The 71,637-nt window shown below is 42.1% G+C and overlaps 1 protein-coding gene across 3 annotated transcripts; it reads left to right on the top strand.

Annotated features, from left to right (window-relative positions):
• Positions 1-24,176: 24,176 nt before the first annotated feature.
• TMEM65 (transmembrane protein 65) lies at positions 24,177-55,359 on the top strand. 3 transcript variants are annotated; one of them, XM_042869050.1, is made up of 9 exons: positions 24,355-24,516; positions 25,944-26,012; positions 27,192-27,431; positions 44,860-44,904; positions 46,553-46,620; positions 48,984-49,038; positions 50,181-50,223; positions 51,145-51,250; positions 52,059-55,359. In XM_042869050.1, exons 1-9 carry the CDS (start codon positions 24,399-24,401, stop codon positions 52,152-52,154), a joined length of 840 nt encoding a protein of 279 aa, XP_042724984.1. In that variant the 5' UTR covers positions 24,355-24,398; the 3' UTR covers positions 52,155-55,359. The 3 variants fall into 3 exon arrangements, with proteins under 3 accessions (XP_042724983.1, XP_042724984.1, XP_042724985.1); XM_042869049.1 differs by lacking the exon at positions 25,944-26,012 and having other exon boundaries at positions 24,177-24,516; XM_042869051.1 differs by lacking the exons at positions 25,944-26,012; positions 27,192-27,431 and having other exon boundaries at positions 24,360-24,516.
• The last annotated feature ends 16,278 nt before the right edge of the window (positions 55,360-71,637 follow it).

Genomic DNA, 71,637 nt, shown 5'->3' with positions numbered 1-71,637 from the left:
TCTGCCAGAGCCTTCCTCCACTTCTTAGTAGACTATGTTCAATTTTACCAAACAGTCTCGAGCTTTGAGCTGTGATTGCCAGCCTCACCAAGCCACACAACCAGGACAGTTTTCTGAAGCTAGAACAGCCCTGCCGAGTTTCCTTGCCCTTTGCTTGCACACTGCCAAGATGGAGCTATTTGCCAATCTGTGGTCTACCAAACTTAGTTAGTTCCTGACAACTGAACACAGTTGGTGGAAGCAGTTGGACTACTTCAAGCTCATTAACACCAGTTAGCTGATATGGAAATAGTGATAAACAATTGAACTTTGCTCCGCGTCATAACAGCTTTTTGATTAGTGATGCATGCTGGAAAGAATGATTTTCTGTTTTCAGATAAAATGATGTGTCCCTCAGGGTGATTTTGTCTTCAGAAGGGCTCATCTGTGAGGTATTTGTTCACAGGACATTTGTGAGAGACAAAAGCGGGGAGAATCGGAATTATGCTGGAAACTAGACCTGCCATGGCAGGAAAGGTGGTCATGGAATGTCCTCCCTGGCAGAGGAAATCCTCGTGTGATTCCTATGGACTGTGGGTCTTCAGAAATTGTATTGCTGAACATTGAATCTGATCAGCAAAAAGAGAGCTCTGAGTGTTAGCAGTGCATGATGAGGTGGTGGGAAGGAGAGAGACATGATGTTGTCTTATATAAATAAAGTGTAAGGGACTTGTAGGGCAGTGAAAAAGAAAGGCCAGAGCTATGACCTATGTAGCCTTTCTGCTTCCAGAGAAACCCAGGCCTTGGTACAAGTGATCATAAATTTGGTGGATCTGATGAAGAAATCTGGATGTTTTGCCTGACGTTATGCAATGAGCTGCAGCATTGCAGCTGGAAGAGCAGCCAACCTCACTTTACTGCTAACCGAGAGAAGCAAGATCATTCAAAGGCATTTCAGCTCTTTGGTTTGAAATAATCTGGAGATGCTTTGGGCAGGATTCCTCTCAGCTGACTGCCATTTAAAAGCCTAAGTTATGTAAACTACACAATTGTCTTTAGACAGGTAGAGTCCTCCTCCAGAGGTGCCGGAGAAGACAACATCTCACTGCCTGTCCAGGGAAGTTGGATGCTTCCCAGCCCTTCATTTGACTTCAGCTGGGTGAGGGTAGTGTACCTGAGAGGGCTGAATGGCACAGGCTCCATCAGTGCTGTAAGAAATGGCCCTGTAAAGTTTGTGAGGGTGGTGAAATTAAACTGAACAGATTATTAGCATGTTCATGGAGATGGTTCCAGTTTCCACAATATCCCTCTTCACTACAAGTGATGTGGAGTACAGAAATTCTGTTTTATGCACCGGTTCTATGGATAAAAATGCAAGCACTGAAAATATAAAAATTCTGAGCAATACAAGAATTTAAGATCTAATATTGCTTGCATTGCAGTGTATAATATGTATAGCAGAACGTCTGTAACATGTATGTAAGTTGTAGATCATATGCATATATTGCAAAGATTTACTGTGTACATTTGATATTGAAAAGAGCATCCAAATCAATGCCATGTTTTGAAAACATTGCAGCCTGTCCTCCTTTTCTCTCAGGTTTATTAATGTAGTGTTGATGTGTGAGGGGTTTTTATTTCGATATGATTTTTCCTACAGGATGGCCTTGATCTAAGAAAAAAATGTAATTAGCATTCTGCTCTTTTGAGTTAATCAAGACTTTAAAGGGAGTAATCATGAGTGTGCAATCCAGAGCCCTGTGTAACTGGCTGTGAAATTTCAGCCAGTAGTTCTTGTACCTAAAGTAACTCATTTTTCAGAAGGAGATTCAACTTTTGAAGATCATTTCGAGAAGAAAAGAAGTGTTTTCAGAATTTAATACTTGACTTCTAAACGAGGTTTTCCTTCTAACTAGCATTCCTTGGAGCTTCCCAAGGCCATGTCCAAGTCTAACATTGGCTTTAATTAGAGCCACCTCAAATATTTGTGCTGGACTCTGACACCACATGAACTTTGCTTAGCTCCACGTTCCGCTGCACCATTCGTGTTTAATGAATGTTTGTGAAAACCACCATTCCTGTTTTAATCAGTATTGGTTTCCTAAAAAGCCACTGAAACTTGTGATTTAAATGTAAAACCAGCTTAATAATGACGACTTCAGCTGAAAATCTCCTTAGACTTGAAATCAATGAAACCCTTAGGATAATCGCAGGTATGAAAATAAAAGGTCACGCAAATCTCTTTGAGAAGAGAGAGTAATTTTGCACAGCCTGAAAGCTACATTCTTCTGTAATAGACAGACCTCACGTCCCATGGCAAAATTAAATTTCAACCTGCTCACTCTATCGATTGCACTATAAGCCCACCCCGCACAGACACTTCAAGGTGCATTTCCAGCCAGCCCCCTGATGCTTGGTGGCATGGCCAGAAGATGGCAGACGTGTTTTGTGGGAGGAAGGAAAGTGTGCCAAGCAGACAGGTGTTCTGGAGAATGAAATAATTCGTGGTCAAGACTCAAAGTGTTAATATTGTTTTAATTAGCCATGTGATGGTTAAACTATAAGGTATGACAGGATTTAGACATCTGCATGTGTACAAAGGGCCCGCCAGCATTGCTGATATGGGACACGCTTCTGAACAATGCAACACAGTGCTGGGCTTGCCTGCGCTGCCCTGCATTTATTGTCAGCCTCTGTAACAAATTCTAAGAAAGCCATGGCAGAATCACACCATTAGACTGCAACTGCTACCAAATGCCTTCTCTGATCCAGCATGCACATGTCTTCTCCTGCCTTATCAAATTACAGTGAGTTGAATTGTAGTCTGCTGTTATTACTCCTACTACTATTATTTGGTCTGTCACTCTTTCTTTCTTTCCGTAACTTTGGCATGGGTAGGTTCAGGGATGAGCCTGTATTGAGTTTAATCACTGCCTTACAGGATGACATTTTCCATTCTCAGCTGTCAAAAAACAGCAATTTCTGAATTATTTTCAGAACTGCAAACAGGTCCTTTTACTTCTAATTCGTGGGTTTGGATCACAAATGTAAGAGTAACTTTCTAGACAAAGGAACTTCACTGTCATTTTAAGATACTCCACTTTATTAGAGAATTGAATTGTTGGCAGTGAGTTTCATTTGTAGGCTTTAGCTAATCTTTCAGATGACCAGGGCACAGCTTACAGGTTCCTCTTAAGGTAAGGACAGAGATCTTGAATATAATTAAATTTTATAATGGAGGTTAGCACAGGGAGCAAAGGATGGGATCTGAAGGCATGTGGTGATATTACATAGACATTTGTTAAAGGTTTGAGGGCTAGACAGGTTAATCACAGAATCACAGAATCACAGAATGGCCAGGGTTGGAAGAAACCTCAAGGATCATGAATCTCCAACCCCCCTGCCACATGCAGGGCCACCAACCTCCACATTTAGTACTAGACCAGGCTGCTCAGGGAGGGTTGTTGTAGGCTTAAATCTCCATACATTTTAATTATGGCTTTCAAACACTAAGCCACAGCAGTGGCTGTAGGCACTGGTCCAACAGTGATTGCCTTTTCTGCATCACCTGTGATGGCAGGACAGAAAGAAGATGGCATAAAATGCAATGAAGGATCGTTCAGCTGGGATCACAGAATGTTTTCAGATTACAGAGGCAGCTGAACACTGGGATGGACTACCATGTGAGTTGTGGAAACTCTGCCATTGATGTTTTTTTAACAGCAGGTTATAGAAATACCTAAAAGGAACACTCTTGGTAATTTTTACCCTGGAATGGCAAGAATATGGATAGTTGGTATTGACTTCAGTTAACTTAGCATGTTGGTATTACTAATAGTAGCATATGGTGATGAACTCAATCAAAATTACTGTGCACATTTATTTTAATAATTTGTCTCAGTGGATTAACTGAACATTCATAATATTTACACAGAAATTAATGAAGTCTTTCTAACATTTGTGTTGTGCCACTATAATGTATTATATTGTGTTAAGCTGCACGGCATCATTTTGGGGTGAACTGAAATGGCAAAGGGAACCTGCTGGAAAAAAAAAAATCTGGAAGGAATCAAAGTTTGCCTTTTACAGGCTGGACAGTTCCTTGGTCCAGCTCAACATTTCCACACAAACCATGTGCCAGTTCTGCTTTTGAAGAAACGTTCCTGGAATTGCAGCCTCAGATTATTCATCAGTTTTGCATCAGTTTTCCCCAGATGCAAGAAGTCTGCAGATGGCAGCGACTACAGAAAACATATTTGTCTGGCATGGCGGTTCTTATAAAAGGATCTTTGTTGGCACTGTTCTCCTTTTTGAGCCAAATCCTCAGTCCTTATCCAGAGTCTGATTAAACAGGACTTGATCCTACTGATCAGCACTATGGGAAACTTTTTCAAAGCTGCAGTGGATGACGCCAGGACCTCTGACTGCTCAATGCCCCTTCCTGCTGCCCCTAGGTGCCTCGGCACTGTGTCTGTAATGATGCTCTGTGAGTCACAGTCTCTCCTGTCAACCATCCCCGAAATCCTTCCAATCGGGATGACACAGAGTATTTGCACTGGCTTTAGCAGGATTTTGATCAGGTCATCTGGATGTGCTTTCTCGCTCATTTGACCTGACTGACATCTGCACTGCTGGGGAAACTGCTGAGGAAGAGGATGGGATCATGCACAGAACCTCTTGGAGTCATGGTTCACATTCCCTGAAAACACAGTTGCAGTGTTTCTCACCATCTTTGTCTCAAAAGCTTGTGATTCACATACAGTGATGATTGTTACTATAGATGCAAACAGCCTCAGTAAATTTTCCATTCTCTTTACTTGTTCCTGGCAACACATATGAAGAGTTAGTTGAAAACATGAAGTGGTTATAAACAGAAGAAGAATATACGGATTTTATGTAGATGGATTATTTATATCAACTAAAATAATCTCCATCACAGCTGGAACAGTAACAGTTACAGTGTTTCCACAAAGAAATGAACTGGAAGGAATAGTGATATCAGAATAGTATTGAGAACACCTGTAATCCCTTGTGGCTAAGGTCTTCATGGGAAAAAAAGTGTTTTACGGTCTGACTGGCTCTTACACATGCACACTGTTAGTGATCATGGCAGGAGGGGAAAGGAGCCATGGAAAGAGCCTGGGTACACCTGAGCTCTTAGAGTTATCTATCTGCCTATCAGGTCTGCACACTGTAGTGCCAAATGAATCTCTAGGAAGTACAAAACAATTGTAGTCATTGCCCAGATCTGTTATGCCGGGCCCACCTCCCTGTTGGTAGATTATCTCATGCTTGTTCTGTGTTCTCAGAGCCATTTAAAACCACCCCTTCTTGCTCCTGCCAAGTTACATTGCCAAATTTAATCAAAATTCCCTTTCTGTTAAGCCAGCAACTGGCATAATATACTCCGTTTCTACCTTCTCCTCTTTCAGATATTCTGTATTAGAATAACATCCATTTATTTATTTACTTTTAAATGGAACTTTTTTTGGCCATGTGGCCTAATTATCAGCTCTTGTTGTGCTGTTGAGTTCAATGGAATTAAAGAAACTGATTTAAACCAGTTCAGTCCATGGCAAAAGGAGAAAGTTTTTAGAGGTTTGGCATCACTTCTGTTTAATGACATAAAGCCAAAAATAATTGTCTGAATCATTTCTAAGTATTTTTCTCCAACTCTCAAGAGAAAATGTAAAGCACAGGGTCATTTCACTCACTTTCTCTGACTGCAGCAGCAAGCATTTCATTAATAATAGTAATTTGGGTCCCATTCTGTTTCAGTAATGCTGTGGATGTGCTACAAGGTCTGTAACAATGCACATTCAGCTCATTTCAGATGGAAGTTACCCGTGGGTGATTCACCTCAGTCAGTTCAGCCAAGACTGAATGGATGGATAGGGTTTGTAGCTCTTGTGTTTGAAACAACACCCAAGAGGAGTTTATGGACTGATTACATGGACTAAACATCACAGTGACAGGTACAAAGCATTACTTAAATATAAATATTTGCGTCAGAGAAGCTGGTTTTCTTACCTGCAGTGCTAGTTCTGAGCCTTCGGTGCTTGTGCTGATGGAAACATTTTATCTTTCAGGAGATTCCCTAGTTTTCAGATTAATCACTGCTCCAAGCTGTTCTGTTGTGCTCTTCAGTTCTGCCATCCCCCAGTGGCCTCCGTCCTGGTTGTCACTCCAGTCACTACCAGATCTGAGCAGCTTTTTTAAAGGAAGGAATCAAAGCCATGTATTTAATGTCTGTAGAAAATAAAAGCTTTGAAAGCATTTTCTTTTGTAGCACCCATACTGCACTCTGCTCTTCTTTCTCCATTATACTCAAAATACTTTTAAAGTATTGTGTGTAGTGCATCTTTCTTTAAAATCCAAGATGCAGATTGTGAGCTGACAACAAAGACAGTCAGTGGAACAGGGAAATTACAGGTCATAAAACCTGGCCTGGACAAAAGCGTTAACCAATAACATACAGAGAATATTCCTGGGTTGGACTAGGGGGATTAAGAGGCATGAGCTGATTATGCTAATTTTCTTCATCTCTTAATATCTTTAGATTGCTTCACTGAAGTTGAAAGAAAACCTCCCCGTAATTTATGTGGAGAGATGTTTCATCTTTCATTTCCAGGGAAAACATCTGCTTTGTATGGTAAATATCTGCACATGGTAAACATGAATTTGTTCTCTTCTCAGCCAAACGCTTCTGTCCACGTGCAAGAATTCAGAATACAGCAAGAAACGTGTAACACAGAGTTTGTTTCACTTCTTATCAACCACTGCTACAAAGTTTAATATACTGGTACCCCCTATCACCAAACACTAGCAGCTTTTCGCTTATATGTTAGAGAATCAAAGTCTGTCATTTGCTCTCCCTACTTCTGTACAGTTCCTCATTCAGGCTATTTTCAAACTCATCTAGTTTCACATTATTTAAGCAATTAGCAGCATGAAACCTCTTATTCTCACTTCCATCTCCCTGAAAAGTAATATTCCAGCACATAAGTCCAGTAAGCTCCCGTTCAGGGACACATTATCATCTCTGCTGCCACGGTCAAAGCAAGGCAAGGAATTTTGTGTCTTCTAAATGTCCCCCGCTTCTATGTGTGCCTCGACATCATTAGAGATGATAAATAAGGTAATAAAACAAGCTGAACTGTAAGCAGGAAGAGAAGGAAAACTCCTTCCTTGCCTATTAGCCCTCTTTAATCTTCTCTTAAGTGAATCAGGAAGATTAGCTTATGCAAGCAGTTATAGAAAGAGGTGGGAGCCAGCAGGTTTTTAAGATTCATTTACTTCACTGTGGTCTATCAAAAGTGATTGCTTGGCCTCTCCTAATCGCTTCAAGATGATAAATTCCATGGCTGAGTGCAAAGTAAAAAAGTATAAAGTCATGGCCTCTTGAAGGAATGAGAACTCTGAGAACTCCGTTCACTGGGGGAGCGTTTCATGTTAGTGCCTCCTTCTACTCCTACAGCTCGTTTTGTCCAGTGGAGCCGGTTCCAAGCTGGCATGTACTTCTTGGCAAGGTGGTTTCCCTGGCAGAGGATGTGGGCTGCAACTGCAGCTCTGCTACCTCCTGGTGGGCATGTGTTCCATGTCACTCGATGGACTTCAGAATCCTCTCCTCCAGGGCAGCACAATGGCTGCACACAGATCTGAGTAATTCCTCATCAGGAGCTGCAAGAACTGTTGATTGGCCTGGATTACTGGCGTGAGAGAGAGCCAAACTCTCCCTGAAGATGTACTGACACTTAAAACAAAGGCAGAGGAACATGCGCAGCGCTTCCGCAGGGACTGGGCTCAGGGGCTGCCAACCAATGTCATCAGCTGCTTGTGCCTGCATGGTGTGTGCATGGTGCTCTGCAGCTGTACTGCTGGCCTCGGCACTGCTGGCTAAGGATACAGAAGTACTTGACAGAAGTGTCATTAACTATATTTACAGTGGTCTGTCAGATTACTTCTGAAGAGAGGAATGACCTGTCCTCGTTGCTCACCTCTACGTCTACCCACACCATTTTCTGCACCTCTTCAGTCTTTCCCAGCCCCTTATTCCTTCCAATCACTGGAGCCCCGGATCAAGATCTGAACATTATCAGGCTATGATCAGCCAGCTCTGATGTCTCTGCTGCCCACCTGGAATCAGACCAGAATCACAGAGTCATAGAATCACAGAATGGCCTGGGTTGAAAGGGACCACACTGATCACCTAGTTTCAACCCTCCTGCTATGTGTAGCAGCAGCCTCAGCATCCCGGGATGGCTGAATGGAGTGTGCTGGTCTTTCTCCATCGTACCCTAACTAACCTCAGCTCAATGTGGATAACACCACTGCAGAGTATTGCGTGGAAGCTTCACCCATACCATAGATAGTATTCAGTGTAATGCAACATCTTTAAGTTCCCGTTTTTCTTTTGCAGAAATTAGCATAAAACCACTTTTAGTAGAAATAATGAATTAGTATTAAATGCCACCTTTTTATATTGCTTTTAAACCATTTGAGCTGCTAATACTCTGACTAATATCACTGACTTCGACACTGGAAATTCATGATGGGTAATGGAAGAAGAGATTTGGAGTGAATTAATTCAGTAGGTGATGTATCTGTCAATAAACACCGAGCAGCACATTCCACCAATTCAGAATTCATATAGCAAAGTTTGAGAAAACTGCTTTCTTTTCTTTTCCCACAAGGGTGTCCTAAAAACAGACTGGAACTGAGATAAAACTTAAAAGTCTCAATTCCAGATGTAATCAAAATTCCTCTTTTGGGTTTGAATTTAATTGAGGTGCTAATGAATCCTTCTGTAACATCAAAAATGGGATCTGAACAACTGGATTTGAATGGTGTCTTTCTGATTCTGATGAGTCCAGAACAAATTTGGTGGTGACAGTCCAACATTAGAATAGATCCCAAGAAAAGGGAATTTAGAGACCAGCAAGTCTGAATCCATCACGTGGTCCAACAATATGCTTCTGAGTTTCATAATAATGGATCAAATCTGCATGGAGGCTCCTTTCAGCATACAATGCACAGTAAAGCAATTATCTCAAAATTAAGGGTGTTTGAAGACAGTTAATGGTAAAGATGCCACAAGCCTTCACAGGAAAAAAATACTGACAGTAGTTTTCACTCCCCCTTACGTCTTCCCTCCTCCAGAACTAGCAAAAATAACACAGAATGTCAAGTGCAACATCAAAATAATTCAGGGCTAGTTTGATGTTCTTAAAATGTTTGTAGCCACAAAGAATTTCAATTTTGCATCTTATTTCCTGCGCATCTGTCTGGCTGACCATGCAACCAAACTAAACTGTATTTCTGAACCCAGCTGTTTCTCCTGATGCTGTAGGCCAGAACTCTGAGTGCAGTGGATCACCACGCTTTGCTGATTCAGCTTCTCTAAGTTTCAATAATGAGACCTGAATTTTGAGAATGAAAAGGCACAAAGAAATTGGGATAGCTACTGCAGGCAGAAGGAAGGGGAAAAGAAACCAAGTAGGGCTTCCTACATGGCTGTGATGTAAGAATGAGAACTTTGATCTTAATGAAGATGACAGTGAAAAGGATGCATTCCAAAAAAAAAGAGTAAGCAAATGCCACCCAGTTGATAAGGTGTGTGTGGTAGGAAGCACAGTGACACCACAGTCACAGTTGAAAGTAGTGAGGGGACAGGTAGGAGGAGAAAGAAACGGAGTTCAGTATCTCTTGTTCTGCACCTGCAGTGACGAGCGGTGTCCCTCAGGGGTCCGTCGTGAGACCAGCGCTCTTCAATATCTTCATCAGTGAGCTGGACAGTGGGATCAAGTGCACCCCCAGCAAGTTTGCAGATGACACCAAGCTGAGTGGTGCTGTTGGTACGACGGGAGGAAGGGACGCCATCCACTGCAACCTGGACAGGCTTGAAAAGTGGGAGATTCAATAAGGCCAAGTGCACGGCGTTGCGCTCGGGTCAGGGCAATCCCAGCAGTGTGTACAGACTGAGAGAACTCACTGAGAGCAGCCCTGATGAGAAGCACTGGGAGTTGTGGTGAATTAAAAACCTGATGGGAGGCAGCGGACTGCACTTGCAGCTCAGATGGGCTTTTAAATTCATGGAACTGATTTTTTTATTTAAATGACTTCTTTCTGCAGGTTCATGAAGTGATGCAGACTTTTACGTACGCAGTTTCAATTGACTGCATTAAGAGATAGAAGTTTTGGTAATCAAATGTAGTTTTCATTTGAAATTTAAGAAAAGCACTGAGACGAGTTGGTTTGGAAATGAAATTCCACAGTTTATTGTATCTGAGCCTGTGATTCTCTTGGCTGCAGTGAAATGCCAACATCAGTATACAGCAGCTGCTGCTCCCTGTAGAATAATGCAGACTTCTCCAACATCTGTGGAGGAAAAGGTCTTCAGAGCTCTTGGTCTACAAATCACCATCACATGATTACACAAAAATAACCCAGTGGAAAATCTCTACTAAGAATCAAGAACATATGTTCTTTTTCTCCAGAATCACCCTCATTTTTTTTAGAGGTATAAGAAATACCAGATAAAGAGGAAATTTTTAAAGCAAATGGGAAGAAGAAGAAGAAGGGAATTTCCAAACTTTCTGCCAGCAAAAAGTCTGGCTGAGAGCATTACCATATGGCATGTGTTTGCATTTATTAGCATTGCCCATAGATAAGCATTTTCTTTGGAGATGGCTGACAACATTTAACACAGTGATTTTCCTGTATTCAAGAACACTTATGGAAGCTGCTCCTCCTCTGCCTGCATCTCCCCTTGCTCATACAGGATTCATTTTGTATATTCCACAATGCAAAACTCAACCTAACAATCCTGAAAATAAGCACAGTGATCAAAACACATTCCTCCACATTAGCCTTTCCCCCAAAGCTTTCCTCTTTTTTTCTATCTGGGCTCTGCTTGTGACAGCTCAGCAAGGAGCTGTGCTTTAACCTTGCCACAGTTCCAAGGAAAGCTGTGCTGAGCATAGCTGGATGGCTGCCTGGGGATGGGCTTTAGATCTAAATTTGCTACAGGATTCTGTGTAACCAACTGAGAGGGAATATTTCAGCACAGGCAGATTTTGTATAGCTAACAAGACTGTATTTAGCCTGCACAGAGCTCTTCTGCATGGCTGGAATGAGTCTTTCTAAGGATGGTGGAAATTTTGTGCTGATTGATCATTTTTTTTAGGAAGCAATTTAATTGGTAGATATACAAATGGATAAAAGGAGATGAGCAGAGTTCATCAACATTCTGTATTAACATAAATATTTTATATCGATGCATAGTTTCAAGCACACTTTAGTGAACGGAATACTTTGAAAACTGCCCAAACCACGGCACAGTATGTTTGCTCTTATGTTTCCATTTGTTGCCACAGAGAGGTGGTGGCCCCCAGCAGGCTCAGCAGAGGCTATGGCAAAGCTGAGACTTCAGGGTGGGTGCAATTGATGCTAACAGCTTTTAAAAACATGCTTCACAGCAGGGAGGTGCTTTCTCAATTTTAAACTTGCTTGGAGCTACAGTGTATTGTAGCTGCTTTAAGCAGCTTTGATTTTTAGATATTCAGTTTTTTAAATCCATTTTTAGAAGGCTTTGAAGCCAATTCAGGCTGCTGGAAATCGGACCCACGGTGGGACTTCAACGCTTCTGAAAGCAGAACTAGCTGAAGTACTTCCAAACCTGGCTATTTGGGTTTGGAATTTCCGTGTTAGGTATGACTTGATATGGACCTCAATCACATCACGAGACAGCTGACCTTGCCTGCAGCAGCAGAGCAGAGTGGTTCACCTGTTGCTACTGAAGGTGCAGCTGATAGAGATGTAGGAAGTGGCTGGTGAGCAGCTCTCAGCAGCAGCCTGTAGGATCAGCAGGGTGATGCTGCAGCTGTACAGCAGGCAGGTGACCCAGAAGCTGCAGCACAGAACGATGAAAAGGAAACTGATGGAGTAAGTGTCAAATGCAGCGCATGGGCTTGGGCAGGCCTTATCTCCGTGATTTGCTATTGGTGCTTTCACTATTTAAAATAAAGTGGAAGTACCTCCTTATCTTAAGAATTAATTCACTGATGTTAATCTACCTCTTTAAAAGTATAAAGTGCTAAATAAATGTATTATCAGAAGGGCAAGAGGAAAAATCACCTGTAAATCTTTGGTTGCTGCATATTCTTATCACCAACTTTTCATAATGGTTTCCATCTTGGGCTGTTGATAGCACTGTCAGTGCCAGACTTCTCTGGCACAAAGCTTTATGTCAGAGCCTTATTCCCTCCCCACATTTGCAGCAGCTGCAGCAATCACACTTTTGCAGCTGTTTTGAACCACTGAAGACAAATAAAACATTAGTAATTTAATCCTTACAGATGCTTATGTGTTACTTCCTCATGAATATGTATATTCTCTGTAATTCTGATATTAATTCTCTACTTTATGTGTAATTGTATCCCCATAGAATGTCTTCCTATACACTGAGGTGAGTTTATTCACTCACTTTTTGATTATGAAGGAATGCTACGCAGGCAGTAATTCTTCAGTTGTTAGATCTGCTATGCAGAGATTCCCTTCCTGATGGTTTGCTGAGAGCAGCACAGAAAAACAAGAGATCTCTGCCTGATTTTCCATAACAAGAGACAACATGCCCAGAGGTAGAGTGCACACATAAGCACACATCAGAACAAGTTTGGTAGCATATTTCATACATAATTTTGTGCTTTATGAGAATATGCAAATATCTAGCTGATCCTGACTGTGTTCCACTTTCATGGAGTTCTCTTCAGAACACATGAATATTTTATTTTTTTTCTCCATTACCTTCTTGGACCTTAAGTTTTCTTTTACAGGAAGATGCTTTAATTGCATAATAGCAGAGTAATAGATCTTAAAAAGGGTATTGACTTCAATTTCATGAATTTTATATTTTCAGGGTGACTTGCAGGGCCTTATCGTAATTAAAATTAATCCTCTGATCTTGATTTTGTCAAACACTTATTACAGTATGTGTGGTAGTGAGTTCATCTTGGTCATTAAGTCTTAGATCTGTATTTCAGATCGAGAGCTGAGATCCCACTGAGATGAACATTTTGACTGTCCATCAAGATAGTTTGGATTTGGTAAAGTTTCTTCAAACCTCTTACAGGAACCTTGACTTATGCTTTGACTGTACGCAATACTTACACGTACCGTTGTAGAGCCACAGCTGGCACATTTAATACCACGTTATTCTGTTAGTAGCTCAGACCTTCAAAGTAAGAGTGCACAAAGCCCCTCCTCCCTGGTGTTTCAGTTGCCATCCGATCCTCAGGTGTGCAGAGGATCACCCTAATATCATTTCTGGCTGATGAGGACTGCAACACTAAGCACACCGGGATGTTGGGTGCAAGCAGTTCAAAACTCTTCCTACCATATAGAAATTACAGCTCCAGCCTGGGCCAATACTTGTTGTTTTAATCCAGTTCTCACGACACAGTTGAGTGGGGTTTTTGAAATTTCAGCCCTGAAGTTTACAGGACAGTCTCCTTTGTCTTATGTTTCTTATGTAAGTTTCTGTTATCATGAATATGATAAAACCCTTGGAAATATTTCTGGAGTGTACGTTACGAACCCCAGTGCTGATTCTCTGAAGCTTTTTCCAGTCTGTAGATGTGTTATTTGAATTGCTCCTCTTGTATTCTGTGCCCCAGATCCTCTGTGTCTATAATCATTGGCCAGACACACTTTTGCTAATAAAATCACCCAACCACAGAAGCAACAACTGCTACTTTCGCTATTGTGGAAAACCAAAGGCAGTTTCAATCACTGCGATTCTCCTGTTCTGAAGCTTCACAAACATTTTGTGGGGTCTGATATACGCTACTTAATTACAAAAAAAGTCTTTGTACTTTACTAGATTTCAGATTGCTTATTCTGGAAAAATTTCATCTCATACCCTGATTTTACGGCATACATGCCACATGTGAAACAAAAGTCTCAGATATCAAGTTTTGTATAAATTAAAAATTGAAGAATGTAAAAAAAAGAACAGGATGAAATATGCTGAAATGAGTTTGAACTGCGGGATTCATCTTTTGCTGTGTGCCTGGGACAAGACATAGGATCCCTTGTTCTGCACAAATCGCTAGGCCAGCTGAAATCCCTTGTACTGAGCCTGCACCTGCTGTCCTGTGTGTTTATTTCCTGCTGTAAGACTGGGTTTAAAATCCTACCCAGAAACTGTAGCAGAAAACCAGACTAAGCCCAAGTGAAGTATAACCTTAGGAAAAGCCACTGTAATGGTACTTTAAATGTAATTTTGACTATGACTCATCTGCTAAAGCTTTCACATCTGGAAATTAAGCATCCAAGTCAGTTAGTCACCTGCAATTTCCTTTACAGTCCATGCTGATGACCATGCATGGACAGAGGGTGGATAAGTTCATGCACCTCTTGTCTGTATTAGGAGCTCAGACATCTATATTGTCAATGCCATCACAGATATCTAAAAAGTTAGATATTTAAATCTGAACTAGTCTCTCTCTAATCCACAGAAATGTGAAGTCCAGGCAAATCACAGAATCACATAATCACCAAGATAGGAAAAGACCTCCAAGACCATCCAGTCCAGTCATCCATCTATCACCCATGTTTCCCACTAAGCCATCTTCCTCACTACAACATCCAAATGTTTCTTTAACACCTCCAGGGACAATGACTCCATCACTCCCTGGGCAGGCTGTGCCAATGCCTCACCACTCTTTCTGAAAATAAATTTCTCCTAATATTCATCCTGAACCTCCCTTGGCATAACCTGAGGCCATTACCTCTCATCTTATTACTGTTACCCGGGAGAAGAGGCTGACCCCCACCTCAGCACAGCCTCCTTTCATGGAGTTGTAGAGAGCAGTAAGGTCTCCCCTGAGCCTCCTCTTCTATGACTGAACAATCCCAGTTCCCTCAGCTGCTCCCCATAAGATCTGTGCTCCAGATCCTTCACAGCTTTGCTGCCCTTCTCTGGACAAACTTCAATGTCTTTCTTGAAGTGATGGGCCTGAAATTGAAAACAGCACATGAGTGCAGCCTCACCAGGGCTGAGTACAGGGAGATGACCACTTCCTTGCTCCTGCTGGCTGCGCTATTGCTGAAGCAAGCCAGGATGCCATTGGCCTTCTTGGCCACCTGGGCAGTAAACCCTTTATAGACCATGAAGCACAGAAATGGAACTGCAACCCAGCTGGCAGAAGGTGACTGACAGAAAATCTGCAAGGATAGCGTGGAGTCAGAACTGTAACAGTTGCTGCTGCTGCTGAAGTTAATGCACTTCAGGGACTAACACAGAGGCAGCACAAAACTGAAAAGCAAGGAAGAGATGACTTGGCATGCTCAGCACTGAAAGAGATCATTGAAGTCTGGGCAGTGCTGAAATCCATAGTTAAACAAGATCGAAATCTTCTTGGAATGCACAGCTGTAAAGATATCAGGCAGGACAGATTCCATTTGTCCTGCCCATAGGCAAGCAGGTTTAAATGCTGAGGACTCGGGGGCAAAGTTGTTTTTTTCAGACATAGTTAAATCTTGCAGTTGTTCAAGCATAAAAAAAAGAAAGTGGACTGAAAAAACCAATACCTCCCCCCCCCCCCCAAAAAAAAAAAAGAAAGAAAAGGAAAGAAAAGAAAAGCCTAAATAAAAACTTGCAGTTTATTTTCCAGTTTAAGCAGCACCACAAAGAGAAAGGCTATGGAGTATTATGTGCGATAAAAGCACCAAAGCTCCATGGAGCCAACTTGCCTTTGGGCCCTGCATCTTGGGCTCAAACCCTCTGTTTGTTTACCACATGGAAACAACTGTGTAATGCATACATCCTCATAAAGGCAATTCATTTTTCCCCTTCATTTGTTATTTCAACAGAAAAATTTACCTGAAAAAAATTGTAGCAGGTCAATAAATCAACAAAAAACATTTTCAGATGATGTAGCACCTTTAGGATAATGCATGTTTTGCCCATGTGCATATTCTGGAGACTTATTCAACCCATATTTGAAAACAAGGGAATTCAAAGAGCCTTTGCTATAGACTGAGAGCAAAAAGAAAAAGAAGAGCACAATAATGGCTTACTGCATAATAAACAGAGTCAAGGCTGATCTGCCTTCAATTCTGACACATGGGTTTCCCTTCCAATTTATTCCCATTTAATGTTTTCCAACATGTACAGCACGAGTGCTTCAGGGACAGTGAACAATGCGCCTTACATAACAGTGAAATGGAGCACCAGCCTCTGCAATACATCCACACAGCCAGTGCCATCAGTAAAGGCTGTTTCTACTTAGATACAAAATTACTTTGACGAAGATTGAGCTCAAGCTGTGATACCTGTTCAGCCATTGCATGGCAGTGACTTTGCTCACTACTGATCACTACTCACTACTGATCCAGACTGAAGTTTTTATTTTTTAAAGAGAAACTTGTTCACCTCAATCTCTAGATGCCTTCTCTCATAGTCCAGTTTGAGGGTAGGGTGAATACAGTATTGAAAACAGTCTGCTGAAGTTATTCATCGTTATTTTATCTGCACAGGAGACAGACTCGCATGCACAACATGCAAATCCTTTTCTGTGAGTGGCCAGCTTGAAAATAAAAAGCTCTCTACCTCGTAACTCTTATTCTTAGGTAGTTAATTTAGTTAATTTGTTTTTTTTTTCTTTCTTACTGCTAAGGGAGAGAGGTATTAAAACATTCAATTTGAACTTTAGTCATCTGTATGAAAATTCAGTACTTAATTAAAACAAAGTTCCACCGCAACATAAAATCATGCTGAAAACACCATTTGGTGCGATGGTGGATTTAGCATTTGACAGCACTTGCACACCTGGGAGATGACTACACGACCATATCTCTGCAGTCATTACAAACTGCCTGCGGTCTTTTCCTTTCATTGATGAATGAAATATTACTGTCAGCCATACCAGGATCTTGCAAATCATCCATTTCTGCTCTTCTTCCCTTTCCACCTGTTATCATATATCTCTTTATTTTAAATAGATTTAAACAGCCTCTATGAAAATTTCATCAAAATAAATAGAGCGTTTTGTATGTAATAGAACTTCTGAAGATCTCACTAACAGTCTAAATATTCTGAATTTTAAAAAGATAGTGATTAAAAATTCATTGCTACTCTTCTAATGAATTAATCCAGCATTTAAATCTGCCCAGCAGCTATTATTGGGGAAGTTCTAAATGTGGATTCTGATCTTGTCTGATTATCTGATGGTTTTCCAGATCATTTGCTGGTTTCATTTGAAGGGATGGATGCATGTGACCCTTCTCAGCAGAGTTCGTATTCACTAATTCAGAAGACTGTGAAGCATCCAGTCAATGAGAATACAAATAATCTTGCAATAAAATTTTGAGGGTTTTTTTTAATGCAGTTTGCACCTGCTTATTTCCTTTTAGAAAACCATGTATGTAATAAATTAATTGGGACACTTTCCAAAGCATATTAACAGGACTTGATGTATCATGTGACTTTTGAAAATGAAATTTTACAATGAGTCGAGGCTATGAAATTTTACAGTCGTAGAGGGTTTTTCATACTGTGGTTTATAAACATAACTGCTTTTGTAATTAGGCAGCTTCAAACTGCCAACGTGAGTAAATAGAGATTGAAAACCTTGTACAGAGAGTTTAAACGTAAGGTATTCCACCTGCCCTGGTAATTGAGGGACACCATGTGATGATGAAGGCACAGGATACTCTTTCAACAAACAACAGGAAGTGGGGAAGGAGTTTCTAATACATATCCATCCCTATGAGAAGAAAATTAAACCACTGTCATATATACTATGATTGCAATGATGAAAGGCAAAAAGGCAAAAAGAAAAAAAAGAAAAAAAAAAAAAAGGATTACAGGAAAGGAATTAGAAAAGTAGAAAGGAAAAAAGCTGCAGCATATTTTTTTTTCCTGAAGATATACTGTTGAGGTTGTTACACTGCTCTATTTCTTCAGGGAGCTAAGGAGGAGTACCAGTTCCTGCAGGAATCTAAATGTGCAAGGCTTTGCATAGAAGAACTTACTTTTTTACTTTATATCTCAGCATTATTTAATTTTAGTCTTCCTTTTGGTCCACATTCTCTGCAGTTGCTGCCATGACTCTCAAATAGCAATTTCATTTAGTGAAACAAGGAAAGCTTAGTTCCTCTAAGGCAAACACACCACCACATGGGAATTTGTGGACTGCACGGCTTAGAGGAACAAGCCTGTCTTCCCTCCTGCTGAGAAAGAGTACTGTTACCTGAAATGAAGTGTTACCTGAGAGACTGACCACTGCTGAAATCCTGGGGAAGGCATTTGGATGTGGACTTGTACATAAGGTATGATCTTTAGGACTGGTGTTTTCTTTCCAGAGGCCCAAACCTAAACCCAGCATATGTTGAAGAGGAACAGCTGAGCACACAATTTCCGTGTTAAGAGAGGAAAACAAGTTGCTTAGGAATAAACTTTTGTTCTTGGTGGAGAGGGAAGAAGGAATCAAATTTAAGAGCTGGGGGAGTTCAGCAGGTTTGACAAGAATTACTTAAATTGGAAAAAAGAGGAGACCAGCAAGAAGCAACACTGTGCTGGTGAAAGCCTCCAAAAAGCCTGAAAATGTCTGGTGAGAGGTAAAGAAGCTGCTGTTCATTCCCCTTCACTGAATGTGTAAATGGGCTGAATGAAAGCTTGCGCTGCCCTTTTAGGTAGCATTTAACTCTTATCTTCTGTTATTAGCTAACCTGGTTCGATACAGGTAAACAGGATCAAGGGGCAAAATGGCCAATGCTGATGGAAATGCTTTATATAGCATAAGGGTACATGATAGGGAGGTGACAGGTCACCTCGTTCATTTTCCCCTATTAAGTGGTGAACGCCTGCGAGGCTCTGGTCCAGTTGCTTAGCAGTGCTTTGAGGGCTTTATCTTTTCTCCAGGCTTCAGAAGAAAGATAATGGTCTGATATCCCCTTCAAAGCATGTTACCTCAGTGATTAAGGGTGAGGTGAAGGTGCCGGACAAAGGTGGTTTACAGCTCTGACTTAAGAGCTGTGCAGGAGCTGCTCAGCCCTGCCAGCAAGTCACAAAAGCCTCAGAGTTGCTGTAGTTCATAGTCAGCTTTTTTATATACCCTGCAATGAATGCCATAAGCCTGACCAGGTTGGATGGGGCCCAGCGCAGCTCAGTCTAGTACCTGATCTGGAGGCCCTGTCTGTGGTAGCAGGACCTTAGGGTCCCTTCCAACCCAAGCCATTCTGTGATTCCATGAAAGTATGTTCAAGTGCCTACTGATGACAGTTGCCATCGCACAGTGATGCAGGAGACCCCCTGTACAGTGGATATTCCCAAAGGTGTTTCTAGACTATTTAGTCTTTTTTCTGAGAAATACATATTAGAAAATAGCTAAGTGGGCCCAAATGGGAGCTCTGTATATCACTTTTCTTTGATACTCCCTACTCTCATCTGGCATATTCTTCTTCTTTCATAGTTCTCTCGATACAATTTAGTAACTGAAACAACCGTCACCTTATCCAGTTTATTAACATCCATGTTTTGAGCTCAAAGGATGCACAGATCTGTTCTCATTTGCAAGTGAAGCACAAATATTGGAGGAACAACAACAACAAAAAAAAAATCCGAAGTGTTAATTAATGTGGAAAATTCCAGAACTCATTTTAAGAAGTGCTGGGCACCCACATATTATAAATAAGGGAGGATTTACAGTACAAACTACCGTCAGCAATTCCAAGTTAAAAGCGCAAAAAGCTCATGTAAGCTTCAGCCAAGACTTCATTCCGTTATTACATAAAGCAGATCCCATCTTTTAGAAAAATAACCAATTTTACTTAGAAACTGCCTTCTGCAACCTCTAGAAAGTTGCTTTGGCTTTTATTTTCACTGCCAATACTTTGCAAGCATTCTGGTTACGTGTAGTCTCATCTTCAAGATGTCAAAAGGTCTGACTTATATATAATTGTACTGCATGCTGAAAACTCATAGAGTAAGTCACTTACCAGCTATGTTTATATTAACCTAAAAATTTCCAGTCGATAAACTGAATAAATCAACCTTGTAACTGAATACAATATTCTAAAAGCATTTACTCTGAAAGACAAAAAATATATATATAACTTCTCATCTTGTATTTGATAAGCTCATGTTTATATATCCAAAAAACCAGAATATTCCTTCCAGGTACAGTGTTCCATATGGAACTTACATTCAGTGCCTGTCTGCCATGATTCTCCTTTCTGTTTAAATATGAGAAGCACTTTCCTACTGACTTCTACATATTCATGGTTCTAACTTGTAGGATTTAACATTGCATAAATTTCCATATAGTATTTTTAACAATTTCCACCATCCCCCCATTCAGTGATTTGGTGTGTAAACCAGCTTTATTAGTTTGGTCACTCGTGCAGCAACTTGTGCTGGGAGAAAGTTAACCTACCAGCAAGAAAAGAAGAAAATAAGGAGAAACTTCTGCATTTTTAGATCACTGTCAAAAATAGGCATTCCAGCAAGTTCAAAAGCTCTGCTGGAGAGTTAGGGACTAATGAAAGTTACTCTACACCACCTGCTGCATCAAATTAAATCTGCAGTCTGATTAATTACATTGTCAGGATAAACCAGTGGCTTCAATTCCACTTTGTCACAAAATAAGAAGAAATACAGGGAAAAAAAAAGCTATTGGATTACTTAGTTGATTCTCTGTCAATTCCCCTACCGTCATTTTCATTCTTTTGTTCAAAGCAGTTTTATAGGTTTAGAAAGGCATGACAGGACTTCTGCCCAGGTAAGAATCTACACATACAAGCAATGAGCTTATTTTCCTAATCAAATAATATTTCCATTTCAGCAATGTCCTTACACCTCTCTGTATGTTTGGTATTCCTACACTTCCTAAAGGTCGTGTTATAAAATCCTGATCTGTTGTCAGTGACTTCAGATCCATTTCATCGCAGCTCCACTCTGGCACAGTCACTCTGTGGAATTCTTTCAGAGGCTGGCACTACAGGCTGCAGGCTCTTTAGGACAAAGAAACTCGCCTTTTAGTGCCTGAAAATACCTGCAATGCTTTATGCACTGTCAAAATACCCAAGAAAAATTCAAACACAATTACTTTTTGCAATACAGGTTTAGCACTGTTGGCAAAGGCTATGTTGAAAGAAAAGGTATGAAATCTTTTTTTTACTGGTGTTCCTTCCTTGTTCTGCCTTTGTAGTCTGGTGCAATAGAGCTGTGTGAATATAAAATCAGTTATAGAATGTATCATAAAAAGAAAGATGTCATCAAAATATGGAAGGTTTGACATCTGGAAAGTTTGTTTTCTTATTCTTTGGATGACAGTTTTTTATATTTTTGGCAATCCCATCGCGTGTTCTGCATTTTTATATAAAAGTGTCAGTTTTAATGGAAAAAGCTGATTAAAAAACTTCTGAAGAGCATCTTTGAACACTTTTACAAACTGTTGTTACAGTTCTCTGGAAGTGAAAAATATTCCCAGCTGCCATTTTGCCGCTGAGAAGTAACAGAAAATACCCCTCTTCCAACAGAAAGCCCATGAACTAAGCACAGAGTCACAGAATGGTCTGGGTTGGAAGGTTGGGCCACAAAGATCATCCAGTTCCAACCCAGGGCTGCCCACCACCAGCTCGGGCTGCCCAGAGGCCCCAGCAACCTGGCCTTGAGCACCTCCAGGGATGGGGCATCCACAAGTGCTCTGGGCAGCTGTGCCAGTGCCTTACCGCTCTCTGAGTAAAGAATTTCTTCCTAAAATCTAAGCTAAATCTCCCCTCATTTAGTTTAAAGCCATTCTTCCTTGTCCTGCCAGTGTCAGACTGCGTAAAAAGTCAGTCCTCTTAAAAAGCTCCCTTCAAATACAGGAAGGTTGCAATGAGATCACCCTGGAGCTTTCCCCATTCTAAACAAGCCCAGCTCTTCCAGTCTTTCTTCATAGTAAAGGTTCTTCAACCCTCTGACCATATTTGTGCCCTCCTTAGGACCTGCTTCAGCAGCTCCGTGTACTCCTTGTGTTGGGAGCCCCAGGCCTGGACACAGTACTCCATATGGGGCCTCATGAGGACAGAGCAGAGGGGCACCATCACCTCCCTGTCCCTGCTGGCCACTCCTCTTTTGATGCAGCCCAAGATACCGCTGGCCTTTTGGGCTGCAAGAGCACACTGCTGGCTCATTTCCAGCTTCTCATCCACTAGAATTCCCAAGTCCTTCTTGGCAGGATGAGAAATAAGTATTGTTCTAAGTATTATCAAAGGCTTAGTGCCTCTATATCAGTAATATGTGATGAAAGAGTGATTTACTGAAATGGAAAAATGTTTGTCTTACAGAGACAGAATCGATTAGCTCCATGGCAAAAATGCATTCAACTGGAAGCAGTGGGCAACATCCTCCTATGTAACAAGATATAACAGTCCTTTATGACCTGTCCTTCTACTATTACTTTATTTTCTTTCTCTATAGTTCAGACACTTTATGTAAACATCCATAATATTGAACAAAAAAGTACATTGGCTGCCTGTTTATTGCAGGATCCCTACCTTTGTACCACACATCATCTCTGCAGTGATGGAATGGTAGAGAAAACTTTGCTTTTTCATTTAAAGTTTTAACTTATCCCAGAGAAGCTGGCAGCCAATGGCTTTGGACAGGTATACCCTTCACTGGGTAAAAAGCTGCCTGGACTGGCAGGCCCAGAGAGGGGTGGTGAATGGGGTTAAATCCAGTGACCAGTCACTAGTGGTGCTCCCCAGAGATTGTTACTGGGACCTGTCCTGTTTAATGCTTTTATTGATGATCTGGATGAGGGGATTCAGTGCACTCTTAGCAGGTTTGCAGATGACACCAAGTTGGGAGGTTGATCTGCATGAGGGTAGGAAGGCCCTACAGGAGGACCTAGATAGGCTGGACCAAGTGTATGAGCTTTAACAAGACCAAGTGTCAGGTCCTGTACTTTGGTCACAAAACTCCAGGCAGCACTACAGGCTTGGAACAGAGTGGCTGAAAAGCTGCGCAGAGGAAAAGTGTCTAGGGATGTTAGCTGACAGCAGTTTGCCCAGGTGGCCAAGAAGATCAGTGGCATCCCGGCTTGTATCAAAAATAGTGCATCCAGCAGGAGCAGGAAGGTGATTGTCCTCCTGTCCTTGGCTCTGAGCACTTCCAGATGTCCCTTACCTGGTTATTAAATCAGCTCTGCATGCAGTGAGCGATAGGTGAGTCCCAGGCTGCAGTTATCGATGCTCTTTGCAGTCTAACGACAAGAATCTAATGCTTTCTGAATAAAGCCTTTGGAGCAGCAGCTGGATTAACCCCAGGTAGGCACCATGGAATTGTGTAGGAAAGCTTTACAAATGCCTTAGTTGCTTCAGGCAAACTGTTTTTGTGTATAAAAAGAAATACATAAATCACACTGCCTGCTTCAAGCACAAAGGCCACACACAACTGCATCTGCGTTGTGCAGCAGAACTGAACTCTGCACACTGCAATACCGCAAGGTGAGGGCCTGGAGAATGGGCAATAAAAGGAAAACCTCCCGTTATTCTCGCCAGCGTGTTCTGGCAACGCTTCTATTGCCACGAGTAAATCCGATGGATTAACTGCTACCTTACCGACGCGCACAGCAATAAGAACTGCGGGGGGTGAGGTGAGGGAGAGAAGTGTTTGATGTTATATTCGACTTTTTCCTCCTGCGCTGCGGGCTCCCCTGAGGCGGCTCCGCCCAGCACAGCGCCCGGGTTCAGAGAGCGCTCGGCACCAAGCTCGCTCCTATCTGTCCCTTACAGGACTGCCCGCCCGCGGCAGGGCGGCTTCTCCTCACAGACCAGCGGCCACCCTCGGCGCACCCACCCCAGCCCGGAGGGGCGGCCGAACGCCCGCCGGCCCTGAGGGGGCGACGGAGGCCGCGCTGCTGCCCGGCACTGCCCTGCGCGTGCGCGAGGCCGCCCCGCGGGCGCCCGCCCTCTGAGCCGCGCTCCGGCGGCCGCCGCGGGTTCACGGGCGGCCGGGGCGTCGCGGAGCGCTGGGCGGGGCGGGGCGAGGCGGGGCGGGGAGCGGCGCCGCCGCCGCTGGCGGGAGCGGCCGCGGGGCGGTGACTGGGGCGCTTCCCCGGCCCCGAGCGGCGCGTCCGTCCCCCAGCCCCTGAGTCCGCGGCGGGCGTTTGCGGCGGCCCTAGCGCCGCGCCTTCCCCTGCCCCATGTCGGCGTGGCTCGGCCGGGCAGCGCTGCTGCTGGGGCGGCCGGGGGGCCCCGCCGCACCCTCCTCCTCCTCCTCCTCCCGCCTGGGCTCGTTGCGGGGCCCGCCGCGCTGCTGCTGCCGCCGCCGCCTGGGCTCGCTGCGGGGCGGCGCCGACGGGCTGCTGCCGGCTCGGGGAGCGCCGCCCGGGCGGGCGCTGGGCACGCACCCCAGGAAGGAGCCGATGGAGGCGCTGAACACGGCGCAGGGGGCCCGCGACTTCATCTACAGCCTGCACTCCACCGAGCGGAGCTGCCTGCTGCGGGAGCTGCATCGCTTCGAGTCCATCGCCATCGCGCAAGGTGAGCGGAGCCCGACTCGGAGCGGGGCCGGGCCCTGCGCCCCTGCCGCCCTCGGGGCCGCACTGAGGGCGGGCGGGGAGCAGCCTCGCCCCGGCGGGTGGGAGAGCCGGGCCGGGCCGCGGGCGCCGCTGCCTCCGCAACTTCTCCCCCGGCGGAGCGCTCCGCGTGCTCGGCTGCTCACCGGGAGTTTCCGAAAGCCGTGGGTGGCCATTTTTCAGAACGGGAGAAGCGATGTGCGTCTGCTCTGAAATCCTCCCGCTGCTCGTGCGGCGCTCAACTGGGTTCAGAGCGCTGAGGATCTGTGCTGTACTCCAGAAGCTCATTCATGAACAGCGCTGCTCTGCCTGGGAGCGGCTCCTTCTCGCGCAGCTGTGTGCGCCGAGGGAGGTCTTGGAGTGCAGTGCTATACAACGCCAATTCAGTAATTCACGCTGATGTATTCTTATTATGTATTTTGATCCAACCCTTCTTTCCAACTTGACGCTTTCACTTTAACAAATCAAAAACTTGACCAAGCCAAATCGCGTTAATTACAGTCTCAGGACTTCTGGGTTGGATGCTCAGCTGTAATGCAGGGTGCCTTAGGTGCCTTACAGCTGAGGTGACAGCAGGCACCCCAGAGCCCTGTGCTCTGATCTAGGCCTCTATGTGACTTTTACATAGCGTGCCCTTGGAAAGGGCATTTCTGTTGCTCCTCGCTGTTCTGTGCCTTAAGGAAGCCTCACAGTGGGCAGAAAGCAGCTCAGGGGTCAGCTATAGAGTGCTGCCTTCATGAAGAAGCAAAACATTTCAGCTGTTTGCATTGCACTTGCATGTAAACACAGGAGCCAGAGCAGGTCACCAAAGCAGTTCCTTTTAGGAGTTCTGTGGAGTGTAAATCGGCTGTGTTTGTTTTCCAGCCTAGTAGGAAGAGTGCTTTAAGCTGTATGTTGTCCCTAACTTTTGAGTACTAACAACTAACACTCTAAAGGTCCTTTTCAGCATTTATAAGGGTTCTTCCCAGAGGTTTTTGTGCTGGTTTCTCTCTTGGCACTTAGCGTTCAGGTGAAAGCGGGCTGCTTGCCGTGCTTCTGTATCACTGCAGGATCACACTGTGTATATCGCATGTGTTTCAGTGTGGTGTCTCAAGGTCTATACAGAGATAACTCAGCACATGCCCCTATTAAATACCTTGTTGCTTGATTGCTGCTAACTGCAGTGTGAAAAACTGTTTCTGTACAGTATTGTGGGGGTCTGATCGCTTAGAATTTGGAATACTGTTACAAAAGCATTAGTTTAAAGACATAAGTAGGTACAACCTTATCAGTAAACTGCAGATTTATTTCATAGTGAGAACTGCAGTTCACTTGTACCAGAAGTGGTGACATTTATTTCACTAGAGAGAGTTATTTAACAAAAGCTCAGTTCTGTGCTTTGTGGTCCCACAGGTTGCTCCAGGTGTAGTAATGCCATCGGACTGCAGTCCACAGAGTCAGGTTTTTTGATCTGCTCAGCTGGTAACTTGATTTGTTTTAAAATAGCTTTTACCTTTATTCAGCTCTTTCATTATTTATTCATTTATTATTTAACCTGACTACATCATGATATCAGCTGTCACCCTTTCTGTCTGGGAAGTGATTTTTTTCTAAATGTGGTCAACAACAACAAAAAATAATAAACAAGAGCTTCTAGAAAGTCTTTTAAATAAAAATAAAGGGAAGGAAAGTCTTAATACCATAATGTGCATCTCCTATATGTTCCCTGAGATTCTAGAGAACTATAATCACATTAAAGGGAGAGAAACAGCACAGGAATCATTTAATGCAGATAAAACAGGGGCTCTGCATTCTTCAGAGGTACACACAGAGCACGGGGTTCCCTTCTGGATGCATGTGTTGGAGTTGTCCTGAGCTAAGGAGGGAAGGGAGCTAATGTCAGAGGGTTGGTATTGACAGAATTCAGACTTGATGTGAGGAAGGGCATCAGTTTGCCAGTTATCAGATGTACATCTCACTGCACCAGGCAATGATAGAAGCAGAAAAAATGGATTTTGGGCTGCACTGGGAAGAAAACAATACAATTCCTGGGCTGGATGATGATGTTCTGTACTTCATATGCTTAATTATGATAACACTTTGAATGCTTGCTGTTGCCTGATATTAGTATGACGACCACAGGAATGTTTTAACTGTGTATGCAGGTTGTGGTTGAGAGTAGCACATGGGGGGGTTGTGCCCCCACTTTCCAAATACTTTCTCCAGCTCCAATCAACTGTAATCACTTCTGATTTTTACAATCAACTAGTTCAATGTAGATAAGGTGATCTGGTCGATCTGTTTCTGCTCAGTCTTTTCATTCGGTGGCAGCATGCAGGAGAGTGGTTGCTTCAGATCAGCTTGCTAGTTTTACGCTTGTGTTGATTTCCAATAAGCTGTGGTCCAAATGCAGCCTTCACGTTTGCATTCCTATCTAAGGAAGTTTCTCTGTCCTTTTTCAGCCTGGAAAATCTGTCTTTCCTCAATCATGAAATGCACATGCAGTTTTGCTGCTCTGTGCACTTGAGCTTGTTATGTGCCTGTGATCTTTTTTTACATCTATATGGAAAGTGAGGTCTTAGTCCATACCCTTCTTAATGTGGTCTTTATTGAGTTAAGTTTTGACCTTCTTCCTTCACTACCTCTTCTGTGCCCTAACAGACCCCATAGTAGCTCGGGCAAGCTGTCAGCAATATGGGGAGACCTGGGCAAATCAAGAATCCAGTGGGGCCTGTTCCTCAGCCCATTCGCAGGCCTACCACCCGAAGGAAGCAGTTCCACCATCTAATTGCCCTAGCACGAAATATGACAGGACACACTATCTGTGGCCTCCGCTGATGGCAGAGGCTGCGGGGAAACCCTGCTGCTGCCCTCACTGCTGCGCTGAAGGATGGTCCTCAGGTAGGTGAGCTGTAGCCTTTAAGTCAGCTGGGTCTCGAATGCTTTGGTACTTAATGCATCTCTTTGCCCTGTAGTCACATAACTGTCGGTGGGGAGAGGTTTGTGGCAGCGTGGCTTAGAACTGTTCCTGCCACCACACTGTCCCCATCTTACCTGGAAACTTCCATCTGGATGTTTATTGCTTTCAGGTGCTGAGCACGGGCAGTGGGTTTAAAGTGTAGCTGACAGAGAGCAGCTGAAGCTTGTTATTAACAAGTGCTGAAATGATTCTATCTGTAGCAATGCTTCGGTCAGAGGACTGAATTGATCTGTGAGCTTGCAGTGAAGGATGGCTGTGAAGCTGTGCTCACTTGGAAGCCTGGTTAAAATAACAGGAGGCTTTTGCACAGGAGTAGCTGGGGGAAGGATATGAAACTGTATGTAGATAGAATTGCTTTTAAAAGGGATTCTGAGAAGCGTTTTAATTGAGACTATAATCTCTACCTTGCTAACTGCCTGAAAATGTAGTCAGAACATCACCAAGTTGCTCTTTCTGCAGAAAAGTGCAAGGCGTAGTTTTCCGTTATCATTGAAGTCTTCTTTTTCTTTAGTTAGAAAGGTGAATAGGGTCTCATATTTTCCCAGGCAGGGTTTTGAAGCATTTGTCCTTGTAAGCATGTTGGCTGCAGCAGATGGAGATGATGCATATGGATTTGAATCTAAATATTTTGTGTTTTTCATAGTTACAGAAACACTGAAGTAGCAAATTGCCCAATTTCTCCTAACTGTAATAGTGCTGCTTCCCTGTCTGTGGAGGTGGTGCTCCATGGTTGAGGCTTTGTTTTGTTGGTGGCACGGTGAAGTACTCCTTGCTCCTTTTTTATATGGGGGAAATGAAAATATAGAGATGGTATTGGCAATGTCAGGAGTGATTTAGTGGTTCTGACTTCTGTATCAGTTTTCTGTTACAGATGGAGGGGGGGTTAGGAGGAAGGAATTGCGTTTATGCTCAGGTTTTCTGCCTTTAGTGTCAATCGTATATTAGAAAGTGATTCATGAAAGTGCTTTAAAGCAGTGCAGCAAACTTGGTAACCAGCAGGAAGGAGGTTTCTGTAGCTTAGGTAAGAAATAACCATACAGCAGACGTGCTGAGGGTGCTGTTCTCATCTGTGCTGGCTTAAAACGTTCTCAATCCAGAATGTTACACTTCTCCATTAATAATACTAACACAGTGTGTCTACACAGGGACTCTCAGAAATCTCACATTGTGATACGTGAATGTGTTATTTCTTCATCCTTGCTTCAGAGATGGGAAAAATCCTGTAAGAACTATGTGCAGTTCCTTCAGAGCACCGAGCTACGTTCATTATGTGAAATGTTAACTTAGTAAAGGATCTTATGAAATGTAATAAGCTTGGATTTGTTTTCTTGCCGATGCTGCCTTAACTGGAAAACATGCCAAAACTTGGTAGTGGTGTATGTGTCCTTGTCAGCTGGATTTTGCTGGCTTACTTGACAGGTTTGGAGAATCCAGTCTCTAGCTAGATTCTGTATGAGGGCACCGGCATGTCATACCATACACTGTTTAGCAAATAATCTGACCAAACTGGTACATTCTGATTGAAAAATGTTCATAATTCCAAGTTAGTGTGTCATGGCTTTGTAAAAAAACGTAGCACTGTGAGTGAAGGGCAGTGCACTGTGTCTGCAATTGGTCTGACAGCTGTGGCAAGATCTTTATGAGGGTATTGCAGACTTACAGTTAGTGTTGGGCAAAATCTCACTGTGGTATCAGAAGAAGCATCTCTGCTTTATAATCTATTATTAGAGCCCAGGTGCCACTACTTCCACAACTCCTGCAGGGAAGTGAATTTGAAAGGCTGCAAATTCATCAGACGGATGTTTAACCAAAATTCCTTAGATGCATCAAATGTGATCTATTATGAAAATAATTCCTTTTTTTGTGCGAGGCAGGCACACCATGCTATTAACAATAAACCGGTTATCTGCCTTTTGATTTCAGGAACCACCCAGATCTTAGTGACTCATTTTGGTACAGCTTAACCTATGTTAATACAACAAAGCATGATTGGAGCTTTCTGGCTTTACTTCTCTTGTCTGAAGAGTGATTTCTTTTTTTGTTTTTCCAATGGACAGTGAAGTTTCTTGGGAGGACTGACGGATGTGTGGAGGGGACCAGCCTTGCTAATGCACACTGACTGGCAGGCACAGTGGCACCTGAGGGGGGCAGTTCTCTCCTCTACAGCCTCATGGATGTGGGTGAGCTGAGCTGCATGTGAAGATGGATATCTACCTGCAGTGACCTAGGTCAAGAAATGGGTTTTTAGCTTTGGCGTTTGATTACAATTCTAAAAAAAGGTCCTCTGGCAGAACTGCTGGTAAGCATGTAATTTGAAGTGCTCCAGCAAGCTGATAAAATGAGCAACTCTTACAGCTTGCCTGTGCACAGTGCCTTTATGCTTGTGGTCCATCGCAGCTACACCACAGCAATCACTGGTCTCACTGCTGAGTCTGAAATACTCTGTGATGAAAACAATAATGTGGTTCGGATGGAAACAGATATTACTTCTCTTTTTTGCTTCTGAAATTCTTTTTTTTTCCCCCTCTCAAACCATTGAGCCTTTTGATGAAGGCAGAGTACGGGAGGAGGAGTGCTGAACCAACTGCTTATTGTTTTCTTTGATGTCTGCAGATGGAATTGTTCTGTTTTCATATGTTGGTCATCTACGTAACGCTAAATATTTTGTTACCTGTCACAAACCATTATAAAAAACTCATCAGCTCAGATGTCAATTACTGCTAGTATTAAATCTGTTTGCTTGAAAACGATGCCGTTTTTCTAGCAGAAAAGAGAGCAGTGAGGCAGTTCTGGGTTGATCGTTTCTGTGGTTGTTCTGACACTGTTTTTCTTGAGACTTGCTGAGGAGAAGGGAGAAATAATAAGCTGCAGTCAGCCCCTCAGCTGTCGTGTGCTGCTATATCTACAGTGTTCAATGTATAAATCCGTGCTGGCTTTCCCAGCCTGAGTGTGGAAGGGCAGAGCTCTGCCTGCTGCTCTGCCTGGGAGCTGGGATGGAGCTCAGCCCAGGGGGGGCTGTGCTGGGCTCTGTGAGGAGCTCAATGAGCACGCGCCTGGCTGGGGAGGAGAAGCTGGTGTTGAGGAAATGACAGGAAGTTCCAGTTCCTTTTATCCTCACATTGGATTCTTATGAAATGCAGCTAAATTTTCTTCAGATTCTTTTTATGTCCGCTCTCAAGAATATGGTTGTCCAGTACCAGAAAAGGCAAAGTGCTTGGGAAGATTTCTGCTGTGCGGGTTACCTCAGCTGAGGGATTTCATACAGCTAAAATCTAATCAGAAGGTGTGCTGCCTTTCCCAATAAACTTCTCAAGAGTGTAATTGCAGTTACATTGAAAAAAAAAACCAAAAACAACACACCCTAAAACTCCAAAGCAGCAAATGCATGAATGAGATCTCATCTCTAAGATGTACTCCAGGGCATTAGAAAATTTCTTATTTCCATTCTTCATTTCAGCACTGTTGTGTGGCATTTGTCAATCTGACATTTCTGTAAGCTTTATTACATGTGAAAGCTTATGATTTATTGGACTTTTTTTTTTTTTTTTTTAAGTGGCAGAAAACCTGTAAACTGAATTAGCTTAGGAGAGTATAAATTTTTTATTATGTTGTCATCTCAGTAACCACATAGTATCTTATGGAAGTTGTCAGCCTGTAGCAAATGTTTCATGAAACTTTAACTTAGAATAAACTTAATGACTTTCTTCTCCTATGTTAAAGCCCAGTGTCTGAGTGCAGAAACACAGCCACGTGTTTTTGCAGAGGAAAGCCAGCAAGTGCAATGTGTGTAAGATCTAGAGAAACTTGCTCTCCTTGTTTATGCAGGTTCCCTCCTGCTGGCAGATACGCTGGGACTGATTGGAAGATTTTAAGTAGTGACTTACTGCCATCTTGCTTTTGAAAACTTTTAGCATCCAGATACCCTAAGCCACTGGTACCACTTGAGAAGCGAGCAAAGGAAGTAGTGTCACCAGAGATGAGCAGTACTTCTGGTACAGTAAAAAGCTAACAACTACAAGTGTGTTGCTAAGGTGTGGCATTGCATACGGCCAGCAAGCTGCTTGTTTGACAGACTTTCTGCTTGCCTGTTTTGATGCAGTTGGCATGTATTGCTACAAGAAATAAGTGCTCGGTTTTTGCTTATTTGTATTAATAGAAATTTGGGACTTCAGTCTTTATGATTATAATGACTTTGGTCTCAGAACTGTGTGATTCCCATAGTTCTTTGGGAGTTACTCTTAATGGGACTGAAGAAATGTGTCATGTCCTGGTCTTGTGGAAAATCTCATGAGCTCAGTAATTCCTGGGTAGTCTGGGCAGGTCTCCTTAATTTCTACATTGTAACAGACTGAAGATTTCAGATTTGAATGGCTCTGTTCACTTGCAGAAGCTCAGTGTTACCAACCTTACACTTTTTGAAAGTGCCATGCATTGACTTGTGGCCCAAACAGAATGTAGGAATAATGCCATTGCTAGAGAATACAATATTCAATTGACCACTTTTTCCATTTGCTGTAATTAATGCTTTGGGAAGGTGAAATCTGAGAAGATTGCCCGAAAGAAAACTTTATTTTCCAGATATTGCATGTGTTTAAGCATGTGATTTGTGCAAAATGATTTTAATGCACAAGTGTTTATTTATTTAGATGGTCAAAAAAACCCACTCAAGCCTTGAGCCATTGTTTTTTGACTGCATATGTCTTGTGTAAACCAGTACATTTCGTGGCTATTGGGAGACAGGCTTTCCTAGCAGCTATCCTGTCTGGTGTGAGGGCTGTTTTAACTTAGCTCTCTTTTGGAAAGATCACTTAAAATGCAACTTTTACTTGCTAAATAGCTTGAACCCTTCAGTGATGGGTTATCTTTCTGTGTATATCCTGTGGACACAGGGGTACTGATTTGGTGTATAGTCTATATTAGAAGAGCATCACCTCCATTTCCTAAAGGAATTGTTTAAAGGTTAGCCATGCAACTAAAAGCTCTTATTTTATAAAAAGATAAAGTAGATGGGAAAGCTGAGATAAGTGTATCATGCAGATGGTGATTAATAAAGCTGCTGCGGATCTCCTTAATGCAGTTTATTTTTTGCTGCTAAAGAAACAGTTCAAGCTGGAAGAAACGTGTGAGTTGTCTTGTGTCACCCCCTGTTCCTTTCCTTTCTTCCTCCTTAAATCGTCATGGTGCTGTTTCAGAAACTGGAAAACAAATGTTTTTATTGTCGTTTTCCTGCTGTGTAGGATAACCTCTGTTAACGTGAGCTTGCCTTTTGGAATTCTGGGGATGTGACTAACCTGTGCCTCAAGCAGGCTATTGCTTCCTCAAATGCAGTGAGTTTTTTAAGGTGATGCTGACAACATACGTTCTTAATCCAGTAGAGCCCATATCTGATTCAAAAATGTGGGATATGAAATCACTGGCATATTTTTTTTTTTGGGGGGGGGGAGGGTTCACTTACTTTGCATTCTTAAATATTTGTATGTTAATTAATAATTAATAATTCACCCCTGCAGCCATAATACATCCTGATACACAGTCTGTCTTACACATACTATGCCTTGTTTGGTGGTTGTTTTTTCATTTGATCATTACAAATGATCTTGTAGGCCTTTTCCAACTGTGGTGTTTGTGTGATTCTGTGACTGTGCTTTAGCTTTTGGCAGATCCCAGCACGCCACTTTTTCAACCTGCAGGTTATCTCTTAAAAAGGGCAAGCAGAAGTATTGGAAGACCACAGTGTTACCCGTTAGGGGATGAAGCACAGTTGGTAGCAACTCATCTTCCGCCTTAAAACAGTCAGTAGGAGCAGGTGGCTTCTTTTGTTTTCTCTCACTGCTTGTGCCCAGGGACAAAAGCTTTGCTCAACCTACTTGCTAAATACTCAGTAGCTTTTAAGGGTGTTGGTGCCCATACTGTAATTTGCTGAGCGGTTGTGCTTTGCTTTGGAAAAGACTTTTCTGTATCTGTGCCAGGTATGAGGCATTTCCAGAGTTAAGTCCTGCCTCTTCATGTGGCTGCAGTCACGGTTGACGGCTCCTGCTTGACCTGGGGGAAGGACACAATCTTAGGAAATCGTTTTTATTTCTAAAACATAAAAAAAAATTTGAGAGGCTTCAACAGAGAGACCAGCTGAGAGGAGGCAGCACCGTGGGTGTCAGCAGGGGCCCAGATGTTGGTCCCTGAAGGTCACTTCTCAGAGATGGTCCGGGACCAGGCAGCTGGACACCGGCGAGTCATCCCAGACCTTCTGAGGGGCATTGGGGCTTGGTTGGGAGGGGATGCAGGAAATGGTGGGTGATTCTCATCTGTGCCACAGAGATCTGTCTGCTTCTTGGTGTGTTGTGAATGCAAAGTTCTATTGCTGCACAGCTCTGTATTTTCTTCACGTCCAAATACTTACTGGGAACCAACAGATAATGCTCCATTTCACCCTGCTGTGGTTTTACTTTGTAAATAGCATTGATTTTGAGTTACTTTTACTGTGAGAATAACTTTAAATCATTTGTTCTCTGTAGCTTTTGGCTGTATGCAGTGATCCATCCCTTCCTTAATGCTGGCCAGTATAACTTCGTGTTCAGAGTGCAAGTCATCAGTCTCCATTAGTATATTATGCCATTTTTAATGGCAAACAGAATAGGTAGAAATTATTTTACTGCCTTAGTTGAATTTCATGGAAGACTGGAGAGAAATGTGTGTGATGTAAACTGATGGCTTTACCAGCTGCTTCTTTACATACAATTAGCTTCAAGTTTTGCATTGCAAATTATTACTTCATTAAGTCCTGACAATAGGATGATTTTTCTTTTTTATAGAGCTCAAGTAGAGCTTGATGTGAAAATGTGAAACAAACTTCTGTTCAAGAATAAAAGATTAAACCCAGTATCTTTTTTTTTTTTTTTTTTTTTTTTTAATCAGTGGTCCCATTGTGGTTGAATTCCATGCTGGCAACAGTTATTTTCTCTAGGTCTGGCTGTGTTGGTGGCTGAGGACAAGTACTAGGTGAAGGGCAAGTCCTCTGATCAGGAAGAGATTTAGGAACATAAGGGGAAAAATAACCAAATCATCCCTTGCAGCAGCAGTATGAATGGACCTCAGCATCCATCTTATTTTCTCCTGGGAAGTGCCATGAGGACTTCTTGCCTCAGGATGGAGTTCCTCTTGTCCTTCCAGCAGCTCTGTGTCACTGACAACACATTAAGGAGACTTGAACTGGTGAGAAAACAGTTGGTTTTTAGTCTTATCAAGTACTTGTAATGACATTGGAGAAGCACTGTTGACTTTATATTCTTCTGACCTCTTGTATATAGACAGGGAGCTGTCTCTTCAGGGTTGCTCCTCCCAACCCTTCCCCTTCCTCCCTGCTGGAGGAGAGGCTGTGTGACACTGCTGAATTGGAACAGCACATGAGAACAAGGAGAGGGAATGGTGCCAGAGGCACTCATGCCTCATCGTATGGCATGAAACAGATAGGAGGAGCACGAATGTGATCCAGCTCTCCAGCAAGCGCTGGCATTACTGATAGGTCAGTGATACAGGCAATTCGCTATTGCCATAGCAGAGGCTACTTTCCACTGCCAGGAGGAAAACTGTTAAATAGATTGCTTATTTCCTCACATGTGGAAAATAGGCATGCAGAAATCCTTGAAGATTCAGCTATGGATTTATATCATAATTAATAATTATCAGGCAGATTGGCAGGTGGAGGATGCAACTTCGGCTCTTACAGGAGTTTACTGCTTTATTGCAGTTGAAATTGTTATGAAAGAAAGGTTAAAAAAAAAAAAGCAGTCAAAGTTGAAATATATAGCAAAATCAAATTGTCATCAGCTAGTTTGAAGGGAAAGTGAAACGCTGCATTGGGATTAGATAAATGGATTGGATTGGTGGTATGTCGTGAAGCACAAGTCCCAGAGCAGCTTTAGAGGGAGAATGTGTGCACAGCTGTGCCTCGCAGTGGTGTCACTTGGGCTGAGTTAGCTCTGCTGCTGGGAGCTGCATAGGTGCACTTGGAATTGGGCTGGTTAATCCTCTGGGGCGAAGGCTGATGGTTATTGAAGTCTGCAGAAACACTGCCCGGGAGAAACATTTGCCTCTTATTTTTTTCCAAAGGCAATTGCTTGAAATAGTTAAGTTAGTGAGTGCTGTTCTTATAAACTATTTTGCTCTTGCTTTGTTGTTCTCTTTCCTTATTTATGACTTTCTTTATATAACCACCAATCTCAGTAATGTCAGATCGCTTTCATGAATAGAGTAAAAAAATTTTTTGGTAGGACTTAAAAATCACATACTGAAGAAATTACAGAATCATGGGCTGTATAACAGTCCAGCAGATACTCTGTACCCTTATCTAATAAAAGCCAAGAGAAAACGTTTTGGGATTCTATGTAAACTTATTTTGTCTGTTTTCACATGGAACAATGCTCAGTATTGCAGCTGTCTGCCAAAGACAGCTGATGCTGCAGCTTGGTTTTGGACCACGTACAGTCAGGGACACAGGAAGGAGGCACCCACGTGCTGAATGCACAGGGCTGCCTTTAGCAGTAGGTTAAGAATAGGTTAATTGCTACTGTGTTTTGTATGTACTGAATGCTTAATGTATAGAGGTAGCAGTTACCTGAGAGTGATTTATGGCTGGAGCTTATGTTGTCAGCAGTTTCTTTCAGTGCTTTTTTTGCTGATAGGTTTCCAAGGTTTCTGATAGCTATCAAAGGTTTCTTAAGGACTTCTGGGGAGCTCATAATTATGCTTCTTTACTGCCACAATGCAGTGAGAAATCAACAGCAGCGTGTTTACTAGCTGTGATTCTGTAATTGAATGAATACCGTTCTGTTTTTCTGTTTGCTCTCCCTCTCTTGTTCTGGGTAGCTGCTTTAGTTCTGAGATAGATTAAAAGCAAGAAACTCTGTATGCATTTAAATTTATTTCAGAGAAAATCTTACTTCTACAATCTTCTGTACTGCCAAGGTTGTCCTCCGGCAGGGAATGAGGTTTACCAGCAGGCTGATGCTTGGTGATATGTGATAATAGCGGTTTCTTCAATTTTCTGTAAATATAATGATAGCATTATCTTAAAAGAGGGAAAAATCATCCCCCCTGACTCACAGCTCGTGTCCTGCTCTGCTGCAACTGCCTGCATATGGTGAGGGCTGTTGGTTGGGTGTTGCTGTCTGCAGGAGTACAGATGCTGATGCTGCGGGTACCAAGTACTGTGGAAGCGCTGCTGTTGCCAGCCTTGAATTTGTTCCAGCGGTGAGCTTTGCTCTGTGTCTCTCTGAATATCAACTAAGGAGCTTTTTCTCGTTTCAAGACCCCTGTGTATTGCAGAAGGCAAAAGCCAACACTCTGCCTGAGAACAGCAGTAACAACACCTGATGCCTTGGGAAAAAAAGTGAGTGGTAACATGGACCTCATCTGCTGCTGCTGGCATGGGGCATGAGCTCCCTGTCACTGGGATGCTGCGGTGATGCTGGGGCAGAGGAGAGCTGCCCTGGTACACTGCAGGCTGCTGGCAATCACTTGCCTGCCTGGGAGGGGTAGGAAGGAGTGAACTCATCTCTCAACTTCTCAGATCTTGTTTTAAGACCGGGAACTTGGGGAGCATCATTAAATAAAGGATCTCTCATAGTTGTGCCTATACCTCCATGGGTATTTCATGGGCACTCACTGCTTGGGAGTCACATCAGTGATGCCTCACGCTCCTCTATTACAAGGTGACGAAAGCCCTGCACTAGATTGAATCTTTTCGGCTGTGTGTAGGGCTGTGATAACTGCTGTTAACAGACCTTTTGTGGTATCCCACAGAACAGTTATCCTCTTAAGTGAAACTGCTATGAAGGATATCTTAAAACTGAATCTGACACAGTGATAATGCATAGATGTTGTGTTCTTTTTTCTGGTTCTGTGCTGTTATTGAGCTGCTTCTTTGCTCAGCTGAGAACTGTGAAGTAATGGATGGACGCTTAACCTGAAACCAGAGAGGCACAATAGAAAACCAAAGCTGGCAGAGAAGCCAAAACATCACCTCACAGTTAGAAGGGTAGATGTGAATTAGTTAAATTACACTCTAATGTTAAAGTGTTTATCCAGTCTTTTTCTACTGTTACTGGTGAAAGTGTTAATAATGCCAGGGGAAGAATTTGCTGTACCACTGAGAAATGTCCCTCCATTAGCCCCAGGGAACTCATTGAAGTCCCTGAGATTTGAGACAGGTTGAGGAGAGAAAAACCCAACCTCCATTTGGGATGATGGGTATTATGTTTCTGCAAAAGAATTTGTCTTTTTGTGGCAGAGAATTGTGGGTGCTCACTGCAGTTGAGATTTGCTACAAAAGCTTGTTTCTTGGCAGCTTTCTTGTACGTCCTTATGTTTTTACCATTCTTTGTTAAGTAATATATAATGTAATTCTGTTGTGCACAGATCATTATACCATGTTACTGTTCATATTTACTCTCCAGCAGAGATACTTCCCAGATTTCTGGCACTTCTGTACAAACAGAATGACAGAATGGGCAGGGTTGGCAGAGACCTCAAGGATCATGAATCTCCAACCCCCCTGCCACATGCAGGGCCACCAACCTCCCCATTTAATACTAGACCAGGCTGCCCAGGGCCCCATCCAACCTGGCCTTGAACACCTCCAGGGACAGGGCATCCACAGCCTCTCTGGGCAGCCTGTTCCAGCACCTCACCACTCTCTCTGGAAAGAACTTCCCCCTGACATCCAACCTAAATCTTCCCTCTGTCAACTTAAAACCATTTCCCCTTGTCCTGCAGTTATCTACCCTTTCAGAGAGTTGATTCCCCTCCTGTTCATAGGCTTCCTTTATGTACTGAAAGACTACAGTGAGGTCACCCCACAGCTGTCTTGAGGCAAGCATCTTATTTCATATATTTTGCAACTGTGGTTTGAGACATCGTAAAGCAAAGCATATTTTGGTATGAACCTACTTGAGTGGAAATGAAAGACTGAACTTGAATTGGTGAGATGCTGTTAAGGTCAAGAATAAACATCTCAGTGATGAAAGTGGTGGTTTGTGTTTCTGGGTACTTGTTGCCATTTTATGCTCTCTCTTAGATGTAGCGACAGGATTTCCACCTTAGATCTGTGTTTTGTTAAACATCTTTAGAATGGTACGGTGCATTGCATGCTTGGGAAGGCTAAAAGGATGAATGAATTGCATTCTCTCAGTTTGGTGATGAACTTCCAGTAAGCACTGGAGTTCATTTGGTGATGAACATTCGGTAAGCACTGGAGTTCAAGCTAAAATGAAGTTCTGTGGTATTTAAATCTGTACTGTCCTGTGTCTGATGAGCACTAACGTGTGTTTCTGTAGCTAAATGTGTCAGTTCTGCTGATTGCAGCACTGCAGGCTCCGTTCAGCACACAGTCTGATAGATAGAGCAGTGGTTTCAAATGAATGTGATCATCTCTTCTCCTTCCAGGTTTTCAGGGAGGGAGATAAACATGATTCTTGTATGATTTTCTGCAGTGTTAGGCAGAGTGCAAATTAGTCTTTAATGCCCACAGTGCCATATGTCCAAACAAGCATACACACAGTTACCTTTTTGCAAGTAGTAGAGGAAGAGTTAATGTCCTCTGTTCATCTCTTATTAGTGCTTTGCTAAACTCTGTAGTGTGCACGTGACTGAGCTGGCTAACAGCAGAGTGTATATTTAGCACTGCAGGAGTCAGCATCCTTTCAAGCCTTAATTGCTGTAGTAACAGGAAACCATTTATGAGTTACAACAAATGATGGAGACTCTTTTTTCCTTTGCTGTCAACTTTTGGATTGTTGTTTCCCATTAGAATATTATAGGCATCCAATTGAAAATCAATGAAAATATTCTTTCAGCTTTGTTCTGCTGTATTTACTGAGGTTTTTGTTTTTGTTTTTGTTTTCCATTGGGGAATTAAAGCTGAGAAGGAATAGAGGGGGAAGGATGTGTGACTGAGGAGTTCATTCATGGAGCTATCTTGCGATCCTCAAAAGTAAACGTTAACTGATTCTGAGCAAAGCAGTGCCTCACCTCTCATTTCCATGCTCTTATCCAGAACTGTCTGCATTCTCTTATGAATGCCACCTGTAAAGGAATGCCTCCTTTTAATAGGCACAAAAATTGTTTGGTTTCTGATTGCAAGTGACCTTTTGCTGTCCTCAGGCTGTACGTGGGTATGATTTCTGAGGTGGCCCAGACAGTTTGGAGAGAACTGCTGCCTCAGTTCTTCCTCTGTGCAATAAAACACACCCTAGCTTTCAGATGAGGAATGCCTTGTGGTGAGATTGTTATAGCTCTCAGTGATTAGTATTTTTCATGTTCATCTCTCATACCATCTTCACTCATCTTAAAAAGCGGGTCACTGTTTGAACTATGAAGCACTTCTTAGATTTGTCTTAGATTTAACAGTGCTCAGCTGTAGTACATTCCTTCATAGAGCAGCCCAAGCCACAGTGCCTGCTGTGCTGCTGCTTGTTTCCTGCCCTTGGGTGGCTAACAGATTTAGCTGTAAAACTCTATAGCAGTGCTAGCTGCAGTTTGAATGGAACATAAGAATACAAGCCTTTCGGCCTGCAGGTTTCCTCGTACTCTTAAAATCTTAAAAAAATTGATAATTCATAAAACTATTCCAACACTTTTAAAAGACTGAAAAGAGGTCCCCCCCTGTAATGAGATTGAGGCTTTTGTCAATGATGAATAATAATCTTACAGCAGGAAGATGTTACCTATGCAAGAACTCCCTGGGTGCCTCCTTCCCTACAGAAGTATTTATCAGAAATCCTACAGAAACAGATGAAGAGATTCTCACCTGTATTCAACCCCTCCCCATTTCGCTCCAGCCTGCGCTGGCTCAGCTCTGCTCCTTCCCCGAAGTATTGTCACCCCGCTTCCCTCCTCAGAGCATCCAATGATAGTCCCTGTTTATGTTCTGAAGGAGACGACTTGTGTCATTTGTAGTTAATGTGAGCGTTAAAACTTCCATTATTCATGGGTTTACAGATTGATTTTTTTTTTTTCTCCTGCCAAACAAGTGTCCTCAGCTCCTCCTTTTGGTAATAAGTTTCTGAAATAAATAATGCACTGTGTTTTGGCTGCTTAATAGCTTTCTGACTACACCAAAGAGAGTGTAATTATGTAGAATGCCATGTGCTATCAAGCTCAGACAATATCAGTGGTAGTTAAGCCCACAAGACTAACATTTGAGAACTCTGTTCTTGATAACCGAATAATTTTTCATCTTCTGTACCAATACCCCAACAAATTGATAGGGTAATTTGTGACAACAGAGATGGTGAAGGATCTAGACGGGTTGAGCAGGGGGACATGGGAGGAGAAGCTGAGGTCCATGGGTTGCTCAGCCCAGAGCAGAGGAGCTGAAGGGAGGCCTGCAGGCAGCTGCAGCTCCTGATAGGGAGCAGAGGGCAGCACTGAGCTCTGCTCTGTGTGACAGCGACAGGGCCCGAGGGATCGGCAGGGAGCTGTGCAGGGGAGGGGCGGGTGGGGGTCAGGGACAGGGTGTGCAGCAGGGGGTGGTGGGCATGGCCCTGAGCTGCTAGGGCTCAAGAAGTTTCTGTACAGCTCTCTCAGACATACTGTGTAAGTTTTAGGCAGTCCTGTGTGGTACCAGGAGTTGGACTTGATGATCATTATGGGCCCATTCAAACTCTAGGTATTCTATAAAATATTTTACTTGGTGCTTATAACTAACTGGCCATTGTAATCACATGTATAATCGATGAATATACAGATGTTATAATCATGAAATAAACAAGAGAGTTGGGCTAAGCAGGTTGTTATAGAAAAGAGAATAAATGAAGTGCTTACCTTCATCCTGGGCTCACTGCAAAACTCCAAAAAAGGGATCTCTAGAAGAGATCCTTCCCCACTGGCAGTCAGCTCTTAAATGGGTCTAGGAGAGGTGCAGCCAGGCTCCACCCCTTCTAGCAGCCCAGGTGAATTGCCTTCACCTGTGCTCCCAGGGCTGACTCATTGCTCATCTCAGGTGATCAGTCAGAGATTCAGGCCGTGATTCAGTAGTTCCCATACACCACGTGTTAAAATTAGGCATGCTACAAAAGAGGTCACGTCTTGAGAGCCAAAAGGAGTGTTTGCTAGGAGTCTGTATGCCACTATGGATTTTTATCACAAGATCTCTGTGTCTGGAGGGTGCCTCAGGACAGACAGTACTTGTTGGGATGGATCTGGGGCCAGGAACCATGCTGGTCATTGTTATGGCTTCCCATGGGAGCAGAAAGGGCAGCAGCCTATTATCTCCTGTGCTTGGATTCAGCATTTAGGGATTTTATCCTTATCCAGCATCCAGAAGGATAAAAAGAGGGAAGCTTTAATGGAAATGTGAGGACCATGGCTTTGCTTTCCTGGCTACCCTGAGAGTTCAGGAGCTCTGGAAAGCAGTGACCTTCATTAAATCTCCCGTATTCATAGCAGCTCTGACTTTACCAAATGCTGTAAGAACCATTTTTCTGTTCTCTGAGAAAAGCTTCTGAAATGACAGCAGTGATGTGTACAGAACACTCATTCCATGCTCCTGTAAGTGCCTGCTTACCCTGCATGGATGGATTGAGGCCGGTTCTACCCAGGTGCAGAAGTTTGTGTTGGAAGAACAGGTCCCATCCCTCGTCTCATCCTTCCTAACAACAGCTGAGATTTGTAGCATGTTCTTCCGGGGCTTCCTGCTTGTACCCACAGGCTGCTCCTTGGGCCTGTCTCCACCCTGAGCTTCAGTGATATGAATTCCATGGTGTTTTCTAGGGGGGAAGAAAACTTCTGTGAGTTTCCTAGTATACAGGTTGTGCTTCTCTCTCTTGTCTGCTAAATGCGAGTGGCTGTGTCTGTGGGGCTTGGATATGTGCATTTTAGGCAGATGGAAGCAGCTCTTCAGCAGCTTGTGTGTAGTTAATGAAAGGCAGGTCCTGCTGGACCGTCTAATCTCCTACGTTCAGGTGACTTGCTTGGTGGTTGAGGGAGAGGCTGTTGATGTAGTCTGCCTAGACTTCAGCAAAGCCTTTGTCTCCCATAGTATTCTCCTGGAGAAGCTTGCTGCCCATGTTTTGGACTGCTACGCTCTTTGCTGGGTAAAGAACTGGCAGGAGGACTGGGCCCAGGAAGTGATGATGTTTGGAGTTAAATCCAGCAGGCGACTGGTCACAAGTGGTGTTCCACAGGGGTCACAACTGAGGCCTGTCCTGTTTAAAATCTTTATCAGTGATTTGGATGAGGGAATTGAGTGCACCAACAGTAAGTGTGCAGATGACACCAGCTTGGGAGGAAATGTTGAATTGCCTAACAGTGAGAAGGCCCTATTGAGAGATCTGAACAGGCTGAATAGTTGGGCTGAGGCTAGTGAGATGAAGTTCAACAAGACCAAGTGCTGGGTCCTGCACTTTGCTCATAACAACCCCAGGCAGCACTACAGGCTTGGGGCAGAGTGACTGGAAAGCTGCGCAGAGGAAAAGGATTTGGGCATGTTAGCTGGCAGCTGGCTGAACGTGAGCCAGCAGTGTGCCCAGGTGGCCAAGAAGACCAATGGGATCCTGGCTTATATGAGAAATATAGTGCAGCCAGGAAAGCAGAAGGGAAGCAGAAGGAGGGAGGAGATTGTCCCTTTGTATTTGGCTCTGATCAGGCTGCACCTCAAGTACTGTGTTCAGTTTTGGGCTTCTCACAGCAGGAAAAACATTGAGACCCTCAAGTTTGTCCAGAGAACGGCAGCAAAGCTGTGAAGGGTCTGGAGCACAAGTTTTTTGGGGAGCAGCTGAGAGAACTGGCGTTGTTCAGTCATAGAAGAGGAGGCTCAGGGGAGACCTTATTGCTTTCTACAGCTGCATGAAAGGAGGCTGTGGGGAGGTGGGGGTCGGCCTCTGCTGCCAGGTAACAGCAATAGGATGAGGGAGAATGGTCTCAGGTTGTGACAGGGGAGGTTCAGGTGGGATATAAGGAGAAATTTATTTTCAGAAGGAATGGTGAGGGATTGGCACAGGTTGCCCAGGGTGGTGGGGGAGTCACCATCCCTGGAGATGTTTAAGGAAAGTATAAGTAGTACATAAGTATATGTAGCAGTTAGTGTGCAATATTGGTGATAGGTGGATGGTTGGATCAGTTGACCTTAAAGGTCTTCTCCAATGTTTATGATTCCATGTTTGTTTTTTTTTAAGCTTGAAAACTTTTGTAGCTTTAAAACTTTAAAGGAATTGGATTCATTTGGAAATCAGTCTCCTGGTTGGCTCAATACTGTTATGGTCTAACTGATTTATTTTTACCTGACATTAATTTAAGTGCACATATTGTTTTCTCCTTTACAATACCTTCGAGTGCAGCAGCCCACATGGGTGTAGGGACGCTCACTGTGATCTGTGCAGCTCTGGTTTGATGGTGATGTCCAAACAATTTGTCCAAACAGCCTGTTTGGAGCACTGTTTGGAGTACAGTTTAAATACTTGGGATAGTGATGTAGGCTCCACTTGCATTTTGCTATTTTTTTTTTTTAAACCTTTCCCTGAAGAAGTTACTAATGAAAGGCAGCTTGCCAGAAGCTCAGGGTCCATTATGCTGGAAGTTGTTGAAGCGTATTTTTTTTCCTCCTTTAAAAGAGGAGGCGTGTACTTAAAATCTACACATGGGCAGAGGGAAGCTGGAAGGTTGCTTGTTTTCTCTCTCTTGTCCCCAGATGTACGCTGTGAAGCAGAGAGCTGTGGGTGCCACGTTCTGTGCGTCACTTCAGCTGCGCAGTGTTAGCGTCCTCAGGCAGCTTCAGGAACGATGTTCTTCTAAGCTCTTTGTGGTTTAAGTCCATGGTACCTCAAATGTTCATAGCATGAGTGACCAAAGTGGATTTGTTACTACCAAAATCAGTGGTCTCAAATGTTGTAGTGTTTTTCTTTTGTTTTCTCATACTAGCTGTTAAATGATGCCCGCTCTCAGAACAGAAACGGTAACGTTTTCTTTTTGCAGACTGGAAGAAAGAAGCTTCTCTGCTGCATGCTTGGAGTTCAAAACAAATACTAAAATATAGTTCTTTTTGGATTTTTTTTAACTAACTTTAGTGTTTTTTTCTAATTTTCTTGTTTAATTTTGCAATAAATATGGCTTCTGGTAATGGGCTGTTCTGTAATGTGTGCTATTACTTGGCATAATCAGTTACAAATGATAGTTTAATCTTGCAATATCAGTTGAGTAAATTTTTGGCTTTTAATATCATAGTACTTATTATAAAAATAACGAAACAAATTGTAACAGAGCTACTGTCTGCTACCAAATTGGTAAATGCTTTATAATATATTAAACTGAGTATGTGATGAACCAGCTAACTTTCTCATTTCATTTTGACTTCTCTAGAGAAGTTGGAGGTTGCACCACCATCTCCAGGACAACTGAGACATGGTAAAATAAGAGTATTTGCTGAATGTGGTTCAGTACTGTGTGGTCTTTGTGGTCGAGTTGCTTTGTCTTTCTCCTATGAGCCATTGATCTGTCCTCATCCCCATACTACTGCAGAGTAGGAGAAAACCAAAGCAAGCACCTACAGTGCTTTATTTCATAGCACCTCATCTGGTGAGAGAATTCCGTGCTATTTAACAAAAGTAGGACAGAAAGCCCAAACAAAAGAGCACTGTTCAAAGCCAGAAGCAAATGCTGTTGGTCTAAGCCAAGCTGCATTGGTTCTGTAGAACCTTGAAGATTTTTGTTTTCTTTTTAAGCTTAAAACTATTGACTTGCTGTGAGTTGCACAGATGTTCAATAAACTGAGATGCTGGGGCAAAATTATACAGAAATTGGAAGTAGACTTCTTTATAAAATCATGTTTCTTCAATTTCTGATTTCTCTTCCAAGTCATTTTATTTTTATGACTTCAGACTCTGTCAGAGAGTAAATGCATGTAGTCAAATATTTTCTACTTTTAGGTATTTATGCTTATATATTTTTTTTCCCCTTGATCAGTGGGGTTTTGTACACTCCATGGATTCTAAAATTCTGTCAACTTCCCTGCAAATGTGAGCTCATGGTACAGCTACGCACACACATTTTGAAAGCCTTTGGCATCTATTTGTGTGCTTTTTTTGCTGTTAGCTTTTGGTTTTTTTTGTCCTGCTATTTAAAAAGAGAAGTTAATACATTCCGTGCCTTAGTCTTTTATGTGTACATTCAAGAAGGTATATATATATTATTGAAAGGTTGTTAGAGAAGACCATACGTGTTCAAATACCTGAGCATGAAATGTCTTGTGTGACATCAGTTTTTGCGGTAATGGATTCGTGGTGTTTTTTAGAAGTAAACCTAGAAGAGAGCCCTGCTGGTTTCTTCTCACCAGCTTGTGAAGTTCATATACTCTTCTTTCTTCCTGCATATGTTTGCATCTCCGAAAGTTTATAAAATGTGATTATTAATCCTATCTGAAATAGGGGAAAAACTAAATAGCTGCATTTTGAATTAAAAAAAGAGTGAAAAAAAATTGATTTTCTAAGCCGTGTTTGTAGTCAAGTAGTCTGTCTTCCATGCTATATTTAGTATGCTAGCACCTGCAGGCAGTGCTCTGCAAATTCGTACCCCTCTTCTCAGAGAGCATGTAAATTAAAAGTTGAGAGAAAAAAAATGGAGTAGAACAAAAAGGAATGATACAGTGATACTGTGCTGGTTAGAAATTATTCAGACTATGTAAGTAGTCTGGTGAGACCTCTTGGCAATCTTTATTGATACTGCAGAATGAATTGGAAGGATTGTAAGTAATATCAAAGCTTGTTCAGTATCAGTTTATTTTTTTACCTACTAACAGACATATGTGGCTTTCATCCAAAACTGTACAGGAATTTAGAAAGAATAAGTTACTTCACATGGTTCTTCACAAGCCATTAATACGACTTGAGTTGCCAAGCTTGCCAGAAATAAAAGCCAGACACAAACAGAGGTAGTGATTCTTGCTGTGTTGCCTTTGTTTCTCTTAATGGTGATATTAAATTCACATTTCAGTTGTGTGTGTGTGTGTACTGGTGAACCCATTATAAATATGATCTCTTTGTTACTTATTTTTTAGTGTTCTTCCACAATGCATTACCTTTTGTAGGGTTTGGATTTTTGGATAACGCAATTATGATTGCTGCGGTAAGTTCATTATTTAATTCCCTAATCAAGCCAATACTGTTTATATTGTACTAAATGAGAGCTTCAGGAAGTCTTCTTTCCTTTTATATCAACTCAACTTGTTTCTGCTCTTAATTTTTCCATTAAAATTTCCGTGCTCTGTTTTGACTTTGCAGAATGCAAAGTGTTGTTTTATCATCTGAAGGCCAGTCTTGAGACAAATTTTACTGAATTAGGAAGAAACTTCTTCAGATGCATGCTTCAAGATACATTTATGATCATGTAGTTGATGCAGTTTTGTATCACCTAATTCTAATGTATTTATATCTAGGTCTTCAGTGTTTTTTTACTCGCAGTGGTGCAAGCATAGTTGGTGTTGATGCTCATTTGTATTGATGTAGCATGGTGTTGCTGAGTAATGAATGCTCTTTAAATATTTTCAGTTTATTTGGAAAATGAAGTAGGCTGGTGAAACAGGAAGATGATTCAAGACCAAATATGCTGTTCCTTGGGTGGAATTATAATTGACAATGTAATGTTAATCATGGGATAACTCAGGCGGGAAGGGACTGCAGGAGCCGCTCTGCCTCTAGTCTTGCTCTTGATTTGGACCTTTTTGGGGTCTTTAATGTCTTGCGCAAAGCAGGATTGGCTGAAAGATCAGACCAAGATGTTCATGGTTTTATTAGGTGGAGTAATTTAGGTGAAAAGCAGTAAGGGCAGAGAATGTGCAACCTGTCTGGGCTGCCTGTTTCAATGCCTGACTGTCCTCATTGTGAAAAACACTTTCATATCCTGCACAACATCCTTGACTTTAAATTGGAGAGACGTAAGTGTGACAGATGGACCACTTGGTGGGAAAGGAATTGATTGCATAATTGCACTCAGAGTTGTGGTCAGTGGCTTGATGTGCAGGTGGAGGCCAGTGATGAGTGGCGTTCCTCAGGGGCTGGTTTTGAGATTGGTGCTATTTAACATTTTTGCCAGTGGCACAGACAGTGGGATTGAGTGCACCCTCAGAACGTTTGCTGGCAACATCAAGCTGTGTGGTGCAGTTGACGTCCTGGAGTGAAGAGATGCCTTCCAAAGGGGAACCTCACAGGTTAGAGAGGTGGACCTTTGTGAGCATCACGAAGTTTAACAAGGCCAAGTGCAAGGTCCTGCATCTGAATTAGTACAGTCTCAAGCACAGAGAGCAGACTGAAGGATTCAGGGGGTGTCAGTGGATGTAAAACTAAACGTGAGCTGGCAGACTAGAAAGCCAGACATCCCCTAGGCTGCATCAAAAAAAGTATGGCAGGCAGGGTCTGAGGGGTGGTCATTCTTTCCTACTCAGCTCTCATGAGACCCTGGAGTATTGTGTCCATGTCAGGGGGGCCGTAGGGGCATGTAAGAAGGGCATGGACTTGTTGGAGTGGCTCCAGAGGAGGGCCGTGAAGGTGCTCAGAGGGCTGGAGGGCCTCCGTGAAAACGTGCTGTGGGAGCTGGGCTTGTTGGAGAACAGAAGGCTCTGGGTAGACTTTACAGCATGCTTCCATTACATAAAGGGGAGCCTACAGGAAGGATGGGGGGGAGACTATCAGGAAGTGTGGTGATAGAACAAGAATTTTGACCTAAAAGAAGGTAGTTTTAGATTATATTTAAGGAAGAAATTCTTTACTTTGAAGTGGTAAGGCACCAGAACAGGTTGCCAAGGGATACTGTGGGTGCTCCATCCCTGGATGTAGGAGTTCAAGGCCAGGTTGGACGGGACTGTGAGCAGCCTGCCCTCGTGGAAGGAGACCCTGTCTGTGGCGGGGGGTTGGACCAGATGGTGTTTAAGGTTTTCTTCATCTGAAAACATAAAGGAGATAAGACACTACATTTTATCTGTTTGCTCAGTATTTCTGGAAGTTTGCTTTCACACAGAATCACAGGATCACAGAATTGTAGGGGTTGGAAGGGACTTCCAGAGATCATCAAGTCCAACCCCCCTGCCAAAGCAGGTTCCCTACAGCAGGTCGCACAGGTAGGCATCCAGGCAGGTCTTGAACATCTCCAGAGAAGGAGACTCCACCACCTCCCTGGGCAGCCTGTTCCAGTGCTCCGTCATTATGTTAAGAATTAAGAGTAAAGAAAATGGTATGCAGAAATGGAGATTACTGTTTTAGCCATTAGGTTGCCATTATGAGGTAATGTAAAATATTAAAAGCGTAACTAAAGTAGCTTCTTGTTGTAGGGGTGATGCATATGCTGGGAGAATAAGAGCTATGCAGATCTAATAGAAGTAATGTCCATTTGTCCTTTCAATTTTGACATAAGCAAATAAGTGATAATTTACCAATTGAATTGATACTCTATTTTAAGTCCATATCCATCAAATAATGAGAACTCTTATTTTTCAGGGAACCCAAATAGAATTGTCCATTGGAGTTGTCCTAGGAATCTCAACCATGGCAGGCAAGTAATAAAAATGGAGTATGCATAGACTGATGTGACACATTCTTGTATTTTAGATTGAAAGTAGGCCACAGGGCTTGAAATGGCTCTTCTTTAGTCTTGAAGCAGCAGTCTTTCATAATAAATAAGAATGCGTTCTATTTGCAGAAATAGGATTTCATTTCAAATCCATTCTGAAATTCTTGGGGTTTATTTGTTTGTTTTAATCTAAAAGTCCAAATCCTGGGTCAGTTAGAAAAGTACGTTTGCATTTCTGTAATGGAACTGCTTTTAAATTCCCCAAGATCTAATATTAATGTACCTATTTGCGAGTGGCTGTTTGCTTGCAGTGCTAAGAGTAATGTTTGATGTGCCTCTGCTGTCTTGTCCGGTGTTCTCAGTGATTTTCCTGCCTCTATGCAAGGTGCAGAGGCAGCTCTGCTCTCCAGCGCTTTGCTAAAACTAATGAGCTCTGCTTCACTGCTTCTGTGCCTTGGCAGTGTGAGAGGGAAAAACTGCTTATGAACTGCAGGTGTGGCATTGCTTGAAAGCACACAAATAGCTTGGATGGAAGTTTGTACAGCAGAACAAGTTAATCTTCTGGAAATTTGCAGCCCTCCATTGCAATGAAAGACAGTCACAAGCAAGAGTATATCTTTAAGATCTCCTGTGAAATCATGTATTTTAAATATGTAACTTTAAAGTGTTACATATTCAATTGCATATAATATTTATTCCTAAGCTGACACAGTGTATAGAAATGATGCCTGCTTTTGAATTGCTGAACAAAGCTGTATATGCTCTATTTCCAGTGCTTCTGTGCCTCTCCAGGCACTGCAGGGCTTTTGGTGTGCAGTATTAGCTGGTGAAGCTCAGCTGTGTGTGGCCATTGTTGGCTCTGATCTGAAAAGTTTTTATGCCAATTTCCAAGTCATCTTTTTGCATTTGTGAAGTCCTCATGTAAGCTGACAAAAATGTCACTATTCTGCTGCTGTTATTCCAAGTTGTGATGTAGTCAGAAGATAAGCTCAAAAATAAAATTTCTTGTAGTTTTCTCTGCAGTGTGTACTGATAAGAGCCAGGGCCAATAGCAGTGGGTGTGGAAGGATGTTGGTTGCTTTTATTCTGTATTAATATTTTGGCTTCTTCCCTCTCATCACCAGCTGCTGCTTTGGGAAACCTTGTTTCAGATTTAGCTGGACTGGGGTAGGTCTGAATTTAAGACTGTTTTTTACTCTTTTGTAACCAGTGTTGGTGTTGCTGAACTAAAACATACAAACTGTTGAAATTGTTTGTGTCTTTTTGTTGGTGTGGGTGTTTTCTTGTTGGTTGTTTTTTTCTTTTTCCTTCTCTAGCTCTAGAGTTGTACTTCAGTAAACCACGTGACATTTGATTATATTATTGAGGCCAAAACTGCAGTGCTGCAGTTTTGAAACAGAGACTAACTCTTCCTATTACATATTGTATATTAAGTGATAACACTGGGATTTGGAATTGGTGTTTAACATGATTCAGTGCTGCCATGACAGAATATTACCTCATCAGGTTTTCAGATCTGAGCATGTAACAACACATGTCCTTCTGAGATACAGCAAGAATTGCAGATATAGTTGCTATATCTGAGAAGAAAGGAGTAGCTTCAGATCTAAATGTATCTATTTGCTGCCAATAACTCAGTATTTTATTCTGTTGGATATACGCAGATGCATTTCGCTTTTTGAAAGGAAATTTCCGAGTGGATCCTAAAATAAAGTTGTTTCTTTCATTTTCCCTCTAGTTTTTTCTTCTGCAAATAAAAAAAGTTATTACAGAAAAGGGTGAATGGTCTGCAACATTTTTCTTGCAAGGATTACTTGCAAGTAATGCACAGTAACATTAAAGCCATCTTGTCTTACTGTTTGAAGAACTTCTGGAGATACGGCATATTAAATCAGTAAGAAAATTAATAGATTTGCATTGATTGGAAAAGCGTTAGGAATTCAAATACTTTCCTGTATTTACCTCTCTGTGGCTTTATGAGTGTGCTGAAGGAAAAGCTATTTTTCAGTGCTTTAAATGGTTCAAAATCCTTTCCTGAAAACACTCTCCTATCCCAAATAATTTGTTCTTGGTTTCTAATTCTTCCAGTCTTGCAGGTTATGTAGAAGCTTTGGCTTCACGGCTGGGTCTCTCAATCCCTGATCTGACGCCCAAACAAGCTGACATGTGGCAAACACGTCTTAGTGCACACTTGGTAAGTAACCTGCAGGCACTCCTTGTGGGGATCCTTCTTGTTTTAACCAATACAAGATAGCTCCTTTTGTCACCTTTGCCATTAAGTATTTAATAGCTGCCAACACTGTGCAGATTTCCTGAAAGGTTTGGTTGAGAGCCTGTATTGGCATCAGCAGAATGGATTGTTTTGAGCTTGGGCATTTTTTTGTATACAGCAAGCCACAGGTGGCTGGTAGTATGGATGATCTCTGCAGTGACTGCATGTATGCTGTGCAGTTACCTTGCTTGAGCTCTTCAGACGTTGTCTTTAATTTCTTTCCTCTCCTGTTAACTTTTATGTCTAGGTAGATTGTGAAATCTTTTCCAATTATTTATTTTTGTCTTCACCCTGTGCCTTTACAAACTGTCACGTTGCTCACTTCTGACCTTGATAATAATTTGCATTACCAGATTTAAGCGAATGCTTCTTGCAGTTGTGCCTTAATTTTGTTTATCCTTCCCCATCTTCCTGGCCATCATTCTAACCCTTTGAATCTTGAGCTCCTCGCTTATTTATCACACGTGCATCTCCTGATGAGTCATTCATTCATTTATTTAGAATTGTCTTTTATCACACAGGATTATCATTTAGCACAGGATTTCTTAATTTGCTAATTACACACACTTGTCTCTGTCTCACAGACTGTTTCGAGTCTGCATGCTTGGAAAAATGTCACTCCCTACCAAAAGCTAGAACAGATTGTTCATTGTCTTGATTTTGGTGGTACTGCACACAAATAAGTAATAACTGATCAGTGAGAAACTTAATTTTTTCCCTCTTTCTCTAGGGTAAAGCTATTGGAGTGACCATTGGCTGCATTTTAGGAATGTTTCCTTTGTTGTTCTTTGGCGATGAGGAAGAAAAACTGGAAGAAAAAAATTAATGTTTTTACGAGACGTACACAGATGTAAACTAATGTACCTCAGTTACTCAATTATGCTGTCAATATTTAGGAATTAACAGACAGTAAAAATGCATAGACTTGGGAACAAAACCTTCAGCATGTCATTTTATGGAAACACTAATTTATTGTGGCTTTGTTGTGTTCAGTACTTCTTTTTATAAGATACCATTTAGCTTTCTATTTAATGTACATTTTTGAAGTGTTTTCACTTATGGCAAATGATGTTTACCACTTCCCCTTTTGACATTATTCTTTAACATATTATTACTTTAATAGTCCACTGTGGATGACAGTAACACTCTTGAGTTGCATATTGGTTGCTTAACAGATGTAATTGCATGACAAAAAATTTGCAGCTGTTCATCAGGTCCTTCAATACAGATTATTAAGGAGGTCAGTTACGAGTGATTTGAAGATCCCTCACTTGACAAGAAGGCTGAGTGCCCCCTCACCAACTCTCATTCTGCACTGCCTTTACATCAGGTATTTCAGTGATCAGCATCAATCTAATTTGCTTTCTTTATAATTCTGAATCTCTGAATTGTCATCTGAGGTGATCAGTCTAATGCCCTGACCAAGGTAAGTGAATGCAGTATAATATCCTTTCCAAGTTCATCTTTAGTGGTGTCTTAACTCTGCCTTCTGTACTTCTGTATTAATGTCTCTTCTTTCCTTTTTTCTTCCTGATAAACAATAACTTGAGAATTCAGTTGAGGTCTCCTTCAGCTTATCTTCCTGAGCTTCTCATGTATTATCGAAGAGTTCAGATTTCCTAATTCAAAAACACTTTTTTCTTTCTTTCTTTAAAAAAGTTCTGTTTAAAGTGAGGTGTGAATGGCTGATGGGGGCTGAAGAGGCTGGGGAGCCTTTCAAGAACCGAATGAGTATTGGCATTGCAAGTCTGTGATGGGTGGCTTAAACGAAACAATAAAATATTCATATGCTGTCAGTCTGGATTAGAGGACCTGGTTTGCAGATTATAACGCCGGATTTATGATTAAACTTTTTTTTTTTTTTTTGCTGTGAGACTTCTGAAAAAAAAGAAAAAAAAGAAAAAAAAAATAAGACTTGAGGCCTTCTTCCTGTTCCTGCCTTTTGGTTTTGCAGTCTTATTTGATGTATTATAGATCTGACAGTGCAGTCACATGTAACTGTGCTTTTTTATATGTTCATGAATTATAATTACAATTATCAAGAGAATTTCAGGATCCACTTTGCCAAATAACAATGCTAAGCTGATAACTATTTGTTCAAGGGGGGCTTTCTTACCTCTTTCAATACCATTTGGAAACAAGATTAAAAGAGGGACAGCCTAGGCACTTTGAAAGTTCTGTCACTGGAATTGTTAGCACTTCTGAAACCAACAAATAAATGGTTTAAAAGAAAATTCCATCCCATGATTTTTATTTGCTATACAGTCTTATTGTAACCTGGACGTTTACAGAGCTCACTGCTTATCTCTTGGCCATAAATCTGTCTTCTCTGTACTAATTTCTAGAAGCCCCTTAAACAGCAGCACTGAAACTTTGACACCAAGCTTTAATGAAGGTCACCATGATATATCTCTTTGTGAAAAGCAGGCTCTGAAAACTTGGAGACAGTAGGCCTGGTAGCATATGCTGTCTTTTGTGTGTTAACCCAATCCTGACCAAACTGTAAAACTGAAAGAAATCTCAGCTAAGCAAGAATAACACTAAATACAGAAGTGTTCTGGCTTGCACTTTCAAGGTGGAAAGCTTTTCTTTAAAAACAACAACAACAGCAACAACAAAGAGGGTCCTGTTAGAAGATAATGCATTTCCCAGGAGTGGGTTTACAGTATGTCAGTAATAAGGTTTTTTTGCTTGTTTTTTTGTTTTTTTTTTTAAGTTTCATTGGATTTTATTTTTTCAGATGCCCATGTTTGCCTTGCCTTAAGCTCTGACTTTTCTGCCTGTGTATTTCTGTTTCTGGTATGTTTCTAGAAAAACTGTATGTATTTTGTTTTGTTTTCTTTTTTTTTTTTTTTTTAATTGAAATACACATTAAAACAATTTTGCATAACTTTTTTGCATTTTTTTTAAATGAGAATTCCAATGGTGTTTCCCATTGCAATACTTGGCATCTTCATTGGAATCTTTCACGAGCAGCCAAACCTCTTTCTTTGCTGTCATTCTAACTGGAGCAGTAATTTCATCACTCTTTTTCAAAGGTCTTAAGAATAATCAGCAGGCTGTGTCAGCTCTTGCTGTAGTGTTCTTTTTATGATGGCAATAGGAAAGCTCATGTACTATTGCTCAATAGTTTGTGCATGTAAATTGATGGCATTATATTGCTGTATGTCAACCTACTGTATTTCAACCAACGCCTTTAAGGAGAACTAATGAATACCATCAAAGAAATCAGTTGTGTTTTGATATCTATTTGATATTTATAAATGTGGCGGGTGACACATGATAAGAAACCTTGAATGTTTCAGGTGCTTGTATGATGTTACAATCAAGGTGACTTTCTGGGTTTCAGTATTTGACATAAATGAAAACTCATTTGAGAAACATAGTGGCTCAGAAGGTTGAGAGAAAGCGTTTGTTGGGGCCAAGGTGCAACCCTAAACACAGTAGGGGTGGTTTGCTTCACCCGTGGGATCTGCTTTTTTGTGGATGTGCAATTGTTTCATGTGAAGTAGAAGATTTGTGCCTGATCCTAAGGTGTCTCCTGATAATGAAAGAATTCTTTTTCTGGTGTTTATAGTTGAAAGAAATCCCCATTGCTCTGATCACTGTCTTAAAAATATGTAACTGAGAAGACAGAGCAATAACAAAAGTCTCCTCTTTGTTTTCTGTTGTTTTCTCCTTCCTTAATAAAAGGAAATCAGACACTCTCAGAGTTACTGAGCAGCTTTAGTATTACTCTGTTTTTACTCTGTCAAGCTTGTCCTGAGTTAACAGGAGTTTTTCTTGTTAAAGGGCTGGTAGACATGAAATTGTGTTTATTTTAAAATACTGTATTTTATTGTAACTTAAAATGTAAGTGTATTTTCATTTTTACTGTATGTTATCCCTAGGGAGAAAGAAATGCATCTGATAATGTGGTTACCCAGTTCTACTTGCTGATATTTCTCATTCGTGTACTTTTACATAAATTATTTGAATTCCAAAAATGTGTTTTGTATTGTCTTTAATTAAATTGCCAAACTTTCTGTAAACTTTTGAATTACAGCAGATCTGTTCTGTTTCTTTATTAGACCACGTGCTGGAGGGGTCATTTAATGTCTTGTGGACATTTGGTCTCAATTAAGAAAGCGAGTTTATTATGTAAATTTTAAATGAGAGTCCCATTGTCACTGATGGAGGAGATTAGCACCAAGGAGTAGTTTACTTTTGTCCTGCCCTGTTTGGAGGAGAAAACTTCAGCAATTAAAATGTTTGTATGGTAAGTTAGCAGCATTTCGGATTCATATGAGAAGTTCTGTAGTAACTGAAGTTTGTATTTTGAATTCTCCTGGACTTTGGAGCTCTCCAGTACTTACAGCTGTCACTAATCCAGCCAACATACTCTGACAATTTTATATGATGTAGTGATAAGCTGACAGAGTGGCTGTTCTTAAACTACAGGCCTTAATAAAGTTTTGAGGAGTTATTATCCTGTGCTGTCTCTCTTATGGTTCTGGAGTATTTTGACCTAAAACCTTAAGAGAATGGCCATGGATAATCTAGGTTGCAGTTAGTGATCTTGTAATACAAAGCTCCTGTTTGAGAGTTTTTATTTAATGTTTGTCAAGGCTTTTAACCTTTATCTCAGTGTTCAAAAAGGACCCTTATCACCTGGAGTATCTTTCAAAATAGTATTGAGGGGAGTGGGAAGGGTTTGTGGTAAACTTGACTGCAGAAGTCCAGTCAAAAGCAGAAAGTTGTTTTGTTTTACTTTGAAAGACAACTTCCTCTCTTCACAGCCAAACCCACCCTCTAGGCAAATCTGTTCACTTCCTTCTCCAAGCCCCCTAAGTGAGAGTGGTCAGGAGCATAGCACATGCATGAGCAAGGCAGTCTGTGTGCCTTGCATGTGTTAATTCAGAACAATTACCTGGGGTAGCAGTGTGGGGTGCAGAGCGTTACCATAGGATGTTCTCCTGTAAATAGATGATGCCAAGATAGGCTGCTTGCAGCAGATGAAGAGAACTGGCTGGGAATATTTATGGTTTAACAGTCTTCACCTTAGTAGTCACTGAGCATCTAAGCAACTGGTTTAAATATAGATGCAGCTATGGATACTACTCCAGTCTCAAGAGTTGCTCCTTCTGTCTTTGAGATGCAGCTGTCAGAACAATTATAGAATCATTAAGGTTGAAAAAGGCCACTGAGATCATCTAGTTCAACTGCAACCCATCACCACCGTGCCCACTGATGTTCATGATGTACTGCTGTGCTGTGATTTTCCTGTGTATGTGATTTGTACCAAATACTGTGTGCATAGATAATGCCTGTGGCACTGACAAGTGCAGCAATGATAGTTGCTTCCCTGTCTGTGCTATCTTTTATGCAGTAAATTGCAACACAGTACAGTAAAAGGAAATGGGAGGAGTGAACTGAAGATTTGAACCTGCTGTATGACCCAGTGCAGCTTGTACACCTTTGTTCGTGAGCTGTAAAGGCAGCTCTGAAGATTGATCACAACAGCCTTCATGATAACGTTGCTGTCTATAGCATACTGATTTCTGTGTCACTGATCATGGTCCTTAGTAATGCTGTTTAATGGTTAACATTGTAAAGGTTCTAGTTGTTTGGTAACAACTCCATCATAGGTAGACGGCCAGAACAGAGGTTTTTTGGCACATTTTCTTGGTTTCCTGGAGCCTACCAATAGCAGATTTGGAGGTGAGATGAGTAAAAAATGCCACTGTATCTCTGTGTCATTGCAAGAGTCAAAAATCTGTACAGGAAAAGAGGTTGCTGTGTGTCCAAACTTTTTCCTGCGTTAATAATAAAGAATTTGGAAGAGGAGTGCTTCAATGTGATAAATGTGTTTGTATTTTCATCTTTAAACTCTTGACCTATACTGTTGCAGAACAGCTATAGCCTGTCTCTTATCTTCATAAGTTTTAAACCTAAAAGCATTTGTAATGAGTTTGATTGTTCTGAGCAAGTCTTCCTGAAATACTACTTGAATCTAGGGGAAATGAAGTGTCCCCCTCACGCTGTTTTTTCTCCTAAATACTGCATAGAACTTATGAGTGTCCAGTGATAACTTGTCCAAGGAATGCGAAGCCAACTCTTACTTGTGTTGGACTCAATGTCAACAGATATCTCCTGTTCACTGGCTTGTCTCAGTGATCTTCTCTGGATGAATCCAGCTGTAGTAGGAAGATGTTTTTGGATGGGATCTGGTACTGTTCACTGACTCCAGTTCCAGAAAGATTAAAAATCATGCAAATTATCTTGTGTTGCCTCAGTCTAAATTCAGTTTTCAGTATTTGTATTTGAACTACTTTACAGAAATTGCTATCGAGTCTCTTCTTGCTGTGCTGTAATAGCAATCTCCTCCATTTTTCCTTCCTCAAAATCTTGATTCTTTGCATCTTGGAAGAAGCAATGGCAGCTGAAAGGAATGAGATTTCTCTGTTTGAACGTGAAGGCCATTTATCTGGAAACTTAGATTTCTCTTCTGTGAACGGCGCTGCTTATTGAATCCTCTCGGGATCTTGTGTTCCAAGCTTGAGATGGCTCCACTTGCAGATGCTCAACATTTAAATTTAAAGGTAGTTTGTATTAGGTGAATGTCTGTCCTTAAAAAGTGAAAATGCTGTTCAGAGTGATGTTGTAGAAGGTTTAGTATTCATGTAGCATCTGTCTTCATCTCTTATACTGGAAGTGGAGAAACAACACTTTACATGGTGTCCTGTTTAAGAAGAAAGGCACTAGACGCTGACCATTGCCTGTAACTATCAGTTAGGTCCAAGGCATTTCATAGTTCCCTGTTGCAGGCTCCTTTACCTGGGATTTCATGACTCTATTACTGCAAGAGGATTGGGAGCACTTTGTGTGTGTGTGGGCAAAGACTTAAGCTGCTGTGCAGTATCATACCTCTTTGAAATTATTTACAGTTTTAAACCTGATGTATTTTCTTTAGTTTTGTTTTCTTGATACTGTGTATCAGTGATTTGTCTTCCCTTATGAAAAGTGCCCTATGTTTTTGCCTGTAGGCTGTAAGTCATTCCAATCCTAATTATTACTGATGGATAATAATAGATTCTTTTCAAGTGGATTATGAAGTATGCTGAGTGTGGGACCATTAACTTGTTAGAAAACATGTATCTGAAGAGTTAGACTTGCTGCATTAGACCTAGAGTTGCTGCTCCTGTTGGGAAGAGGCCATCATTGAGCAGAATGGCAGTGTGGTAACAGGAATGTATTCTTGTCTGCGCAGCACTGCGGCTTGGGTTTGGCAGGGTGATCCCTTTGCACACTGGTGATACTTCTCTTTTGAGAAGATGGCTCGTGTGTTTGTTCCACATAGGAACGAGGAGGAAGTGGAGGAGAGTGTGATTCTGTCAGGTCTTTTTCCCTACACAGGAGTGCATAGAGCTTCTGATAAAAGGTGAAAATATAATGGTTTGAATTCGTGCTACTTCTCTGCTTTTCTCTGTGCCTCAGAGTGCTTTCAGCCTGCTGAGAAACTGGAAAAAAGAGCTCATGAGGCTTCTCTCCCTGTGTGGCTTTTCTGTACATCTCAGCTGTTTAGCTGCTGATATTCTACACGTGGAGGTAACAATAAAAGGAGAAATGATAGTAATGTGTGCCCCTTTTGAACACAGGAGCTCTTGCATGAGATAAGTCCTTGCATAAGGAAAGTGATTACCGGTGGTTTATCTTTTCAGTACAGATAAAAACTAGTTAGACGTTAAGGGAAAAGAGCCCATTTTTGTCATTTTTTTCAGAATGGATGCAGCTGTGCAGGTGACTTGTTCTGTTTCTCTTATTCTTGGCCGCCCCCCCCCAGCCATTGCTTGTACCTCTTCATGCAGGAGCACTACGGGGTGCGGATTTTCTTCCGCCTGTTTTCACCTTTCACTAAAACCTGTGAGTGGCCGCAGGACTGGGAGAAGCTGCTTCCAGAGCCATTGCTTGTCATTTAATGTAACAAGTGGTAATGCTGTTGATGAAACACAATTGAATCTTGATTGTCTTTGATAGTCTTTTCCAGTTGATTTGTAAGTGCAGTCATACAGTAGATCATTCTTTCTGGGAAAGCAATTTATTTGGTGGGATCACATTAGAATTGTGAAGGTGGCAAGATGTGAAATAGGGCAGTTGTTTTTGTACATATTAAAATGAGAGGAGGCTTCTCCCAGTTGGTATTGGAAACCTGAATGTCATTTAGAATAACTGTCTCCTTATCTCTGCTACAGATGAATGCATGGGCTCTGTTTTAGGAAATTAAAATGTCCTGGGAAACCCAAAATACAGCTGCAAGTCATATTTCTCCAGATCGGTCAGATGATGTGTTGTTGTCTTGTTGGCTCAGGCACCAATATCCTACAAGCTCCAAGGATCATGCAAGTTAGAGCATTCCTGAAATGACATTTCTCTGATTTCTGTGTTGCTGCTGTACTTCATCTGGGTTATGTATCCCACTGCCCCTTTATTATAGAATATACATAGGATGTCCCAAGCATGCAGTGTCTTGACCAAAAATACAATGTTCATCCTTACTGTATGTTCTGTAAGCCATGGTGGCTCTTTGGAGTGTATTGTAGTTTCAGGCCTACCTTTTGCTCAGTTTGCAAAAGTTCAGATTTTCCTCGCCTGTGCCCTTTGCTTCTGATCTGTTAAATTATGAATTGTGTGAATCACATGGTATGTGAAGTTGACTTTATTTCAAAATGAAATCATCAACTCCTTGCCTGAAAACTAGTTTTTGTTGTAGAGAAGCCTAGAACTTTAATTGCAGTTGGAGTGGCTTGATGGCAAGGGCAGTGACAGGGAAACAAATGACATAAGACTTTACAGCAGGGAAGATCTCTTCTCTCTGATTGTTCCCCGTGACATTCTGTGTGGGTAGCAAATTACGGCTTTTGGTTTTCATTTCAGCTTCTGTGATAGAAAATGCAAATGCCACGTGTGGCACAACAGCGGGGCTCTCTGTTGTAAATGGCTATGCCTGAAAAGTGCAATCTGTTTAAAATAATGTATTTTATTGATGCCTGTGGGTTGTGGCTGACAAACAAGGATCTTAAGAGCGTGTTTGTAACTCGAATGTTGTTAAATGCTGTCAGTTGCTGAAAAAGGCTTAGGGATCCTGGTGAATTAAAAACTTCATGAGCCAGCAGTATGTACTTATAGGCTGGATGGATGGTGGTATCCTGGGCTGCATCAGAAGAGTGATGGGCAGCAGGGAGAGAGAAGATTGTACCCCACCTACTCTGTCCTTGTAAGACCTCATCTGGAGTTCTGCATTGAGACTTGAGGCACTCAGCACAGAAAGGATGTGGAGCTGTTGGAGTGGGTCCGGAGGAAGGCCATTGAGATGGTCCAAAGGTTGGAGCACCTCCACTGTGAAGACAGACTGAGGGAGCTGGGCCTGTTTAGTCTGGGGAAGAGCAGGCTGCAGGAAAACCTCACTATGACCTTCCAGTATTTAAAGGGAATTTATTAAAAGGAGGGAAATCAACTTTTTACAAGGGTAAATGGTGTTAGAACAAGGGTGAAAGGTTTTAAACTAAAGGAAGGAAGATTGAGATTAGATGTCAGGGGAAATTTTTTCACTGTGAGGATGATGAGACGCTGTGGATGCCCCAGACCTGGTGTTCAGAGTGAGGGTGGATGGGGCCCTGGGCAGCCTGATTTGGTACTTGATCTAGCTGTTGGCAAACCTGCCTGCAGACAGGGAGGTTGGAACTTCAAACCCCAGGCATTCTATGGTTCGTCTGAAAGTTGACATCATGTAAGGCAGACCAGCTAAAAGCCAGCAGTGTGAGCTTGCAAGTAACAGGCTATGTTAGAGGTGAGATTGAAATGTCAATTTGTAGGAATACTCTGCATCTGCCTGTTCAGTGTGGGGTCCCTCATTTAATGAAATCCTGAAGAATGAAGTAAGAAAGGAAGAAAATTCAAAAAGGAAGTGAACTCTTCCTTCAAGAGCTCAGAGAAATACAAACAAGTTATTAATTTTATTAAAATAACTAAGAAAATGACAGCAGCAGTATTTGATTGTGGCAATCCCACTGATTATTATGAAGCTGAAAGGTTTCAGAGTTGCATCTGATGAAAACCACTTCAGTATGGATCGTGTATTGGCTCGACTCTAATTTAAACTGAGTCATAGTAAGGAGAAATCATTAATTTTACATGTGTTATTTCTTAATCTTTTTATTTCCCAGTGCAATAAAGTAGGATATTTCCTGTACGTGAAGTCTGAACAAAAGTGCTGTTTGTTCTGTTCTTGTCATTGAAAGTGGTTTTTGAAAACAACAGAGTGTATTTTTTGTTCCTAGATGATAATGAATCTAACATGTAATGTGTTTTGAAACAGTCTTAATGGTTTTAGCTGGATAAATGCTATTAAGATCCTGTCACATGTAAACAGAAAGCTTTTATTTTTCTCACTCTGAATCTGAAATGGGAGTTGTTGTTAAAAAGCACTTTGTTTTCCTCCTTAATGGCAGTCTGTGTTTCACGTGGTCTGGGTGATAATTACTACAACACTTCTGTTTACAATTTAGCTTTCTTCATAAGAGATCTTACCTGACACAGTGGAAGGTGCAATGGTAACTACTTGTTCACTCTGCAGGTACCATACTGGCATGGTATCGTTTTGTTCCCTGCTTCCTCTCTGGAATCAGCACGCAGTCTCCTGTAGCTGTCTGTTACGGCTCTGATTTTATATGCGTCTTGGTGATTTGCCCTCAAACGTTGTGGAAGAAACTTTGAAAACTAATCTACTGCCAAAATAATCTGCACAGTCACCAATTCTTGCATATCAGATTTAAAATGCTCTGATGAAGGCCCTTGAAATAGAAGTCGTCAGTGTGTGCTGTGACTCACACATGCTTGTGATCTGGTCTAGCTGAGTAATGAATCTTTGTTTCAGTTCCTGTAGTTTTTTTTTTTTTTTTTTCCTCTAAGAAGGATTTAAGAGATTCCCTAATGCAGCTCTGTTAGGTGGTTGGGTGCTGATGCCCACGTGCAATCCAGGCCCAGATTGTACCTGCAGAGGGAATGCCATCTCTGCATTGCAACTGCCCCAAGCTGCTGCCCTGACAGCTGTGATGTGCCCACGTGAAGTCAGCAGCAGTGTCCTGTGCTGGCGTAGTGCCTGGTGGGGCAGCTCCTGTTTTTTGTGCCTATGAAAGTGTAGGCCATGTATGGAAAGGCTGGAAGCATAAAAGTCACTCATTGCATCCTCCTGAGGTCAGGCAGATGTTGCTGAAGAGTGCAGTATTTCTAGACCACTTTTCAGCTGCTGGTAAAAATTTCCCAGTGAATATCTTTTTCTGTGTCAATATGTCTAAATGTAAATGCTGCTGAAAATGCCTTAGATTGAATTGTTTGACTTTACATTGAAGTCAGGTAGTGGCACTCTGAGTGAAAGCTCTGTTTGCAGGTTCAGGGCTTGCAGAACAGCTAAACCAATTTTCAGCTGTGACTCAGGAACCAGTTAGCTAAGTGTGGTGCCTGCTGGAAAATGGGTATGACTTTTAAGAAGGCACACGTACTGCAGGACAAGCAACAGCCCCTTGAGTCACAGTTTATACATCTGGAACCACCTCTGATTCAGTAGTTATTGTGGTTTCTGTGTACTTCATCTTGCATCCTCATCTAATCTTATTCTAAGCACATTTTTCTGGTGTCTTCCATTTGGTAATGTTGGTAATGAGATGATTGTTCATATTTCCTCCAGAGTAAACAGTGGTGGCACAGAGGACAGGGTCTGCACCTTCTCAACGTATTCTGTTTTCATGGAGGTTGTAGGGATGCATAAGTGTTAGGAAAAAAAGGAGGAAGAAGAACACTACCACCAAACCAAAATCCTGCCAACCCAACCCATAGCTGCTGATGCTACTGTCTGTGCCTGTCTGCTCTGGCTCCATCTGGCAGTTGTGTGCAGCATGTTGTGGGTGTATTGATTTCATAGTTCTTCTGCACGCTTTAATCTACAGCTTTGATACCTTTTGTTTTCATTAGTTTCCTTTTTTTCTCCTCACCTCTATTTTTAACTGTTCTTCAGTTCACTGCTATGAGTTAGTGCTCCAAGGCGCCATGTCCAGTAATTCTTCCCTGTGTTTGGTGTATACACGCTGGAAAATACACCAATATTGCAAAGAAATCCCTTCTTTTAACCACTCTTAGTCACTGCTGAAACACACTGCTCTCTTCTGTCAGTTCTACCAGTGCTTTCATCCCACATAGTGCTGTCCTCTCCGCAAGTAAAAAAGCTCCATTTACCTGTGCTTATAGTCACAGAATAGAGTATTTCAAGCAATGCCACAAGATAGCTGTAAAGAGTAGGAAAATTTTACTGCCTTTACCTTTCCTTCCTCCTGACGTTTCTCTGCAGTCAACTTTATCTCAACCTTCCTTACTGCACAGAGCAAATGTTCTTCATTTTCTGTCACCTCTGAGCTTCCAGCCCTGTGGGCTTCCAGCACTAAACAGTTGTTTCCAATTTTGGCTGCATACGCAATTAGATTTTTACTCATATTAAAAATGTGTGAATTTCCTCCTAACCTCTTTGAGTTCTTACAGCACCCTGTTACTACAGGAATGTTACCAGTAGTGGAGGGTGAAAGTGCATTTGTTTCTTAATATTTATATTTTACTTTGTCTTTTAAATGCCAGCTATGTCAAAATAATTATTCTTGGCACAGAAGGGATTACTGACTACCCAGTAAAGAACATCAGTATTGTTGCTGTTTCCTCCACTGTCTTTGTCTGTCTCCTTCAGCATTATAAACTGTTGCATATTCAAAACATGATGCCACACTTATTTTTCTAATCGTAGAAACAGTGAATCAATTCATAAGCTGACAGTTTTGCTGGAGGAACCTACAGCACATCAGCTTGTTGTCCTGTTTGGAGGGTAGACTGTCTCACTGAGCTGTGGCTGTCAGAAGTTGTATCTCTGAGCCATGTGGAGAGGGAGATGTCTCCGGATGATGACTGTGTCTCTGCTTCCAAAGAGGAAGGTCAGCTGGCTAAAAAAAACCCCAAAAACATGCACCAACCTGTAGGCTTCTAGTAGAAGGTGAAGAAAGTGGAAAGTTGCTGGCTTATGGCTTTTGAGCTGAAAACTGCTTTCTGTCTCCTGTGCTCACGGTATACACCTCATTGTGGGCTGTAGGGCTGTGTTTGAAGGATTGCTGCCGGGTAACTTGAATCCTGAGAGGACAAGAGCTAGCAAAGACCATCATACATCTAAGGCAGCTGTGACCCAGCCCAGTGAAATGAACACTTGCAGATCTGCTTGGTAGGGCTGTCCTGCTTTTGTTCCCTTGACTCCTGTGATTTGGCTGCAAGGTGATTTTGATGCATGGCTTGCAGGTTCTGGAAGATTGCTGTCTCTGCAATTGGTATAGATGAAGAGAAGAGCGATAGGGATGGATGGGGCAATTTCTTTTAACTGACTGCTCTTCAAACTTGGAGCAAGCACAAAGCTATAATAAAGTCTTTCACCTTCAGCACTAGATGCTATTAAATTGAAAATAAAGGCATTATTTCTGGTTGTGCGGGATTGGCAGGCTCACACTTCTGTTGGCAGGTAGCAAAAAAAGCTGTTGTCCTTTATTGGAAAAAGGGGGAGTCTGCTGCGTTCTCTGCCTGAAAGAAATGCTGTGTGTCATCTGTACTGGAGGTTTGCCTTAATGTCGTAAATCAAGTGACTTCTGGAACATCAGCTCAGGTTCTTTGCAAAGCTGCTTTTGCAGTCTCTGGTTCTCTGTAGTGCTTGGGAATCTGGGCCAGAACCAATACTGGTAATGGTGCGTCAGGTTGTCTAGGTGATTTAGGCAGATTTGGCAGGATTGTATCCAGAACACATTAGTAAATGGAAAATGTGCTAGGACTTCTGCAAAATAAATTGAGCAGATGGTAAGGCCTCAGTTCTGTGTCTCCTAGCCTGTTGCTCCACAATATGAAATGCTTAGTTGTCATTAGTACATGGCTGTCTTGTGTAAGAATGTGTAGTGAGTATCTGGGGAAGAAGGGAGACTACATTTCCTTGAGCAAAAGCCCTCAGTTACGTTTGAGACTAAGACACTGCTGCCATAGAGGCCTGCTGAGGGCAGAATCACTGAGGTATGTGAAGATGCTGTTCAGTGTCTCTTTGCAGCAGCATTTTGGATGGAGGGCTCACGTTGTATGAGAGGCAGCACCAACATAGAGTCAGGTACAAGGTTCCATTAACCTAAAAGTTGAGGACTTCTTGTGGGCATGTGATCATTTTGGGTAATTGATAATAAAAGCTGACTTCTTTGCCAGAACTATGACAAATTACAGCATGATACTGAAATTGGGGAAGCTTCCACCTTTACTGTTTTCATGTGCCCTCCGCCCACCTGATAACACTCACTCATCCTCCTATCTCATGGTTACAGACCCTCTTTCTGACCCAGTGGTTCACCCTTGATGTGGGTGAAGAAACCTTTTTGAGAACCTTTGTTTGTTCTGAGGACTGATGACAAGGAATATTACTGATGGCAAAGGATTGGTACAAGCTGTGTGGCACCACAAGAGGTTGGGGTTCATACCATCAACAGAGAGCTGTGAAGCTTTTAAAAATCCATTTGGCACTGGAAATAATTACTGTCACAGCAGTGTGCTAAATCCAACTGCTCATACTGAACACTCGCTGCTATAAAAGGGAGGATTAAATATTTTCAGCATCTTGCATCTGGTGATAACAAGAAGGGTAACAGAGCCAACGGGGAAGGGAAGTGGGATGAGAAGAAGGCACTGAAAGGTGTGGTGGCTGAAATGGGATGTAAGTTTTTGTGAGCAGAAGTATATCGTGTATATGAGGGATTCCGGTGGTGGAGCTTTACTTAGAGTGGTGGGTCAAACGGAAGTGTGGAGAAAACAGTTTTAGGGAGTCAAACATGGGCTAATCGGGAGGGGGGGGGGGGGGGGGAGGAAGTAATAAACCAGCAGGACAGAAGACAGGGAAATGATGAAGAAGGACTAAGAACTAACTTCCAAGAAATTGGGAGAAAGAATAAAATATTCTTCAAAAATCTCACCAAGTGAACCAGGTTTATTAAAACATCTGGGGATGTATGGTCATTTATGGATGCTAAGGTAAGCAGCAGGAGTGGTGGGTTTACCTTGCTAGTGCTCTGAGTTCTGAGGGTGGGTGAGTGTTGCTGTGAAAATCAGAGAGACTTTGGTTGAGGAGTTTGAGGGGAGTGTATTTCATTGCTTTGGCTGACATGATTATAAGGTTGGGATCTGCATGGTTTTCCTTATGATCCCCAGGGTTTGGATTGCTGTCGTTGTTTTTTTTTGTAAATACTTAATCCAGCTTACTTATACTTAGACCATCAATAGTAGACCTTACAATACTTAGACCAGCACACGTGTTTGAGTTTCAAAATGGAAAATGAATAAACTGGAAAAAAATTTTTATGATTTAGTAGCGGAGAGAAGTCAACAAGTTTCTCTTTCAACTGGCTTTGAACAGAGCCGTTTTCATTAAGATGCATATTTCAGAGCACTTTGATCTTCATTATTAATCTTTATATAGATTATGAATTCAAGTCAAGAGACAACAAGGTTAAGTCAGTGTAGGAATACATCTGTGGTATATTCCTTTCGCAGAATAGCACATTTATCTTCATAACATCTGTGTTGAAACGTCAGCTAATGTATTTTTCTCGAGGAGGTAAGGGGAAGAATAGTTACCTCTTCCATACCAACCTCATGCTTATGTTTTATTATAAAGGCTGCCCTGACAGTAGTGCCTTCTATTTTATAACGTTGGCCCACAGAATCAGAGCAGGTGTTGGTGATACAGCAGTAGAGGTTGAGCCTTCTCACCTCGTCCTGTAACAGGTAATTGCTGTGTGACAGATGGCAGCAGAGGGGAGGTGTGACAAAATGGTGTCTGACACAGAAGTGTGTATGGAATTTAATCCCTCTGTACAGAAAAGAATTGCATCCACTGACGTTCATCAGTGCTTGCTGAACATCTGTGGAGACCAAACAGTGAATGTGAGCACTGTGAAGTGGTGGGGGGTGCATTTCAGCACTGGCAAAAGTGATGTGAAAGACAAGTTATATTCTTGGATGTCCACACACAGCTCTCATTCCATGAAATTAAATATCTCAATTAGCTCATCCACACAAGATGGCTAATGGTGGTGACTGTGTTGAAAAATAGTGTTTAGTAGCTGAGAATTTGCTCTGTTACATAGTGGTTTTGTGCCCTCTAGTAGATGTTGCAGCAGTTTCTATGGAAATAAACAGGAGACGTTACTTTCACAATGACCTATGTTGTTCTTATCAAGCATAATTTGAATATATATTGCTTTAGATGAGCATCTGAACTGACTTGTAATTCAAGGATCATTTTTCCTTGTACAGGAGATGCACCAGGCACTTAGACATCTCTGTGGCCCTGCGCTGCGCTCTGTCCAATGACGGTGCTTCATCGCCATAAAAATAAGTGTTTTTCAACCTTTCATGGTATTTGGTGGAAAAGTAAGAGAAAATGAGCTTTACCTAGCTGAAACTTCGTTGGCAGGTAGTTTGCCGGAGAAAGAAGGGCATACTTTTTTGTGAACTCTCTGTAAGAATTACAGTAGGAGGGTTTTGGTGGTTGAAGCCTGGTTTGGAAAAAGGGACTTTTAATTTTCTGCTGGGAATGAGCTCCTGAAATAGCAAACCATGTGCACTGTAATTGTCTGTATGACATACCACAACTGGGGATGTTTCCTAGAAAAGCTTCTGTGCCTCAGCAGTAAACAGGACCAGGATCTTTGTTACTTTTAAAAGACTCTCTGATTTTCTGCTTATTTGTGTTTCCCTTCCCTTCTGGTGTGAGTTCTCAAAGGCATTGTAACTTCCCTGGTCAGCAGCCTGGGGGTACAACAGCTGCAGGGCCCACCTGCCAGAGAGCTGATCCCTATGGAATGGGGCAGTGCACGTGAGAAATGTGGTCCCATCCTTCTGCAGCTTGCAGGGCTTGGCATGAGATAGCTTTTTTTCTCCTGGTCAGGTCTGTCTCATTGGAGCCACTTAGCTTTTAGCCTTTTGTAGCCCTAGCTTTTAGCGGTTATTTTCCAATAAGACAATGGAAATGGTTTTAAACTAAAAGAGTGAAGATTTAGACTGGATATAAAGAAAAGGTTTTTGTAGGAGTAGTGAAGCACTGGAACAGGTTGCCCAGAGAGGTGGTAAATTCCTGTTCCTGGAGATATTCAGTGTCAGGCGGGATGGGGCTCTAATCAACCAGCTTTAGCTGTAGGTGTGCCTCTTCAGGGGATTTGGGCTAGATAGCCTTTGAGAATCCCTTCTAATTCAAACATTTTTCCTACCAACGTGGGAAACATTCACTTTCAGACAATAACGTGGTGGAAAATGGTGTCTAACCTGTCTTCAGTATTAACTTTGAGATGTAAGAATGGCTGGGAAGGAGATCTAACCTGCAGTTGCCTAGTAGTGGATGTAAGGAAAGGACTGGCTGTGATATAGGTCAGAAAGACGTTTGCCACTGGAGCTTATGAAATACCATCTGCTAAACAGCAATATTGAGTTCCAGGATTCCACCAGTGCAATCAATGTGAGAGTGGGCTGTGGGATTCCAGTGGGAGAAGAGAATGGATTTATTGCTGTAAATAAAAAAATAAAGGAAATTTTAAAATAAAAACTTCTGCTCATCTTCAGCATTATGCAAATGGTAGATAAGAAACATGGTTTCTTATGAACTTGTCTCCAGCCCTGGGTGGAGTGATTAAGCAGTGAGACCAGAGATAAGCAAATGTCAGTGTGCAATGGAGAAGGGGCAGCCTGTTGGAGCATCATGGAGGTGCTTAAATCCATCAGTAGAGATTAGAGATCATGAGAGCAGCAGCATTCAGCGCAGTGAAAATAGGAGTCATCCGTTCAGACTCTCCATCTGCAGGAAGGATGCTGATAGGAAGAGAAGAGATTTAGATGCCTGAGAAAATTGAGAATGGTTGCACTCAGTCCTGTTTGAGTGATAACAGGCATCCAGTGACTCTGCAACCATGGCAGGTATGTCTGCTGTCACCTGTCTTCTGGCAGCTTGGTTACAGCCTGGCCTTGTATGCTGGATGGAGAAAGCCAGGTGAAGAAAGGCTTTGGAGATGGCTGTAGAAGTTTTTGGCAGAGAGAAAGTCTTTAGTACCATGTAATAACAAACACAGATGTGCTGTTCAGTTTAACCTGATGGAGATGCCCTTGTTGTTTGTTGCCTTGTATTCAAGGTGGGTTTGAGGAGAAATTTGATTTGAAGCTGAGAGAGGAATTTGAGGTTTGGTGAGCAGTTCAATTTTGATCGTTTTTGTAACATCTGGAACAACTGCTATAAAATTCTGGTTACCAAAACAGTAACACAAAACAAAAATACACAGTCTGTTGGTTCTATCTTTGTGTGGGAAGAGAGGAGAGCTGTTTCCTGTATCCCACTTGCAGGCTGTGGAATACAACACTGTCTGCAGTGTGACTGCTTTGCAGCCAGGCCTTGGAGACAGACACAACAGCCACACTGCTCCTGAAAATGCACCGTGAGGCCTCTTCCACATCTTTGAGAATGATGAGCTGGTTTCATTGGAGTGATCCAGGTGTTCCCTACTTCTGTGCTGTAAGCCAGCCATCCCACACAGGTGAACAACTGAAGCAAAATGGTAGACATCACTTACATGTGAGCATTTTCAATGGCTCTGTGTTCTGCAGCAATTCAGAATTACCCGTAATTAATCCTATCTGCAGGTGGAATATTTTCATGAAGAGCGTAGCTTAATCAAAATGGAGATGTTTACCTGATTCCTGCTGACTTTTATGCTTGTCTAACTGCAAGGCCTCTTTTCTTCCATCCAAGTGTCAGTTATTTCATTTAAACTCACCTCTACAAAGAGATCATTGCAATCCCTTCAGGGTAATACAGTATTCTATACTGAGCGAATGGAAAAGATGCAAATAAAAAGTGTGAGCAGAGGGAAAGTGGTAGGAGTGTTTGTTCTGTAAGAGATGCACGTTTAAAAGAAAAGTTAAAATGCAGAAATTTCTTTCAGATATACTGCTTGCAATGTTTGTGCTGTTTAATAATACATTTTTAGGATAATTTATTGTAAATACAATGCCCCCTAGCTGTGATGATGTTTGATCTTAAGATGTGTCATATTTAGTGACCTTTTTGGGATATAGAGGAGCTGTGAGATAATAGTCTGATCTCTCAGACTCCTGGAATTTCATTTTATTATCCTCTAAATCTGACATTTCAGCTGACATTTGAGGCATTGTTTGAGTGCTGGAGCTTGAACAGGTTGAGGTGGGCAGTAATGGCAGATGGGCCCTGGGTGCAAAGCAGGAAATGTTTCAGTGACTGCACGATGGGGTCCAGGTTGTGGACAGTGACACATTCAAAGGCTGTTGCATTTCCAAGGCAGCCAGGAGGAATCCGGCAGTCACCAGAGACCTGCATCTCCTTTTTCATAGTACAGAGGTGAGACTGAGGGGTTGGACTTGATGGTGATGGAGGTCCCTTCCAACCCCAATGACTCTGTGACTGGAGAGCCCCAGGCCTTCTGCCAGGCAGACTTGGTGCTGGTGAAAATCATTTCTGGTGGTTGCCTTCTGAACACAGCATTTCTGTGGTAAGGCTGATGTGCCAAAGGAGCAGCACTCAGCAACCAACTTCCAACAGCTAGCTTTGAAGTCATTCTCCTGTTCTTACAGATGCCAGGCTCAGGAGGTGAATTTACTTATTACAAATAATTAACTTGCTGACAGGTGGGACAGTGCCCCATCTGGGCCCTGCTCAGCCTGGGCCCTGGTGCCACTGCTTGGCATAGAGCTCCAGACCTCATCAGCACATGAGGCACTGAGTGCTGCCAGACCCATCACTGGCTGCACCTGAATGTCAGGTCAGAAAAACAAAAAATACAAAGTGGGATGTCCAGGAATTATTAGGAAGGGAATGGAGCAGCATTTTTTTTTTTCATGTTTCAGCTACAGGGATGGCAGTTGCCTGATGGACTCCTGTGTGCTGCCACTAGATTGGTTGCAGGTAACCTAATGTAATGGAAGATGGCCCTGCACATGGCAGGAGGTTGGCCTAAGTGATCTGCAAGGTCCCTTCCAACCCAAACCATTCTGTGATCGATGATTCTGTGAAAACAATAACTGGCTGAAGAGAGCAGGGACCTGCAGAGCTCCTGCTACTGGGTCAACTAATTTAGGAGTCTGTGCTGTACTCCATTCCTACAAAGCTTGCAGGTGCTCAGATACTGTACTCTTACTGCTATCCCCAT

Source organism: Lagopus leucura, unplaced genomic scaffold (assembly GCF_019238085.1).
Source record: "Lagopus leucura isolate 7727_CA_CO unplaced genomic scaffold, USGS_WTPT01 Super-Scaffold_100002, whole genome shotgun sequence".
NCBI lineage: Eukaryota > Metazoa > Chordata > Aves > Galliformes > Phasianidae > Lagopus > Lagopus leucura.
Note: the sequence above shows the minus strand (reverse complement) of the source record. Positions and strands in the feature narration are given on the sequence as shown.

What these genes read in the sequence shown, in the direction of transcription:
- TMEM65 (XM_042869049.1), top strand. Translation starts at nt 24,177, where the DNA reads ATGTCGGCGTGGCTCGGCCGGGCAGCGCTGCTGCTGGGGCGGCCGGGG. An exon ending in AGGAATCTCAACCATGGCAG is followed by an intron (nt 49,039 to 50,180) that starts GCAAGTAATAAA and finishes TCTCATCACCAG; the next exon opens with CTGCTGCTTTGGGAAACCTT. An exon ending in TCAGATTTAGCTGGACTGGG is followed by an intron (nt 50,224 to 51,144) that starts GTAGGTCTGAAT and finishes TAATTCTTCCAG; the next exon opens with TCTTGCAGGTTATGTAGAAG.